The following is a 72,089-nucleotide window of genomic DNA, read 5'->3' as shown; positions in this document are numbered from 1 at the left end:
CCAAAATAATTTTTACCACAAATTCATTTTCGTGGAAAAAATGTATCTTTTTCCATGAAAAAAATTTTTGTGGGAAAATAGTATTCGCCACTTATTATATGCCACGAACGTCCCCACAAACGATTTTGGTGGGAAAATTTTTTTTGCCACTTAATCTTAGTTTTTTCTGACCACTCTCCTCTGTGGAATAAGCCACAAAATTTTGTAGTGGATTGACTCATAAATAGAATGTCTCGTATAAATAAAGACGGGAAATTTGAACTGTAAATATAGAAGAAATTATAAAAAATTTACAGTTTTACTACTTATCATCCTTGCATCATATATAATACAAAAATTTTATTTTTTTAAAAAAAAATTTATTTTATTTCTATTAAACTAATTGAGTTGTCTACTTATTATCTTTATACTACATATTTATTAAGAAAAAAAATTAAAAAAAAGACATATATAATATATATACATATAATAAAGAGATAATAAATAGATTTTCTTGATAAAGTGGAAGATTTTCTTGATAAATCTAATCCACTTTGTCGCAAAACTTTCTTGCGAGGTTGAGAGTATCAAAACCCTCATTTCCTTGGAGTGCGTACTACACGCAGTCTCTCTGAAGCGAACCTAGCTGCTCAATTTCTAACTGCGCCTAGAAATATAGAAGCCGTAAGTTTTCGATCACCGATTTCTTTTCTTTTTGCATTCGATATAAGTAAATATTCAGTATGAAATCATCGTCAGTAATATCAAAAGAATAATTTTACTTATTATGTTTATACATTGTATATTATGTTTATTTTAATTTATTTTAATTTTTTCTATAACAAATATGTAATATATAGATGATAAGTAGAATTATTTAATTAGTTTAATAAAAATAAAATAACATTATGTAGCGGTAAAGCCACTTTTATGGACTTTTATGGGTCAAAAATGGTGACTAGTTGAGCTTGCATTCACATTTGCTTCCGCCATCTTCCAGTTGCTTCCGCTATCTTCCAGTTGCTTCCGCCATCTTCCACTTGCTTCCGCTATCTTCCACCGCCACCTTTATGGGTCAAAAATGGTGGCTAGTTGACAACCTACATCAAGCTTGCGTTCACATTTGCTTCCGTCATCTTCCAGTTGCTTCCGCCATCTTCCACCTCCTTTAAGTCCTATAAATACATGTTTTTGCTTTTAGAAACCTATCCCATTTTGAAAGAAAAATTTAGAGAAAGAGAGAGAGTTTTAGAGAGAAAAATAGTGAGGTTTCTCCTATATATTGTCTCTCCTTTCATAAGAAAGAGTGAGTTTTCTCCTTTTATAAGAGAGGGTATTGTCAATTGTGCTCTCCTTATTCAAGAGAGAAATTCTTGTAATCCTTTTGCTATAAGTGAAATTCTTCTACAATTGGAGTTTCTTATTATTTCTTTTATTCTTTCTCATTTCTACTTCAGTTGTAATTGTATGCCCCGTACCACAACCTTCTAACAGTGGTATCAGAGCATCAGGTTTATAGCCGGTTTTCGTGCTATAGTTAGATCCAGTTTGTGGAAAGGAGGCATCTTCAATAATGGCGACGAAGTACGAAATAGAGAAGTTCAATGGGAGTAATTTCTCATTGTGGAAAATGAGAATAAAAGCAATTTTGAGGAAAGATAATTGCTTGACGGCAATTGGAGATAGACCCGATGAGATCACTAACGACGGCAAGTGGAACGAGATGGATGGCAATGCTATTGCTAATCTGCACCTAGCACTAGCTGATGGAGTATTGTCAAGTGTGGCGGAGAAAAAGACAGCAAAAGAGATATGGGATACTCTGACAAAATTATACGAGACCAAATCACTACACAACAAAATTTTCTTGAGAAGAAAACTCTACACCCTTCGGATGATGGAGTCAACTATGGTGACAGACCACATCAACACCCTTAACACTTTATTTTCACAGCTCACAGCAATGGGGCATAACATAGAGACGGGTGAACGTGCCGAAATTCTACTTCAAAGTCTACCTGATTCGTATGATCAACTCATCATCAACTTAACCAACAACATTGAAGTTCTAGTTTTCGATGATATTGCAACTGCAGTTCTTGAAGAAGAAAGTTGGTGCAAAAGCAAAGAAGATAGACCAGGAGGTTCACAGCAAGCCGAAACTTTGGTAATGACGAGAGGGAGATCAACAGAACGTGGCCCCAGTGGGAGTCAAAATCAGAGTAGATCAAAATCCAGAAGTAAGAAGAATGTCAAGTGTCATCACTGTGGCAAGAAAGGGCACTACAAAAGGGAGTGTTGGCATCTCAAGAAGAACGAAGAAGCCAAAGGAAAAGGCCCTGAGTTGTCAAAAGCTCAAGGTTGTGTAGCAAGCACCTCAGATGATGGTGAAATTTTATACAATGAGGCAACAACAGTTACTGAAGGTAGAAGAAGATTTGCTGATGTTTGGCTTATTGACTCAGGAGCAACATGGCATATGACTCCCCGGAGAGAATGGTTCCATCAATATGAACCTATCTCAGGAGGATCTGTGTTCATGGGAGACGATCATGCCTTGGAGATTGCTGGTATTGGTACCATCAAATTGAAGATGTGTGACGGTACAGTTCGCACCATTCAGGAGGTACGACATGTGAAAGGCCTGAAGAAAAATCTATTGTCTTTAGGACAATTAGATAATAGTGGGTGTAAAACCCATATTCAAGATGGGATCATGAAAATAGTTAAAGGCGCGCTTGTAATGATGAAAGCGGAAAAGATAGCCACAAATTTGTACATGCTTAAAGGAGAAACACAACAAGAAGGAGAAGCATCCACTGCATTGGCAAGTTCGGCAGAAGAATTAACAATGATGTGGCACCATAAGCTTGGCCACATGTCGGAACGAGGTTTGAAGATTCTTGCTGAACAAAATCTTCTTCCAGGGCTCAAAAAGGTTTCATTACCCTTTTGTGAGCATTGTGTTACTAGTAAGTAGCACAGATTGAAATTCAGTAGTTCCTCTGCTAGAAGTAAAGCTATCTTAGAACTAATCCATTCTGATGTTTGGCAAGCACCAGTTTTGTCCCTAGGAGGAGCAAAATACTTTGTGTCATTTATTGACGATTACTCCAGGAGATGTTGGGTGTATCCAATAAAAACTAAAGCAGATGTATTTCCAGTTTTCAAAATATTCAAAGTGCGGGTTGAGCTTGAATCTGAAAAGAAGATCAAGTGTTTAAGGACAGACAATGGAGGAGAATATACTGGTAGTGAATTTGATAGCTTCTGTCAACAAGAAGGTATCAAAAGGCAGCTCACGGTGGCATACACTCCACAACAAAATGGAGTAGCAGAGCGGATGAACAGAACCTTGTTAGAATGAACAAGAGCGATGATGAGAACTGCGGGAATGGCCAAGTCATTTTGGGCAGAAGCAGTCAAGACTGCCTGTTATGTGATCAATCGGTCACCATCAACCGTAATTGATCTGAAAACGCCGATGGAGATGTGGACTGATAAGCCAGCTGATTATTCTCACTTACATACATTTGGAAGTTCTGTTTATGTTATGTACAACGCCCAAAAAACATCAAAGCTAGATCCAAAATCTAGAAAATGTATTTTCTTAGGGTATGCTGATGGAGTCAAGGGGTATCGCCTGTGGGATCCCACTGCCTGCAAGGTGCTAATCAGCAGGGATGTTGTATTTGTAGAAGATAAGGTACAAGAAAAAGAAAATGATAGCACTTCAAAAGAGAAACCAGAGACTACTACAGTTCAAGTTGAAGAAAGACAAGAATTAGAAGTTCCAGATTCTTCTGAAGCAATATCAGAGCACGAAGAACAAGAACAAGCTGAGTGTGCAATTCCACAAGTTCGACGATCAACTCGGGAGAGAAGAGAACCAGCTTGGCACTCAGAGTACATCATGGAGGGAAATGTCGCATACTGTCTACTAACAGAAAATGGAGAACCGTCAACTTTCCATGAGGCTACAAATAGCCAAGAAGCTTCTCTGTGGATGGTTGCAATGCAAGAAGAAATTGAAGCTCTCCATAAAAACAAAACATGGGATCTTGTACCACTACCACAAGGAAGAAAGGCCATCGGAAACAGATGGGTTTACAAGATCAAACAAAATGGCAATGATCAAGTGGAGCGGTATGGTGCTAGATTGGTGGTGAAAGGATTCGCTCAGAAAGAAGGCATAGACTTCAATGAAATATTCTCTCCTGTTGTTCGACTCTCAACGGTTCGAGCAGTCCTTGTGATATGTGCTACATTTGACTTGTACTTAGAACAACTGGACGTGAAAACTGCATTTCTTCATGGAGAAATTGAAGAAGAAATTTACATGCTCCAACCAGAAGGTTTTGAAGAAAAAGAAAAAGAGAACTTGGTTTGCAGGTTGAACAAATCTCTATACGGTCTCAAACAGGCGCCGAGATGTTGGTATAAGAGATTTGATTCCTTTATCATGAGCCTTGGATACAACAGACATAGTTCAGATCCTTGTGTTTATTACAAGAGATTTGGTGATTGTAATTTCATTATTCTGTTGTTGTATGTTGACGACATGTTGGTAGCAGGCCCCAACAAAGATCGTATTACAGACTTAAAGGCACAGTTGGCTAGGGAGTTTGAAATGAAGGACTTGGGACCAGCAAACAAGATTCTAGGGATGCAAATTTACCGAGACAGAAATAATAGGAATATATGGCTTTCTCAGAAAAATTATTTGAAGAAAATCTTGCGACGCTTCAACATGCAAGATTGTAAGCCAATTTCTACCCCTCTTCCTATTAATTTCAAGTTATCCTCAAGTATGAGTCCTAGCAATGAAGCAGAGAGGATGGAAATGTCTCGAGTACCGTATGCATCAGCAGTGGGTAGCTTAATGTTCGCTATGGTTTATACAAGACCAGACATTGCACAATCAGTGGGAGCGGTTAGTCGATACATGGGGAATCCTGGTAAAGAGCATTGGAGTGCTGTAAAGAGGATCCTGAGATATGTCAAGGGTACCTCAAATGTCGCATTATGTTATGAAGAATCAGACTTTACTGTCAGAGGCTATGTTGATTCAGATTATGCAGGTGATCTTGACAAGAGCAAGTCCACCTCAGGTTATGTGTTTACTCTTGCTGGAGGAGCTGTAAGCTGGGTTTCAAAATTGCAGTCTATCGTGGCTACTTTTACAACGGAGGCAGAATATGTCGCAGCTACACAAGCTAGCAAAGAGGCAATATGGTTGCAAATGCTACTGGAAGAGCTCGGACACGTACAAGAGAAGGTTGATTTATTTTGTGATAGTCAGAGCGCTTTGCATTTGGCAAAGAATCCAGCATTTCATTCAAGGACAAAGCACATACGAGTTCAGTATCACTTCGTTCGTGAGAAGGTGGAAGAAGGAAGTGTGGATATACAAAAAATTCATACAAAAGACAACCTAGCAGATATATTAACAAAGCCAATTAATAATGACAAGTTTATCTGGTGTCGATCCTCCTTAGGCCTAGCAGATATGTAAGCGGCATGGAGATGAAAAGTGTAGAAAAGATAGAAGGATTACAAAAGTGACTTTAAGTGGGAGATATGTAGCGGTAAAGCCACTTTTATGGACTTTTATGGGTCAAAAATGGTGGCTAGTTGAGCTTGCATTCACATTTGCTTCCGCCATCTTCCAGTTGCTTCCGTCGTCTTCCAGTTGCTTCCGCCATCTTCCACTTGCTTCCGCTATCTTCCACCGCCACCTTTATGGGTCAAAAATGGTGGCTAGTTGACAACCTACATCAAGCTTGCGTTCACATTTGCTTCCGTCATCTTCCAGTTGCTTCCGCCATCTTCCAGTTGCTTCCGCCATCTTCCACCTCCTTTAACTCCTATAAATACATGTTTTTGCTTTAGAAACCTATCCCATTTTGAAAGAAAAATTTAGAGAAAGAGAGAGAGTTTTAGAGAGAAAAATAGTGAGGTTTCTCCTATATATTGTCTCTCCTTTCATAAGAAAGAGTGAGTTTTCTCCTTTTATAAGAGAGGGTATTGTCAATTGTGCTCTCCTTATTCAAGAGAGAAATTCTTGTAATCCTTTTGCTATAAGTGAAATTCTTCTACAATTGGAGTTCCTTATTATTTCTTTTATTTTTTCTCATTTTTACTTCAGTTGTAATTATATGCCCCGTACCACAACCTCCTAACACATTAAAAATAATAAAAATAAAATATAATTTTTAAATATATAAAATATGTAGTGTGGGATGATGAGTAGTATATCTGATATCAAAATATGCATGCATGAATGTATTTTCAGAGATTTTTGTTTTTCTTTATATCTTTTTACAATAATGTTATGCATCCAAATGAATGATACCAACAGTGGATCCTAATTAATTTTGTTTTACTTAATGATTAATGAAGTATCTTTTAATGATATTGTATTTTTTTAAAATTGTTTAAAGATATAAAAAATATATATGAAAACAATTACAAAAAAAAAAAGTCAAAATGGCTTTCCAAGGAGGCATGTGGCTAGCTAGCTAGGGAAAGCAGTTACGTTTTAAGTAATTAGTCATGTTTGTTTTTACAGATGAGATGATATAAATTAAAATTAAAATTAAAAGTTGAATAAAATATTATTTTTATTTTGGGAGTTAAAAAAATTAAATTATCTATTTTATTTTGTGTCAAGATTTGAAAAATTTGTAATGATAAGATGAGTTAAAACGGTTGTTGAATATTCTAAGTTTTTAATGATGTCATGATCATAATCTTAGGAGAGGTTTAGATAGTGAATTGAGATGAGTTGAGATGAAAATTAAAAATTAAATAAAATATTATTAAAATATAATTTTAATAATATTATTATTTTAATGTTAAAAAAATTGAATTATTTATTATATTTTATATAAAAATTTAAAAAATTATAATAATAAAATAAAATGAATCGGAAATATCTTGTATTCAAACCGGGCTTAATCAGTCAGAAGCACAGATCAAACTCGTATATATTACCGGCACGACCATCAATATTAATCCCTGCGCTTAACCGATCCCTGCGTAAAAGAAGGAAAATTTTCACGTGTTTTACAAGAAAAATGGGTTTATATCATTAGTTATTTGGAAAATGATTATCCATTATGTGGATTGACTTAATGACAAAATGATACAGTGACAAAACAAATTAAATGGCAATTAAATTTTTGAGTTTCGAAGGTGGAGCCAATCTTATAAATCAATCTTCCTTAAAAAAGACGCAGCAGTTAAAATTAATAATAAAATATCGTATTCTAAAAGATTACCGGATAGTTTTTATGAAAAACATAATTTTTAAATATTTTATATTTATAAAAATAATAATATATAAATATTATTTTATAAAATATTATCATAAAAAATCTAAAATAAACATTAAGTTGTATTTTTAAAATTTTATTTTTACGTTATTTGACAAATTATTGAGATTTAATTTTATATATAGTTACATTTTCTGATTTTATAATATTTTTTATTTTATATAAACATCTTGTACAATAGAAAAGTTGGCACCATAAGAAAAATTGTTAATTCTGCCACCAGGGCACAAGATAGGATGGCTGCAAATCTGAGTTGCTTTTGTGAAAAGTTCACAATTAAGATGGTCATCCGAGTTACCCTGCATATCGATTGATGAGCATTCATTGGAGTTGTTGATAATACACTCAAGTATACCCAACAATCAGACTATCATCACATCTCCTGCACTTACATATACTGGTCAAATGATAGCCCAAATCAAATGCCAACCAAAGAATCTAAAAATTACACAAACCCCCAATCACAACTATGGTAATGATAAATCATATCTCCAATGTTATAGAAAAGACTTTGGTAAAATTCATAACTATAGCAACATGTAAGTCAAAGACCTAAATGTAAATAACAGAGAATAATCGAATCATGTACCTAAATAGAAACATGTAAATCCCCAATGTTGGAAAAATGAGAAGTTCCAAATTCATAGTTATAATAACATATAAATCAGAGACCGAAACATAATAAATTACAAGGAATAATCGAATCAGAGACTAAAATTAAAACATGTACATTGTCCCATGCAGCAAAAATGACAAGTTCAAAATTCAAAACTATCGTAACATATAAATCAGAGACCCAAAAGTAAGAAAATGTAAATCACAACATGCAAAATCACATCTATAGTAACAAAATCACATATGCAAATTTTAAACCCTAAAAAGATATAATCAGAGTAACATGTAAATCAAAGTCTCAATGCTGTAGAAATAATAAGTTCAAAATTTACAGCTACCTCTCCTTAATCAGAGACCCAAATGTAAATCACAAGTCAAGACAAGCTGCAAATAAGAAATACCCATTCAAGTAAATCATAAATACCCATTCGAGTAAATCACATGGTAATGTAAATCACAAGGAATCTGAAAACAATGAACCAATATGGACTAACACATCCCTCGAATTGGCACAGAACATTTCGATGAGAGAGAGAGAGAGAGTGTGTGTGTGTATGCGGGTGCGCGTGCGTGCACGTGTCGGAGGTGTCAAGCCTTATCGAAGACGATGATTGGAGGGACTGCCGAATGGCGAGGTGAATGACGATTGGTAGCAAGTAGGATATGGAAGAGAAAAGTTGCGCGAGAGTAATAAATCGAAAGGGAGGATTGGAGATGTACAGTGGCTCCCCATATATCGGGAGCCACTATAGCATCTCAAAACCCAAGCCTTATTTTGGGGAGGCAGATGGAGCCTGCAATTAAGATTTTTCCCAAACAAAAAATAAAGGTTTGGAGAGTCGGGGTGTGGATGGTCTTAGTGCCTATGAAACATAGTTGGGTTTATTACTATGTCATTTTAAGTTATCCAATATATAGGATGGTACCCGTGCATGTGTAGTACGTCCATACCTACTATAATTTAATTAAACAAGCCTGAATAATAGATAAAAACTTGCATAACTACCATAATAAAGTAAAGGTTACTATAAAATTAAGGATAGTGAGGTTGATCCTCGACTCCATATTATATGATATTTAATTAAACATTTTATGTGTTGGAATTTTTTATTAAAGTAGAATATGGCTCACACATAAGATGAAATGTTAAGATTATAATACAAATAATTAAATTTATATATTCTCATTAGCATAAGCTAGTGCTTGAAAGAAGTGATAATTTCATAATGAAAAATACTACTTGGCCATCTGAATTTACTGCTCAGATTGACCGCTTAATCTGATAGTGATGCATGGCACTACTATGTCATAATAAAAAAAAAAAAAAAATGTAGTACTCTTTTTTTCTCAATTATGAAGAATTTTCTTTTCGGATACATTTCTCGTTCTAGCTTTTTAATTAATAACAATGACTATAAAACAAGGCGCATCAACTTAAACAAAATATTTTACAACTTTTTTCACAAGTACTTTTTCAATAGAATATTTATTTTCTTTTGAATTCATACATCTCAAATTAAAACAAAAAACTTAAATAAATACCAAAAGCAGTAATGTAGTTTTGAAGAGCTAGAGCCACGTAAAAGTTGAAAAGTCAACCACGATTTTCGTTTTGTAAAATTAAATTGATACAAAATACCATACATTAAAATGGTAAATAAACAATTCTACTCTATGAGCGACTCCAAATAAGCTCCGTCAAAATTAAATTCATTTTAGTTTATTTAATAAATAAGTTATTCCTGAATATAAAATTATGATCAATGAAAAGGGCGAGCTCAGCTTATGCTCAAATAAAAATAAAATAAATAAAGGTTGATCATTTTGGCTACATTTAAATGTTAAAATAATCTATAAATAATAATAAAATAATAATTAATTTATAAATAATAATAAACTCAAAATTAGCTCGAATTCATTCATTCCTACCCTTATTCTTCTTTTAAAATAGAATTAATAAAGAAATTATAAAATAAATTCTCTATCAATTCTCATCACACACAAACACAAACTTGCAAACTTGCCAGACCTTTTTGCAGTTGGTCAAAAGTACTGTTTGCATGGTTCCCATTATGTAGGACAGAAAATCTGTAATTTTATGATCAATAATAGGTGAAAAATGATATTTTGTGTGAATTTCGCCTTTTAAAAAAAAAACAATCAGAGAAATCTAGAACTAATATAAAAAAAAAATTATTTTTTAATAATGAATTTTACTTTTTTTAAAAAAAATAAATAAATTTACACTTTTTAATACTATATTTAATATTATTCATTATTTTAGATTATCCTATATAAACGGTTTGCCACTTAATTTACGCGGCAATAATGACAGGAAATAAATAGGAAGATGGTCATATCCTGACTGCTTTTGCACGTACAGTTAATTTCTAATGCACAGGATTGAGCTCCTTATTAATTACAACTATTTCTGCTGATTTATCTGGTGCGTCAGTTTAAGACAATTAAATATTTAAAATAATAATTATTTTTTATTTGGCCTTCTCTAATTCTTATTAAGAATTTAATATAAATAATTAAATTTTTTTTTTCGTTAATTTAAAATTTTAAAATAAGTGATAATTTCATTTGATATCAAAATAAAATTTCTGAATTTAAATTTTAAGTCTACGTTCTATCCAATTTAATAAAAATAATATTTCCCGTGATTTGGATCAGACTCAACCTCTTCCATACATGTTACTTTCGAAAATCTATACGGAGAGGCTTTGGAAAGTTTACAGCTCACTTAGAGAACGACAAGGCTATTCAAAATTGGCAAATTTTAATGTCTTTTGTATATTAAAAAAAAAAAATGATGCATCAGCTAATTAGTCCTCATTTTATTTTTGTAAAAGGAGATTGATGCAGGCGTTTAATTGATATTAATTTTATGAAAATAAGTTGAAAATTGAGGCATCAAATTAAAAAAAAATTAAAAATTCAGATACTTACTTTCAATTGAGGCATCAAATTAAAAAATTAAAAATTAAAAATTCAGATACTTACTTTCAATTGAGGCATCAAATTAAAAAAAAAAAATTAAAAATTCAGATACTTACTTTCAATTGAGGCATCAAATTAAAAAAAAAAAAAAATTAAAAATTCAGATACTTACTTTCAATTGAGGCATCAAATTAAAAAAAATTAAAAATTCAGATACTTACTTATTAACTAACCCTAAATCACAGTGATATATATAAATAACAGATGTTAAACACAAGTCGCCTCTGCTGGCTAGGGCTGAGCAGAAATCCGAAAATCCGACTCCGAATCCGATTCCGCTCCGACTCCGACAAGTCGAAGTCAGAGTCGAAGTTTTTTCCCACTGAAAAGTCGGAGTCAGAGTCGGAGGTGAAGGTGTTCCGACTCCGACTCCGCTCCGATCTGCCTCCGACACACCGAATCCGACTCCGACTCTGACTCCGATATTATGCATATTTTATAAAAATATGTGTTTTCAATATATTAACATCTAATAAATAATAATGTATAAACATTACAATGAATAATATAAGTTAATATAGTTACTATAAGTTAATTTACATTACTAATTTATTATAAGTTACTATAAGTTAATATAGTTAGTATAGTTACACTATAAGTTACTATACTTTATATAGTTGATTTACATTACTAATTTACTATAAGTTACTATAAGTTAATATAGTTACACTATAAGTTACTATACCTTATATAGTTAATTTACGTTACTAATTTATTATAAGTTACTATATAAGTTACTATATAAGTTACTATAGCTTATTTTATATTTTACATTACTAGTTTACTATAAGTTAATATAGTTACTATATAAGTTACTATACCTTATTTTATATTTTACATTACTAATTTACTATAAGTCAATATATAATATATAGTTATATTATATATAATTATAGATTATATATATACTATATATATTGAGGGCTTATATAATATATAGTTACTATAGTATGTATTTTTTATGCATTAATCATATATATTTTATATAACTATACCTTATATAGTTAATTTATATTACTAATTTACTATAAGTTACTATATAAGTTACTATATAAGTTACTATAGCTTATTTTATATTTTACATTACTAGTTTACTATAAGTTAATATATAATATATAAGTTACTATACCTTATTTTATATGTTATATTACTAATTTACTATAAGTCAATATATAATATATAGTTATATTATATATAATTATAGATTATATATATACTATATATATTGAGGGCTTATATAATATATAGTTACTATAGTATGTATTTTTTATGCATTAATCATATATATTTATATATTTTATATAACTATACCTTATATAGTTAATTTACATTACTAATTTACTATAAGTTACTATACCTTATTTTAATATCAAATATCTTATTTTATTTTATATATTATAATATTATATATATAGTATAGTTTATATATATATATAATATACTATATAACTATATATATACTTTATAGTATTAGAGTCATTAGACTATATATATTTATACTTATATAATATATATAGTTATACTAAATCACTATAACTAATACTAATAGTCTAATATAGATTATAGTTATAGTTACTATAGTCTATAACTATGTATTAAATGTATTACAAATATATACAAATATAACTATCAACCAATGGGATGATGACAACTATTAAAATGATAGACAACGCTATAGCCACTAGGAGCTACCGTTAGTGGTTTTAATGTATTTTTTTAGTCCTTTTATTATATGTATTTTTTTATCATCCTTAATTTTTTTTTTAAATATTCATAATATTATTAAAAAATGTTTCTTTAATCACGAAATAAAAAAAACTTTTAAAATAAATAAATAAAAAGGCCAACGATGGGAGCGGAACCTTTTGCATTATTTAAAAAGATATAATAAACATTACAAATATCAATGCTGATAAAGTAGTAAACTATAATGGACTTAATAGTAATTTCAACTACATAAGATAAGACTAGTGCTACTGCCTCCACGTGTGACTTCCAACTTCTGTCCCACTTCCCAGTGCATGATCCAACGACTAAGATCACACTGCACTTCACTTTAACCTTTTTGACCAAAAGACTTCAGACCAAATTCTTCATCCATTTCGTCTTGTTCCTTTCCGAATCCTCCAAGACTCAGCCTTTCTTACTTCTCAAACCATCGACTGTAACAGAGAGCTATGCCTTGAGGGAGAAGAGAGAGAGGTTACTAAGAGAAAATCGTGCGGCAATTCGTCTACACATTGTTAACTTTTTTTTTTTTCGATCAATTATTATTTTTTGTTTTTCTTCCAGTCTCCTTTTTTCTGTTCTTTTTCTCTTTTGTTCGTTTTTTCTTCCATCATGGATGGATCTATAGGGAAATGAACAAACCTATAGATCTGAGTTAACGTATATTTTTTTAAAAACCTTTTTATTTCGGTTGTTGGTTTTCTTCCCCTGTAGATCTGAACAGATGTTGATATATTTGAAGAGATTGTGTTCATGTCTCAGTGTGCTTTTTTTTTTTACCTTTCCGGTTATCTTTATTTGAAGCTCTGTTTTCAGGTGCCCCAGTCGGCACTCAGCAGTCCCCGTCGGCCGTCGCCCCGAGTCCCCACGCCGTCGCAGATCTGGGTCATCGCACAATGCCCACTGCCCTCCCACAGTCTCACCGACTCCGTCCCGACTCCGATCCGACAATTCAGAGTCGGAGCCGAAGCGGAGCATATAGCCTTCAGAGCCGGAGTCGGAGGTCGGACTCGGCCTCCGACAAAGTCGGAGGACCAGATACCGACTCCGATCTGTCGGTGCTCAGCCCAACTGCTAGCAGTAGAAAACTTCTCCTGGCTTTTCTTGGCCCATTAATTGGATAGGGAAATGCAAAGTGTGTTCCGAAAGTTCTTTTTATTTTTTTTAAATTTTTTTCTACTTAGTGATTAAAGAAGTATTTTTTAATAATATTGTGATTTTTTAAAAAAAAATATTTAAGGATATAAATAAATAAATAAATAAATTCAATATAAAAAAATTATAAATTGACATAACTTTATATGATAAATTATATCTATTTTATAATAAAAGTAATTTTACAATTTAACATATCACATGATCAAGACACATTAATTTATAAATTTACTCTTATAAATTTTTTTTGTAGTTAAAATATGAAAAAATCTAGTTACAAGTACAATTGTATACTAATATGTGCACTAATTTATTGTGATTGATCAAAAAGTAGATTTTATTGAAATAATGCTAATTTAAATTTTAAGTACGAATGAATCAATATTGGTACGCAAATTAGTAGGTGATTTTGTTTGTACGTAACAAAACTCTTAAAATATTATTTCTTTATAAGTAAATTATTTAAAAAAAAAAAAGAACAGTTCCCTACTTAGAGCTTGTTTGGCAGCTAGGAAGAGATATAAAATTCTTATATCATTTTATTTAATTATTACAATTTTTAAATTTTTAATTAAAATATAATATATAATTTAATTTTTTTAAATCTCAATTCAACTTTTTTAAATAACAACATAATCTTAATATTAAAAAATAATATTTATTTAATTTTTAATTTTTATCTAAAATAAAAAATTCTCATCCCAACCTCCGAGACTACCTTATTTACTCTGCAATAATGCCTGTAAATAAATAGGGACATAGTCATGTCCTGGTCATCATCCGTGGCTCCTTTTGCACGTACAGTTAATTTTTAATGCATAGCATTGAGCTCCTTATTAATTGCTACTATTTCTGCTGATTTATATGGTGGGTCAGTTTAGGACAGTTAAATATTTAAAATAATCATTATTTTTTATTTGACCAGCCCGTAATTTTTATTAAAAAATATACTACAAATTATTAAATTTTTTTTATTAATTTAAAGTTAAAAAAATGATAATTTCATTTGATATCAGAATAAAATTTCTAAATTTAAATTTTAAATCTATATTCTATCCAATATTTAATAAAAATAATATTTCACATGATTGGATCAGACTCAACTAGGGCTGAAAGTCGAACGGTCCGGACCGGAAAAATCGACCGGACCGGTCATTTTTGGACCGGACCAGACCGGATCGAATGAGTCCGGTCCGGTCCTGGTCCAATTTTTAAGGGACCGAAGCGGTCCCGGTCCGGGGGTTTTTCACCCCGGACCGGACCGAATAGATTAAAAAAAAAAATTATTATTTATATAATAGTTGAATTACTAATAGTCTAATACTAATACAATTATATAGTTATACTAATTATAAATTCATAATAACTAAATCATTGTAAGTCTATAACTATATTATATATATATTTAGTATCAATGTATTACTATATTCTTTAATATATAACTATTAACTATAATATATAGTACTAGTATAACCGATCAAAAAAAAATATAGTACTAGTATATATATTAATGTATTAACATATTATAAAAGTTATAGTATAAATTATAATATATCATATATTTGTAAATTTATAATAGTATTAGTATAGTTAACTTAATATGTAATATGTTAGCATTAAATCACTATAACTACATAGAATATTAATAATAAGAGTATTACTATTATTTAATATAATATTACATATATTATCACTATCATTACATATATTTATTAGTTATAGTATTAGTACTAATAGACTAATAGTATTAGTTATTAATATTACATGATATAGTTACATATATAATTATCACTATTACTAATAGTAGTAGTGTATTACTAATATATATAATAGTATAGTATATGTATATATATTAAATATGTCACAATATAATTACATAAATATTAAACAAAATGTCATTGAAAAAAAAAAAAAAAACTCATAGGGTGGACCGAACGGACCGACCGGACCGGACCGGATCGTATGAAGTTCGGTCCGGTCCAGGGTGGAAAAACCCTAGACTGAATAGGTCCAGTCCAATCCGTAAAACCTCATCGAACCGGACCGGACCGGACCGAATTCACTCCTACACTCAACCTCTTCCACATATGTTACTTTCGAAAATCTCTGAAATGATACGTAGAGGCTTTGGAAGGGTTTCAGCTCACTTGATCCATGTTGCGTGATGTTAAAGCACAAAAAACATTAAAATATTCCCGTCGATGATGTCTGCCTTTGATTGACAGCTACGTGGATCAATATCTACGCCAAGCAAATTAAAAGCTGACATATAGTATGTACGCCATCAGTATTGCATCAGCTAATTAATCCTCATTTTAATTTTGTAAAAGAAGATTGATGGAGGCGGCCTTTAATTGTTATTAATTTCATGAAAATAAGTTAAAAATTGAGCCATCAAATTATAAAAATATAAAAATTCAGATACTTACTAATTAAATAACCCTAAATCACAGTGATATATATAACTAGGTAGCTAGGTAAGTAAGTAGGAGATGGTTAACCATTAGTAAAGAAGATGGAGAAGGGCAAATGCGAAATTTCAAGCTTAGCAAGCCACGTGAATTAACAGCTATATATATAGTGAATTAATAGCTAAACCGCGTGAATAAAATACTTTAATAAAACAACTTGACATAATTAATGTGCTTTATTCTGTATTCTAATTTGGACAATATAGTCATTTTAATATATCATCATCGCTACATAATGGTGGACCTCGATCTATAAATCTAATCCCATTCTTTGTACCAAAACTCTGGTGCAAGGTTCAGATCAGTATCAAAAACTTCATTTCCTTGGAGGACACGCAGTCTCTCTGAATTAAGCCAGCTCATCAGTTTCTAAATGCGCCTAGAATAGAACCTGTAAGTGTTGTTCACCACCTCGCATAAATCTTCAGCACATCATGAATATCTCTTGTCATGATCATGCCTTCCCCGATTTCTTTTCTTAAACTCCGATTTCTAATTTTCTTTAACTTCCTGCAATCGATGTAAGTAAATATTCTGCTTCAAAAACTCTTTAGAGCGAAGGTTTAGCAAGCAGTTTATGTTGTTCTTATGCTAATTATATTGACTCAAAAATCATGAACATGAATGTATTTAGGAATAGAAAATTAATTTATTTTTCAGACATTTTTATTTCTGTTTTTTTCTTAACGCAATCGTCAACCATATATTGTCTATTAATTCACCTAATTATGCATCTCATGCATACATACGTCATATCGTATTAATTCTTCTAATTTTCAATATTCTTAGAAAAGATCAAGGAAAATAATGGAACAGGGTGATATCTTATTATCTCGATCTCGTGCCATTCATGCTCCTCTCTTTCGAGCTGCCCTAGTAGGTGACTGGAAGGCTGCTAAAGCTTTATTCAGAGCTATCCAACCTCCGTTAGAGCCCCCCTAACAGAATACCGAGATACAGTTCTTCACATTGCTGCAATTGCGAAACATACCCGTTTTGTAAAAGAACTCGTGAGCTTTATGGAGCCGGAAGAATTAGCGATGAAAGATACCAACGGCGTCACTGCTCTTTATGTTGCCGCTCAATCAGAAATCGTAACAATTGCAGAGGTGATGGTGAAAAAGAACAACAATCTGCCATCGATATTCCCCAATGACGACATCAAACTTTCACCACTTTACGCGGCAATAATGGCTGGAAGTAGAGATATGGTGCGGTATTTATACTCTGTGACTCCTATTGAAGACTTGGCTTATGTGGATCGCAAGGCGCTCGTTATCGCTGCTATTCATTGTGATTTGTATGGTATGTCATCCTACGTATCAATACTTGTGATCATCAATTTGAGACAAATAATTATTATGAGCAATGCTATTCTTGTAATATGAAACATTTCAAATAACTTCATATATATATTAACCAATTATATGGTAGTTACTTAAAATAGGCTACATAACAACGACATAAATATTTTCAATACCCATTGCCTTTTGTTTGACCTCATGATCATGCAGTTTTAATTCTTAAAAAGTATATCATAGAGATTTCACAAGACAGACTTACCATATTTATATACATATATACATATAAAAGAAAATGATCATATTAATTTGCCTTTTATGTACAGATACGGCACTCAAAATTCTGAATACTCTAAAGTTAGTACCTGAAGAGAAGAAAACACCCGAAGAGGAGCAGTTTCTTTGGTTTTCATTGGAAATGTTGGCCAGAAAACCTTCGAAAATTGGCAGCAAAAGTCAACCATCAGTATGGGAAAGATGGTTAAACTCCTGTTAGTTTATTTCCAACCCAAACGGCCAATAACTTTACTTGTCATGTGTGTCTATTTATATATATGGATATGTATATTTCCGGCAAGTTGTTTTATTACATGAATAATAACAATTTGATGAAAAGTTAGTATAAGTCACCTTGGAATGACAAATTACTTGTACACAACAAGAAAATGTGTTAAATCTTATAACTTCATCTTATTAAATCTTTAGATGATATCTGATCAGATAATTAGCTATTTAGTATTTGAAAGGGGTGGTCAATGATCAGGCTAGTAGGGCTGCTTGCAATTAAGTCAAATTATTAATTGTTAATCGCTAATTTTTCAAATTATACTCCATTATAAAGAACTAAAGTACTGTTGCAACAATTTGATACAGAATGCTAATTAATGAGCATATATAATTAACTCATGAGAATGTGAGTTTAATCATTTAATTCATATTCTTTTGTCACATTTATATATATATATATATATATATATATATAATTAATATTTCTTTTTAACTAAATTAACTATCTTCTCTTAATCCTAACTAGGCTCCAGAGGTCGGTTTTGCAACAAAGCTTTGATGCAAGCATCAGCCCATCAATTAGTTGACCGCCTTTGGAAAGCCCTTGGAGACGAAAATTTCTCATCAACGGCGGTTCCCCAACATAAGCTTCTACTTGTTGAAGCTGCAAAAGTAGGGAACGTTGAATTTCTAATTATACTTATACGCTTATCCCCATCTCATATGGAAAGTTGACGAAGAACATGGAACTTTATTTCACGTTGCTATTAAACATCGACAAGAGCATGTTTTTAATTTAATACATGAGATAGGTGCTTTGAAGCGCATCCTTGCGAGCTATCATGCCAAAGGGAGAAACAGCATGCTGCACTTGGTTGGAAAATTGCCTTCTTTAGATCGATTGAATATCATCTCAGGAGCAGCCCTACAAATGCAACGAGAGTTGTTGTGGTTTCAAGTACGTACGAATGAGTGTTAAATATAATTTCAACTTCTTTTCTTCTCGTCACACACGTATTGCATGCAGGTCTCTCAGGACCTTTCAACATTTTACAATTTACAATAATTGGTTATTGCAGGAGATTGAAAAGATTGTGCCGAAGTCATATTTGAGCGAGCAGAATGTTAAAGAAGATACTGATGGAGATACTGATGAAAACGGAGACACACCTAGGGATATATTTGTGAAGACCCATGAAAAACTACAGAAGGATGGTGAAAAGTGGATGAAGGACACGGCAAACTCTTGCATGCTCGTGGCAGCACTAATTGCCACTGTGGTTTTCCCAGCTGCCTTCACAGTACCAGGTGGCAACAATCAAGAAACAAGCATTCCTATCTTTTTGGAAAGTAACTGGTTTACAGTATTCCTCGTATCAGATGCAGTAGCTATGTTATTCTCTTCGTCTTCAATATTAGTTTTCTTGTCAATTCTCACATCACGTTACACAGAGAAAGATTTCCTCAAATCATTACCTCGTAAATTGGTGTTAGGACTTGCTACGCTTTTAATCTCGATAGTAGGAATGCTGATAGCCTTCACTGCAGCCTGTTTTTTGGTCTTTAAAAGCAAGACAAGTGTTCCGATCCGTATAATTGTTGCAGCACCAGCTATTCCAATAAGTTTGTTTGTTATCCTACATTATAGCCTTTGGTTTGATATATTCTGCTCAGCATTCAGTTCAAATAGGTTCCTTTTCCGGTCACAGAATAGGCTTAATTTTCAATTCCAAGTCAGCAATGGTTGTTGAAGAATTTAAGAATGACAACCAAACCGGATACAGTGATAGAACCCAAGTAATTTTGAACTAGGCCAGGAAAAAATCTGGTCCGGATGAACAGGCAATTCCTCAGTGTGAATAATGTTGGTGTTTTAAAACCCCCGGGTACCAGGCTACTGCTAATTATTGTATGAAAGCTGCTATTTTTTTTTTATTAATTAGGACTCTTGAAACTCTCATTTGGATAACTCTATCATGTTTATCATTATATATATATATATATATGTGTGTGTGTGTGTGTATATATTTATAAAATGTTAAATATTCTGAATTTTCTATGATGTTATGCTCATAATCTTAATCGGTCACAGTTACAAAAGAAATATGTCTGTCGAGTGTCGAGTCGAGTGATTGTCGAGTGAATTCTCTGCTTAGACTTCGCTCGAGTCTATTGTCGAGTGAGACCCAAGTGAACTTTCTGTCTGATCTTTGCTTAAGCTGAAAGTTGAGCGAATACCAAGCAAACACCCCCAGACCCCGGCCCCCACGAGACTTGGCCATGTTCGCTTTGGCGTGGGCCTATCGGCCTAAGCCTACGCTCCATGACACAAGTCTCATTGAAAATCCATTAAAAAATCATAACAAATCATTGTCAGATCAAATAATCAAGTCAAGCCACCACAATAATAAATTAGGCTTCACAAACCCAATAATTCTCCCACTTAGAGACTGGTACGACCAACTCATCACCTTATGCCCCTCAAAATTGATATTTTCCCCTAAAATTGATATTTTCCACCTTTGCAAACCGATAGCCTCTGTCTTTAAGTTAGAAGATCAACAATTTCTCAAGTCTAACACTATTTATCAACATATCAGTAAGGTTCTTGCTTCCATGGATCTTGTCAAGTATCAATTGACTATCATCAAGTAGAGATCGAATAAAATGATACCTGATCTAAATATGTTGAGTCATAGAATGAAATGCAGGATTCTTGACAAAGAATATGACATTTTGACTGTCATTGTGGAGAGTGCCCTTCTGATTCTTCTTACTCAAGTCCTCTAAGAAACTCTATAGCCAAATCATCTCTTTGAAGCTTCTGACATTGCAACATACTCAGTAGACAGTGCAATTGTCTTTTTAGGTTAGAACCCTAAGACATGGCAGTACCTCTCAAAGTATATACAAAGCTTGTTGTATTCTTTCTGTTGTTAGTATCTCTTACCAAACACCGTCAACTTAACCCTATAGTTCCAAACTCATTCAAGTGAAACACAAACACATTTTTTAGAAGCCTCTCAAGTACCCACTTCATAGCCTCCCAATGTTGTCTTCCTGGATTGCTGATATATCTACTCACAACTCCTATTACATGGGCAATATCTAGTCTTGTGCAAACCTGAAAAGAGCTGCTGAATCAATTGAGGGCAGAGCGTGAGAAGTGATATCACGCTGTCTTTCTTCCTGAACAACAAGAGAGAAGACTTTGTTGATTGGGGGAAGCGAATCCATTAGTAAAAATTTGGCCACGAATGTGGGAGAATGAATCGTTGAGACCCATCAAAAAATGCATAAACGTAGTCTTCCTGTTGGTATTTCGCCAATTTTCGGAGAGCACCACAAGAGCATTCGGGTAAGGGACGGTAATTTAGCAGTTCGTCCCAATAGCCTTTTAGCTTGGTGAAATAAGTACTCACAGAAGTTTGATTCTGGTTAAGTGAGGAAATCGCTTTCTGGAGTTGGAAGATACGAGGAGCGTTCCTTGAGATCAAACCATATGTCACGAGCATTATCAATATAAATAAAACTGGCAGCAAGGTCTTTAGAAAGAGAGTTTAAAATTAAACCCAAGAGAGGACCATACGATTGCAACGAATCCAAGGTGCATAGAGCGGATTGGTGTTGCTAAAAGGTTTGGAGATTGTACCATCAATAAACCCTGTCTTATTTTTGGCGCTTAAAGCCATAAACATAGACCTACTCCATGTGGAGTAGTTATCGCCAACAAGTGGTTGGGAAACCAATAGAACTCCAGGACTGTCACCATGATGAAGAAAGTAACGGCTGGAATGATCATTGGCTGATGAGGTGATAGAAGAGGAAGAAGAAGAGGGATTAGATTGGGAAGTCATGATCTACCGAATCTGGACACTGAAAGGCAGCAAAATGATGCTCTGTTTTTCAAGAGTAGAAACAGAGGAAGAATACAAGGGTAATCTCTGATACCATGATGAATATTGAATTGATTAATAAAATCATCTCTCACAATATGTTCTGTACATTGATGTAAATATTTACAAAAAAGCATGAAAAACAAATCACAACAATCTAGGAGAAAATCATGCTATCATGAGCTGTGGTTGAGGTGTTGTAGCCGTTTATGCTTAATATGGTATGTGGCGTGATCTCAGGCTTGAGTGGTAGATTGTGTATCTGTAATAACTTTGTTGATCATGAACCCTTTGAAGCCGAGGAGTAAGAGATCACAAATATTATATTTCGTTAAAAAGAAATATTAATTCTGTATGGTATATAGAACTAGTACTGTTAGAATATAAACTAAATGGTTAAATTCATATATCATCAGCTCATCGAGTTAAGTTTTGAGATACAATATTTTATTGAAGGTTTTTCTAAGAGAATAAAAAAAGAGTAGAGATGATGTAAGTAAATATTTTGTAAAATCGTTTGTGTTAAAAGAAAAGCTAGGGCTGTTCATAAAACCCGGCCCAGGCCGGAACCCGGATAACCGGGTGTCCGGTTATGGTTTTCGGCCCGGATTTGATCCGGGCCGAAACCCACATTATTAAAATCGGCCCAATTTGGGCCGGTTGCGGGTATTACACACGGGTATCAGATTTTAACCTCGGTATCCGGTTTTTATAAAAACAAAAAAAAAAATTGTTTCTTATTTCGTATCTCTCTACTCCTTTCTCTCTCTCTCTCTCGCTCTCGCGTCCGAGCCCAACGAAGGGAACCCTAGGCCTTCGCTTCAATTTTGACGCCGTCTGTCTCTCTCTCGTCGCCGCCGCCGGACTTTAGATCGGTAGTCTCTCTTCTCTCTCTCTCTCTCTCTCTCTCTCTCTCTCGATCGATCGACCCAGCAAAGAAGGCAGATCTGTTATTTTTTGTTAAACATGGGTATTTTTTTGTTTTTGAGTTTTTTAGTCTTTACGTATACTTTGGGCCATTGGGAGAAATCCAGAGTTCTTCCTATTCGATTTTTCGATTTGGTTTCATACTTTGGGCTCGCCGTTTCTCTTGCTCGATATGTTCAAGTTTTTTTTATGGGTTTTTTAGGGACAATCTGTGCTACATCCCTGTTCAAGTTCAAATCCGCAGTAGTTTTTTTAGGGTTTTTTTCCTTTGAGTACTTTGTTGATTTGGGTCTGTTTTGTTTTCATTTCTTTGTGTTTAATGCCTAGATCTCAATCCTTCATTTTTTGTTTTGTTCTATTTTGAATGTACTAAGGTCTTGGGTTTTATTAGCTTTGGCTGTTAGTAGATTTTAAGCTACTAGTACAGGCTAGAAGAAGATTTTCCTTGTATCTGGATTTGGATGCCAGTCCAAATCTTGCTTTGGACTGCCAAGGAATCAACCAATCCCCGGTTAAAAATGCAAGCAGTACTGGTCTCTCTCCTGTCATGCTGCAACAGTTGTTTTAAACTAAAGGCATATGCTTTGTAAAAGAGGGCACACGTGCAACTAGAATGATGTTGTAAGATCTTTCAGTTTGTAGTCATTTACTTTCCTTTTATCGCATCTGTATGTGAATATTGTAGGTGCGAATATGTCATGCTTGTCATATATTTTATACAGAAATTTACTAACCATGGCGTTTATTGTCATTAGAGGCGAGCTTTCTGGTTGTCTTCTCTGAAATTGCTTTGGATTATTGATTACGCCTTTGTAAAAAAAAAGGAAAGCATACCCAGGTCAAAAGGCGAGCTTGGAAATGTTGTATACTTGGACAATTACGGATTGAACATGTATTAGGAGTCTTTGATGTACAATTTCGATTCTGACAGTTATGGCATGACAGTGAGATTCAACTGCAAAGATTTGAATTGCTAGATGTGTATTGGAGTTTTGACAGAGTGTAACACCGTAACCGGGTTCAATCCGGAACCCAAAAAAAAAAAAAAAAAAATAACCGGTTTCAATCCGGAACCCGGAATCCGGGTTTTACACAACCCGAGTTCATCCGGGTTCCGGCCCGGATCTAACCCGGTCTGGTTTCCGGCCCGAATTTCAAATCCGGGTTTCGGTTTGGGTGTACCCGGGTCAAAACCCGGATGAACAGCCCTAAGAAAAGCTGTCATTGAGTAATATTTATAATGGATTATATTTTGGGTTCAACGTATATAATATTAGAATATAATTTAAATAATTAAATTAACATTTTTCTCATCAGTTTAATCTTTTGGTATCAGAGTAGAGATCTTAAATTTAAAACTTGATTCTACACTTTACACAATTTAATTACATATTCTACGTGTTTGATCCACTTATTAAGAAGAAGTTTGATCAAGGGTTTGGTTGTTGAGAAGTATTGAGGTATGTTGTGAATAGTAATAAAAAAGTATGTGAAAAGTAATAATAGAATATTGAATAATAGTAAAAAGTAATGAATAGTAGTAAAAAGAAGATAAAAAATAATAATAAAATAATAAATAATAATAGAGTATGTTGAGAAGTGTTGAAATATTCTGAACACCCAAACACAAGATTATTAAATGTTAGAATAAGATTATTAAATGTTAGAATATAATTTAAAATTATCCCACTTATTAAGAAAAAGTATAACCCACACGTGAGAGGTATTAGGATATGATTTAAAAAGTCAAATTACCTCTAGCTATCAGTCAAAAAAGTTACCCCTAGCTAGCTTCTCATTATAAGTTTCCATTTTTTCACCAATATGCATGCTTATAATAATTGTTATTATGGCTAGCTAGTCCGACTCGTATGAGATTGACAGTACTGCTTTGTCGCAAATTTTTGTGGTTATATATGGTTATCTGGTATTGGCATGGTCTTGATGATTTAACTGCATTTAGCTCATAGCTCTTGATAATGGATCATAATTTGAAAATTTAGCGACTTACAATTTAGTGTAAGAGTATGATGCTGGTCAGAATAGAGGTTATTTTGAAGACTACTTAATCAATAGAAAGTAAGGATTGAGATTTAGAAAAGATGCAAAACAAAGAGAAAACCCTGATAAATATTGATTAATGGTAAAATTTGAAAGTATTTTATAAAACCCACAAACTGGGCTTAAATAGTCTCAAAATTTAAAATTACGATGATTTTTTTTTAAATGTAAGAATCTAAATTATTGGATGAAAATTAAATATGTAAATAAGCATGAATCTTGCAAAACATTTGGCATAAACCAAAATCAGAATTACTTTCAAAACTTGAAATCAAATATTTACTAACAATGCAAAATTAAGTGATGATTTTGGAGAAGAATAACAGATATTGTCCTATTCCAAAGAATATATTAAGCTTTTATTTTCATATTTGCATAGATTCGCCTTTTTAAGATAGTTCGACCCAATTAATATAGAATCTCAGTCCGAATATTCTATATTAATTTGGGTTTGCATCAGAGTATTATTAGAGATTAACATCTTCAAGAGTGTCGGTAAAATAAGTGGTTGAGGTATGGAGTTTTGGTGTTTCTGTGATGAGTAGTGAAAGAGATCACTATGTATTTTATAATTTTCTTTTTATCAATTCTATATTTTAAATGGAAGATAGGGTTATAAATTAGTCAAGTTCAAACGCCTCAGTAGTGGATGGTCAAGTTTTTTTTTTATTTAATTTTTATTTGAACATGAGTCAAGTTCACACTTTTCATCAATTATAATTTTATGTTCACGAATATTTTATTTAATAAACCAATCGAACTAAATTCAAGTTTGACCGAACTGATTTCCAACCGCTCATCGAGTAGTATTGTTTATTTACAGCTCTAATGGATGATATTTTGAAAAATAATATTGATACTATATATTAAAAACTTTATTTTACAAAACGAAAATCATCATGTTGACGATTTTTCAATTTTTACACAGCTAGCTCTTCAATAATATATTACTAGTTTTTGAATTTATTTTAAGATTTTTGTTTGAATTTGATAGGTTTGAATTCAAAAGATAATAATATTTTATTAAAAAAATACTTTTAAAAAAAGTTGTAAAATAGTTATTTTAGGCTATGTTTGGGTAGCAGAGTATGCACTACTATTTTATAATATTTTTTCATTATTTTTTTATTATTTTTTACTACCATTCAATATTTTATTATTATTTTATCACGACTTTTTATTACTATTCACAAATCATTTGTGATCACTTCAATACCCAAACGGTCCCTATTTCCATTTACCTTTACAAAATGGCTTTAATTTATTAATTTATAGCAGAGTTGGGAAATAATTGTTAAAAAATAAAAGTAATGTTTTTGTCATTTTCCTAATTTTGTGGTTAATAAATTATTGCTAGTTACCGTTAATGTTGCTTTTAACTAGTCTTTTTTCACAAAAGAGTGATTTATAAGATTGCCTCCACCTTCGAATCTCGAAACTTTAATTACCGTTTAATTTGCAAATACTGTATCATTTTGTTATTAAGTCCATTCTCATAACAAGTGATTATTTTTATCACAAATAATTGATTATAAATATTAATTTTTCTTAAAGTACACATGAAATTTTCTTTGGCAGGGATCGGTGAAGCTAGCGAAGGGATCAATTGATGGTCCCCTAATTGGTAATACAGATGGATTTCTTTCGTGACTGTGACCGATTAAGATTCTGATCATGACGTACACCATAGAAAATTCATAATATTCAACATCTTTATATATGTATATATAATATGACAAACATTATCAGAATATTCACCAATATATATATATATATATATATATAACGATAAACATCATAGAATTATGTTACAAGAGAGTTTCGAGAGTCCTAATTAATAAAAAGTAGCAGCTTTCATATAATAGTTAGTAGCAGCCCAGTAATTACCCGTGAGTTTTGCAAATGAAGGAAAGCACGTACAACGAGAAGCACATATATATGCGCGCACACACGGAAAAGACCAACATTCCTAGCTAATTAATGAAGATCAATCTGAAGCCTTGATCATTATTATTTGTTCAAATTTCATACTGAGAAATTGCTTGACTGGTAATTGTCATTCTAGCCCTGGCTAGCTTGCTTGCTTGAAAAGCCTATTCTGTGACCGAAAAAGGAATCTCTTGGAACAGAATGCCGAGCGGAATATATCCAACCAAAGGCCATAATGTAGGATAACAAACAAACTAATTGGAACGGCGGGCGCCCCAACAATTATACGGATTGGAACACTTGTTTTGCTTTTAAGGACCAAAAAACAGGCTGCAGTGAAGGCTATCAACATGCCTATTATTGAGATTAAAAGCGTAGCAAGTCCCAAAGCCAACCTACGAGGTAATGATATGAGGAAATCCTTTTCCGTGTAGCGTGATGTGAGAATTGACAAGAAAACTAATATTGAAGACGAAGAGAATAACATTGTCACCGCATCTGATATGAAGAATACCGTAAACCAGTTGCTTTCCAGAAATATAGGAATGTCTGTTTCTTGATTGTTACCACCCGGTACTGTAAAGGCAGCTGGAAAAACTACAGTTGCAATCAGTGCTGCCACGAGCATGCAAGAGTTTGACGTACCCTTCATCCACTTTTCACCATTCTTCTGTAGTTCTTCATGGGTCTTCACAAAAATATCCCTAGGTGTTTTTCCTTTTGTATTCTTCATGTTCACATATGATTTCGGCACGATCTTTTCTATCTCCTGCAATAACCAATTACTTGTGTACTAAATACATTGAAAGGGGAGACCATGCAATAAGTGTGCAATGAGAAGAAACGAAGTTGATATAATATTTAACACCCATACTTACGTACTTGAAACCACAACAATTCTCTTTGCATTTGAAGGGCTGCTCCTGATACGATATTTAGTCGATCTAAAGAAGGCAATTCTCCAGCTAAGTGGAGCATGTTGTTTCCCTTTTTGGTGCAAACGCATGCAAGGTTGCCCTTCAAAACACCTATCTCATATATTAAATTAAAAACATGCTCTTGTCGATGTTTTATAGCAACATGAAATAAAGTTCCATATCCGTTGTCAACTTGCCATATGAGATCGGGATAAGAGCGTATAAGGATAACTAGAAATTCAACGTTCCCTACTTGCGCAGCTTCGAGAAGTAGTTGCATATGATACTGAACCGCAGTTGACGAGAAATTTTCGTCTTCAAGCGCTTTCCAAAGGCGGTAAACTAATTGATGGGCTGATGCTTGCATCATAGCTTTGTTGCAGAACCGACCTCTGAAGCCTATTTAGGATTAAGAGAAGATAGTTTGGTTAAAAAGAAATATTAATTCTATATGCCAAAAGAATAGTTTTATACCCCACGTGGCCTATGAGCGAGATGAACCGTCTGTAGGAGAAGCACCAGCAGCCCTACTAGCTGTCAAGGAAGCTCAAGCAAAGGGGATGGACTAGAGGATTTCAACTTTTTGACATACGTCCAGTTATAAATATACACATGCATACATACAAATAAATAGAAACACACAAGTTATAATTAGTTTGGGTTGGAAATTAACTAACAGGAGTTTAAGCATCTTTCCCATACTGATGGCTGACTTTTGCTGCCAATTTCCGAATGTTTTCTGGCCAACATTTCCAATGAAACCCAAAGAAGTTTCTTCTCTTCAGGTGCTAATTGAGTATCCAGAATTTTAAGTGCTGTATCTGTTCGAAAATGAATTTAATATGATCATTTTCTTATATATATGGGCAGTCATGTGAAATCTCTGTGATATTATACTTTTTAAGAATTAAAACTTCATGATCAGGTCAAACAAAAGGTAATTAATGGGTATTGTAAATAATTTTGTCATTGTTTAGCCTATAATTTTAACTAACTACCATTTAATTGGTTTATATATATATATATATATATATATGTGTGTGTGTGTGAAGTTATTTATAAAAAAACGTGTCATATTACAAGATGCATTGCTCATAATTAGTTGTCACAAACTGATGATGATCACAAGTATTGATGCCGAGGACATACGTACCATACAAATCAGTGGAAATAGTAGCAATAAGGAGCTGAATGCGATCCCAAGATGTCAAGGGTTCAATTGGAGTCACAGAGTATAAATACGACACCATGTCTCTATTTCCGGTCATTATTGCCGCAAAAAGTGGTAAACAATTGGTGCAATTCTTGGGGAATATCGATGGCAGATTTCTGTTCCTTTTCACCATCTCCTTTGCAATTGGTACAATTTCTGATTGAGCGGCAAAACAAAGGGCCGTGCAGTTTTGGTTGGTTGTCAATTCTAATTCTTCCGGTGTCATCAATTTCACCAGTTTTTTTAACAAAACGGGTGCGTTTTGCAGCTGCAGCATCGTGAAGAACTGTCCCTTGCTCTTTTGTTAAGGCGGCTCTAACGCAGTTTGGATATTTCTCAATAAAAGTTTCAGCAGCTTTCCAGTCATCTTCTAGGGCAGCTCGAAGGAGAGGAGCATAAAAGGCACGAGATCGAGATAATGAGCTTTCACCCTCCATTTTTTCCATGATCTTTTCTAAGATTGAAAATTAAAAGAATCAATACAATATTTAATTAACTATGTATGCATGAGATGCTGAAATAATTAGTTAGGTGAACATGAATTAATAGACCATAGATATATGCAGGGTGACGATTGCGTTAAAAAAATCAGAGAAAAAAAAAAATCTCTGACACCTAAATTAATTTTCTATTTTAAAACACGAATTATTCATGCTTGCATGTACTGATCATGATTTTTGAGCCAATATTTATATAATTAGCAGGACAATCGAAACTGCTAAACCTTCCCGGCGTTCCCGCTATATGTTTTATATATAAAAAGTGCTTATAAAACAGAATTTGTTATTTTAACAGAAAATCTTGTTTTACCGTTAGTTTATTGCTCCCGTTAAGTAGTAGTTAAGCCACCGTTTATGGCTATTATTGTTGTGTCCGTTTTAAATTCCATTATCCAATAACTTAGAATCTGCAAGAAAAACAATGCCAAATTATATGGATACCCGTTAGTGGCTATTTGTGTTGTGTTCGTTTGAATTCCATTATATAATAACTCAAGATTTTGAAGAAAAACAGTGCCAAATTATATACGTTGGTCTAGGTAACGATACCATTATTTTTTCCTATACATTATAATGGCAAAACACTATAATAAGTTACAATTTAGAAAAACTACAGTCCCATTTGCTCTCCTATTTTCCCTTTTGTACGTGTGACAGCTATTGAATTTGTGAATATTATCCATGCATTGGAATGGAAGCTGCAAACAGAGAGAAAATATAAGTTATAAATCTATGGAGGCAGATTTTAATCACATTTAATAGAAATTGATAATAAGCTATAAATTTATAATATGCAGTATAACTTATAATTTATAATAAGTTACTTTTTATGTCCGTGTGTGTAGGTAGTGAGAAATTAGTAATTTTTAATCACTTGATGAGGCAGCTGAATGGCCAAACAGTGCAGTAGTCATGTTCTTTGGAAAGTAACTAATACCTTCTATTACTTTCAGTGCATTGGTGCTATAGTTTCAAGGAAGATTGAAAAGTGAGTCTACCTTTCTTTTGTGTGTTTATAGTATAAATCTATCTATACATTACATATGTTTGATCATATTTTTAAGAAATGAAGTAACTGATACCATGAAACCATGAAATTCATAAAACTTATTAAAAAACATATCACAAAACTCAATTCAGAAAACTTATTCGTGCTCTATCTCTCTCAAATCAGATGTGGCGAAGCAGTGCAGTGTTACAAAGGTTTGAAGGTACATTAAAAAGGTCAGTCTTACTATCTTTTGTTTGTTTATATTATATATAGTCTATCTATGCATTACACATGTTTGTTCATATTTCTAAGAAATAAAGCAACTAATATCATAACACTTAGAGATCCATAGAAGTTATTAAAAAACTTATAAAAAAAAACTTAGAAACAAATAAAACCTAATCCCTATAGTCAAGCAATAATAATAAGAAGAAAAATGTAGCAGAAATAATCAGAAAATCAAGCCCAAAAACTGAAGTAATAAAAAGTCAGAAAGTACCTAGAGAAATTGTCCATCTTATAATGATAGATTATAGAATTATGAAATAGTACTATTATCAACAATATTATTTAACAAATTAGAATTTATCTATGGGATTTTAAATGTCCCTATAGATTCTAAATATCCTTGGTATCATTTTGATTTGAGGTTTAGATTTTACATAATCACCATGTATATTTAAACTACAAAAAATATGCTAACAATACTTAAAACTTTATACTAACAAACACATAATAAAAAATAATAAAAATATACATCACTGATCTAGAACTATACCAGCCAAACAAACATAGAATCATAAATTCCAAATAGACCCACAAACAAAATGACTTTTAAAAAATGAGACTTTGTTATGGAACATACAAGTTAGAAAAACAATACCAGGAAAAATATTAAAGATGTGACCAATGATGATCAAAAGAAACTTAAATAACTTCATGCCAGATATAAAACAAAATATGTAAAATCAGATTCCATTTGGTCTATGCAGGAATCAGTACTGTCATTTCGACTAATTTCCACATAAAAGGGAGAATCTTCAAATGCAAATTAAAATGTATTTCACAGTTTATATTGCTCTAGTCATGAATTGAAAAGCCAATAATATATGCAAATATGGATAACATACTTTAAGCACACAAAATAAAATAAAAGACCAAACCCACCCCTTTTTTTTTTCAGAGACCTAACCCAAAAGACCGGATCACAATCCAAATTTCATAAAAACACAAACAAACAAACAAACAAAATAATAGATAATTTAGATTATAGAGAAAAAAAAAACTAATATGTAGCCCACACAACATTATTTAGCAAATTAGAATTAAAATGGTTGGATAATTCCATAAAAACACAAATCCAAAATACCAAACCCACCTTTTTTTTTTTTTTTGGCTTTTACATTCTAATTGGTATATTATAATTAGGCCATGTGTTTCTACATAACAAGAGCATCTATTGAATTGAAGCACCAAATTAAAACTAAGATAAAGAAGTAGGGCTGCTGATTTTAAACACTCAAAAAGATTGAAAGGAAAACATTTGACTTCATAAGGAGTAAAAGAAAACAGGATACAAGAAACTCATTAACAAATCTGAAACCTCATTAAATAAAATAGAGTCTCGCACTTACAAAAGACACCCCCTTATATCTTTTCATCTTTCTATAATTTTTCTTTTCCCTCTTTTGGACAGGTGCATGAAACAGAAACCCATAATCTATAGTCAAGCTTTATTAATGAAACGTGAAAAATAAACTCCAATAGGGAAAATTCATTTATATTTAGCTTATTCAATAACACAAATAACAACAATGATTAATCACTACACTCTTAACATTTGCCATACATGGATATTCAAAATGAAAAAGTTATACATAGCAATCTGCCAATCAGTACGTCAAAACAGAGATGATAAATGAGATCTACACATACCTAACCTCTCGAGTAAAAGCACCACCTTTAGGAACCCAACGGTTCTATGCCGAGACATGGAAATCAAAGCGCAATAAGCTTTTCACCAAAGGAAGAAACACAAATGAACAAAAAGGATTGCACAAGGATAATGAATGATAAAAGGGGAGAGACATACGCATTTCCAGTTGCCTCTGAAAACCATGTTTAACATAAGAAACTCTAGGATCTAAAAAATAAAATGAAAACTAAAAGATCTAAATGAACCCATATAGATATGATGTTGTTTGCAAAAAACAAGAAAAAAAAAAAAAGAGCTTCCAAGCGGGAGAGAAAGAAAGAGAAGTAAAATAAGTTAGGGTTTTTACCTTACTTCTTAGCTCCTCCTCAAGATGAAAAATGGAGGGCCGGAAATGGGTTAAGAGAGAAAGAAATGTAGTCTGCAATCGAGACTATTGAAACAGGGGGACAAAGAGAGAGATCGAGACGAAAGATGAAGTTGATTGAGAGAGAGAGAGATATAGAGAGAGGTCGGAAGGGAGAGGAAGGAGAATCAGAATTGAAGAGGAGAGGAATTTATGTGGCATAGAACCGATTTGAAAAAAATATCCCTGCCACGACATCAGCGTCATGCAAGCTGTAAAGAATAAATTGGCCCCTTAAAACTGACAAATTTCAAGCTTTACACCTGTTTAGTTGGTACCCATTATTCAAATTTCATATAATATCATTTTTTTTCTTTTACCTATCTCGTTAAAATCCTAATGCCACATTATATTATTCATTTAAGTTTTATATAATAATAAATTTTTATTTATTTTTAACTTTTTTATTATTCCATTAGAATATTTTTTTTATCATATTTCACAAATCTACTGGTTATATTTTATTTTATAATCAAATAAATACATTTTTATTTTAATTATCATAATTTTTAACACACTGTTTTGATATCTTTTCAATGTCAGAAAAAGAATTTTATTTATATTTTAAATAATTATTATTTGCACACTAGAATCTAATTTTAATGATTATTATTGTATTCATCCCAAAGAAATGAATGTATTAGTTTCAATTTTACACAACTATAAACTTATATATCTTTATGATCCAATAATCCAAATATTTGTAGAATTTTTATGTCTATATTTTTAAAATACATTAAAATTACAGCTAACTGTACATTAAAATAAAACTATAGTCAACAAAAAAAAAAAACCTGATTATTAAAATTTATTTAGCATTTTACCTATACAGAGAAAACAATATTACATATAGTATATGTTGTATATGGTAGAGAAAAAATAAGACTGATGAATCTAATATTTTACAATAATATTTACATCATTCAGCGTGAATAGAAAGTATTACCTTCCATTTCGTCAAGAAAAATCATGTACATGTGAGCTCATCTACATGCATGTCCCTTTTCATTAAGTGTTGGTCAGCTTCGGTCTATTTGTTTACTTTTCCAAAATACCATCTCTCTAACTCAAAATTTAAAGTTAGAAGAATACTCAGCTGATTTGACTACACAAACTTAGAAGGAAGAAAGAAGAAGAGTATCCCATTGATTTCATTATTCACAATTCAGATAGCAAGAGACAAATGGTTACTAAAGCGTGCATTTGAAGTTACGTGTTAATGATGCTCTGAACATCATTAGACCAAATAAAAAAAGAAGAGTCAAATTGAAGTTTGAGCAACACTGCTGATGAGGCAGGCTAGCTAGAGACTATGTTTAGTCCTTATTTCCAATTCTTGTTATTTTCTTTTATATGGGTCAAGCTGAATGTAGGCCGGTTGTTGCATTTCTCTTTTATGCTGAATTGTTCAAGTGGACTGAGATTGTTTGAGAATACAACTGTTATTCTCATATTTACTTTACTATTATTCTCAAACTATTCAATATTCACACTACAAAAGAAGTGGCCTTTTCCAGCGGTGCGTTTCGATGCAAAAAACCCATATATTCGATGCAAAAAACATTTCTTGGTGACCTTGGCTCCGATGCACGTTGGATGCCAACGTCGGGATGCAACTAATTTTTTTCATCGAAACAGTAAAATCGATGAAAAAAATATATTTGCATCACTGCATTTACCGTTGCAATAATAGATTTTGGCCGACGCAATAACATGTTCCAATTCCATGTTGAATGGTTGATTAAATTTTTTTGCAACGAAAAACATGCAATGCAAGAAGTTTTATAATGGTTGCAAAAAAGTTGTGCACTTGAGTTTCAGCCGTTGCAAATTATTTTTTCAACAGAAAATACAATCGATATATGCATATTTTTGCGGCAAAAACTTATTGATGCAAAAAACTTAAATGTCAAAATTAAACTGGTTGAGATTTCAATTTCGTGACAACACAAAAATTGAAGCAAATGTTCAATTGTATACGCGTGACGAACTTTGGTTTGATGCGAGTAGTTGTTGTCATCGATTGTTTTATTGTTGGATAAAAAAATTTCTATCACTCCATTATCTAATCGGAATAAAGCTTTATCAACAAGCGTTTGGATTTTAACGAGGAAAATAGTATGAAAAATCGATAGAAATAATAATCTTACTCTTGCCATAACCATAAAATTGGACATATTTGGGGTTGGTTCATGTATTTACGTACTCTCTAGAACCATAAAATTAATATATCTTAATTTTGATCAATTCAATAAAACTTGAATTGGTTATTTCCTCAATTTTCGTTGCCATTATTCTATATAATGATAAAATAGTTTTCAACCCAATTAATTATATGTCCTGAGCAAATACATAAAATTTGCTCTGTTCCCAAAATCCAGATATTACATAACATTTTCTCTCATAATTGTGCCTTACTTCCCAGAATATTATTTCATCGGCAATACAATAGCATGGATGAAAGACCTAGCCATAGTTAGTGGGAAAAAATACCAAACCAGCGAGCCACAATATCTGCCAACATCATATAAAAGTACCTAGTAATATTCATTGATGAACTATTAAAATCGATCTGTGTCAAATACTGTAACAGATACATTCCATCAATCCTATTACTTAAGTCTGATCATGATATTCATATTCGGAGTCTCAGACTCCCAAAGTGCACAATAAAGCATTGATATGCTAGCATAATTAACCTTTGGTTGAAAAGTATATAATAGCAGGGCTGCTTTGCTCAACTTGAAGTCATGGACTTCTTTACCTTTGCTCTTGATCATCCTCTTTGCAACAGGAAGTTCAGCAACCAACTTGATCATCCTCTTTACCCCATTTGTCTAGAACAATAGCCCACTTATGAGTCATTACTACAACCATTATCAGACAACCTTAAATTATATTTAAAGCAATGTACCATGAACTTGGCATGGACTATACTACATTTAAGTTCAGATAAATGGAACTGCAGATTTTACTATAATCAGCTAGAGAGATTGTTGAAGCTTAAATATGTAATGTAATTAGTTATTCAGCATACATGGTGCAATTTGTGACAGTATGAGGTATGAACAGAAAAACCAAACAATATCCATTGTACTGCAGCCAGGTTCTAATGAGAGAAGCCTACTACTACATTGTAATAAAAGACCAGATTAACCTTCAAAGAATGGCCATCATATTTAGCTCTTCTACAAAATCAGTTTGAAACATGGGGGTGCAATAGTGTGGACTGATTCATCCTCCCAATTACTACTACCTGGGTCAGATACCAAACAAGATACCAAATCCATCCACTCTAAAAAAGCTTAATTGTCCCATGAGGGGATGGATTATTAGCCTTGTGCATTCAAGGATGTAGGTGTTGTGTACTTAATGATTTCTACACACAGATGAGTTAATTGTCATAACATTAAAACTGTTGCACAAATATATAAGGGGATAGATTGTCCAATGAGGGGATGGATTATTAGCCTTGTGCATTCAAGGATGTAGGTTTTGTGCACTTAATGATTTTTATACATAGATGAGTTCAAGTTAAAACATTAAAACTGTTGTACACATATATAAGATTAGTAATACATTAGATATGTGAAGTCAATAAAAACACCAACTATCCAAGAGATAATGTGAAATCTAATCTTCTATCAAATATATATCTATATAAATATTTGATAGAAGTTAAAGCCAAAATAGCATCATATGTACCCAGATTTCTGTAGTAGTGACTGCCACGACATCATCAAATCACATCAAAACACCTACAACCAAATGGAAAAAAATTTCATGATTTTTGACTTTAATTTGTTTAATAAGTAAGATACAAAACCATAAAAGCCACAAACTGGGAGAGTTGCACATTACCAGACAAAAGTCAACAACAAGCAGTGGGGCATATTGCAAGTATTCCATTTTCATTTCTTCACATAAGCTGTGCATCCAATCATTTAGCCACTACAGTATTGTCACCATACCACACCTGGACGACCCCCCCTCCAAAACACTACCACAAAAAGAAAGCCCTCAAAAGTGGTTGTACACTGCATCATACATCTTGAAGTTATTTCAAAAACCAAAGGTGTCAGAATTTGCAAAAGAGTGGCCAGCATATCAATCTCAAAAAAGGCAAAATACTTTGTCCCCACGTCCTAGGCAGTAGGGAGAGACTCTCCCTGGGACTGCCTCTCAGCCATCATGGTTTTCATAAACTTGTCATACTCCTGTTGTCTTTCCAACAGGACTCGCACATTATCCTTTAATTCATCATGGAGACCCTTATAGTACTCAGCATCCTTTTTATGTCTCTCAATAGACTCAGCATATTGTTTATCGCGCTCTCGCTCACGTTTTTGGGTAGACTCCGGCATTATCATCTCTCCTAACCCTTTAGCATACCCCGACTTATGTCCCAAAACCTCTCTAAACACCCCATCTGCTGTCTCTCTTGTACGAACCTCAGGTTCTAAATCACTCAGCTTTTCAACCATTTTCATCTGCAGTACACAAATAAGTACAACTTTGGTGTAAGCCCATCTCAAACATCAGCATAACCATGCAAGTTGGAACAAATAATTCAAGCTGATGATACATATATCAGTACATAATAATGCTAAATTGAAGTAAGCCTCACATAATTGTCTTCTGCAGTGGATGACACAAATTGGTCCTTCTTTTTAGACCAATGGACTTCCTTGTAGAACTCCACTAAGTTCGATGTAGGTTCACGCTGCATACATGCAACGTGAAAAAATAACCATTACTATAAGCTATGCTATTAAGTTTAACATACATGACATGGTTAGCCCATGAATCACTCAACATGATTACCATCAAGACATGTCTCTATATATCAAAAGCTGTACTCAAAATTATTAATACCTTCTCTTCTAGTATTCTTACAAACGACTTTCTTCCTGCTGTGTGATTAGTAGTACACATCGCTCTATTATCTTTATTTTGCCTTGATAGTTTCTGCCATCAAAAATAGTAACCAAAGTCAGTTTATTTGTGTAGCCCATATACTATAAAGAGAAATATGAATAAATAGAGTAGATCACATATATGATGTCGAAGGAACCTACAATACCTTGAAAGCTTCGCTTCCCCACCTGCCACATAACTTAACCCAAACCAATGGTTGCACCAATTCACATCCTTTGGCTAATGCTTCTTCATGACTTGCGTATCCTAAATATTTCGTGTGAAGCTGATGGTGGAATGCATTAAAACGTTTGCGAAGCTGTTTCCAAACAGTTTTGCGGTGATTCTCCAAATCCCAGTCAAATATGAAGTCACTCTACGTATGCAATGGTACAATGTTAGTAAACAAGGACAAATTCATCACATATATCTAATGGAAGTAGTTTCTCTTACCCTTACACGGTCGATAAGCTCATCCTTCACATTCTCAGGTACATCAGTCCATCGAGCATAACTCATGTCTGCATGATGCTTTAATATCCATGTTGTTCTTGTGGTAAACATAATTGCATTCTCACAACATGGTGCTGTTTGGCCATCATTGATTTTCAAAGAAATCTTCCCATGCTTTCGTAGCTTCTCAAACTCGGTGCACTTCGCGGGTCCGCGTCCTCGTTTCTTGGGAGGTAGCATTGATGGTTCTTGCACCGAGCCGACATCTGCCGCTGTAGAAACATCAATCATGTTAAGTACTAAAAACCCAAACTGGAATTCTATAAATTGATAGACCCATATTAAATTAGAACAGTTAAGATTATGGCAGCTTACCAACATCATTTACATTCGGTTGTGGTTGTGCATCTACCTGTGGATTGTCCAAATCAGTGTCTTGTACCATGTTTGGTGGCTGTGGCGAGTCATTGGAGCTATCTTCTTCACTGTCATGATCTCGTAGGGTCCATGAATCAACTTGTGGATGCTGTGATGGTCTTCTAATTGTCGCAGCCCCAATACGTCTACTGCCTACACCTCGTCCTTTCCCTCTCCCTCTCCCTCGTCCACTTGGAGCCATCTTAGGCTGGTTTAACGTGTCCACAATGTATTAGAAATTTTCAATCATGCAATTCATGCTAGAAAAGGTTAACATAGAGTATCTTCATGTTAATCACCACAAAATTACAAAGATTTATTTTTTTAGCTTAAAAAAATACTAAACTTATTAAAAACAGTAATTATCCACTAACAGAAACAATATACTGCTGGAATTAGTATTCATAAAATTTACCCTACATCATAGACAAATGAAAGATCCCCTCATCAACCATATAACTTGGCACATTTAGTCAACCTGTACAGTGATTACGCATAGTAACCAGGTTCTAAACACTTCAAGAAACATGATAAGCTTAAATAACCATAAACTTGATAAAGTTCTAAAAACTCTGACACTTGAAACCATAAACAATCTATTGACACATATCAAAAGCACTACTCCGGCCAGCTTTATGGGTATGAGAACATTATCATAAAAACATTTAGTAAACTTATAGTCCACATTTATATCATGTTGTGCAAATATTCTCCATATAATATACCAGAGTTTACATTTACTAGGTACAATACATAAGACATGCTTAGTCAAAACTGGAAATTAGTTTTTTTTTTCCTTGGATAAATCAGTAAAGAACCCAGGACTTACCTCCTAGACCCAGAGAACTACTTAATATATTGTGAGCCGTATGCTGAACTTGCTATTTGGAAGGCTTCTAACCTACATAAAAACATAGAAAAATCAGCTACCTAGCTAGAAAAAGAAGGGAAGCAACAAATAAAAAATGTGAGCCGTTTTCCCAAAGATGACTAACATCAGAAACTCACCATGCAGTTTATTATTATAGTCAGAAGAAATATAACAGTGGAGAAGCCCTACAGAAATTTAACTTAAAAACCTGAGTACATACACCATGGTAGAGATGATGCTCACCTTAAGCTTAACTAAGATAGTGAAGAACCCAGGCCTGATATCCTGCTGCTTGTCGACCCTACAACACAGCCAAAATGAAGGAAGAGTCTGGTAACACTAGAAAGAAGAGCTCTCTTTCCTGATAACTCTCAGCCGATGTTGCAAAGTAGATCAAAGTACTGATCTTCTGCTACCATCAAGTCATTTCACTTGAGTACTTAGCTGTCACTTCTAAGGGCTTAAAAGTAAATTGGCATCTCCCATCAGCCCTTTTAGCTTTTCATTTTCCCTCCAGGGCGCCAACCTCTCCCGCCCTTAATATAAGCCGTCCCCAATCACCAAGCCCATAATTTTCAGCCCCCTTTTTTCGTTCCACCGTTAACAAGCTACCATTTAATCCAACCAGATTTTATATATGATCTCGTACTTGATAATATTGCATTTGATTAATGTATTGTCAATCTTAAGGCAATATCATCTACTAATTTGATCAGATTTTCCCATTATGATGAATAGGGTTGGCCAGAATGAAGAACCCTGACACTTTTCATGTTGGACTAACATACCAACATCAAAAACCAGCTGTTGACTGGATTTGCATTGCACTTATATAGCAAAAAATGGTATCATTGCTAGTATAATTATGACACCGACTGCCAATATATTACGTGCATAATCCATCATGTCCACGAATGTCATGAGATTTTCTTGGCTTGCATATCCTTGTAGCAATAACTTATAATAGTAATGAACTTTCATGGGGATTGTCTCCCATCTGAATCACGATCATGGGGGGCATTATTAATGATCCATATAATATATCCCTCTTCTAGTGTTGAGATTAACGGGATTCCATATAACATGCACATTCCCACTGGTTTTATATATTTACAAGGTTGATGAGTACTAATGATTAATGGTTAATTACAGTATTGATAGTACTGTAATCAACCCCCTTCTCACCATGCTTAAGTGGTCCAATAAATAGATTGAGTGAGGGTACGGTGTTTTTATTTTTACATCAATATAGTTAGTTCAAAATGGTGCAATATCCAGCTGACTAGACGTCCCACATACCTGTGGTAGTATCACAAATAAAAACTGTGAGTCATTAGACAATATGAAATACAAAACATTGTGTCCATGAATCAAATGATTTCCCAATAATACCAAGCTGGCAAGTATTCATGGATAATCCAAACTTGTTGGAGCTCAAACCTGAAAGAAGAATAGACAATCAGTGCTGGTGGCAGCCATGAATGTCATAGTTCATTAAAGCAAGAATATATTAGTTCATGCCACTATGTAACTTATAATGTACCATGGGGATCGTACCACATGCATCTCTACTAATTTGAACAATTTTCCTCTTGGATGTTAGTCTGAATTGAGGTTGGGGACGAAAGGGTATTTGCCTGAGGATCATACGCAGTATGTAAGTAAATATAAACAGTTCTCTTATCTGATTTCTAACCGCAACATATGGTCATATATTATCTTTTGTGGATAAACTCACATTGATCACCCTGAATCTTCATCATCATCATCAGAATCTTTGTCATCTGAATCTTCATCACTACCATCTCTATCTTCTTCACTATCCGTAGCATCTTCGTCATTGATAAAGTCCCCTGCAAGGTCATCATGATTAATGTCGCCGATTATCGCTAGGTCATCAATGGGGCTTGGTTCTATGTCACTCCTATTTAGTGGAGTTGCCACACCAACATCAGTAGATTCAACAGTCGTGTAAACATTAGCAGACTCATCCTCCTGGTATGCATCACCACTGTTTGGCTCTGAATCATGTTCTTCAGAGAGAGGCCCTGGTGGCAAGTCATACACATTCCGGTCTATGAAATTCTGTACAACATACCAATTTCCTTTCACCCTTGGATCTTTTAAGTAAAAACATTGTGAAGCTTGGCACGCCAAAACAAAAGGTTCTTCCTTATACCATGTCCGGTCAATATTGACGCTAATCATATGGTTATCTACTCGTATTCCTCTTCTCCGATCACCAACATCAAACCACTGACATTTGAATAAATATACCCGACGCCATCCCATATAATGTAACTCGACAACATCATTTATAACACCGTAGAACTCTACCGAGTTGGATTGATGTTCACCAGTTACGAACACTCCACAATTTTGAGTTCGTCGATGTTGTTCACGATCCTTTGTGTGGAACCTTTTGCCATTCACTATGCAAGCAGCATACGTTGCGACTCGTGGATCAGGACCACAAGCTAATGCATATAAATCATCAGAGATGTCACTAGGTTCGGTTGTTCGTTGTTCTTGAACCTATCAAAACCATCAATGGAAATTATGACAAGGTTTCAACTACATTGAAGGAACTATGCATATGATGAACAAATTATGGGCATTATTAAAGGTCAACGTACACGTTGCTTCAACCATCCAGGAAAATGTTTCTCATGGGTACGATCGGGAGCATGTGGGTTGTTTAGCTTACAAATGTTGTAGTGTTCTCTGCATATCATTCCAACATAGATATTAAACATGCAATGATGCGAGGTAAGGTAAATAATACCCAAATGATAAAAAAAAGTGCGGAGAAGATGGATGCATACTCAAGGTAGGGTGCAATTTCTGTACAGTTGTTGAGGACATACCAGCGTGCTGATTTGATAAACTTATAATCTAATTGGAGCCTAGTTGACATACCCAAGGGTCGAACTTTCTGGGTAAAAATTGAGAAGCCATCTCTGTTATCCTCTTCTGATCGATCAATGTTACGATCTTCTCGAGTGAACTTTGTCTCAATATCATGAAGATACATCGAACAAAATGTCAAGCATTCTACGTGAATGTATGCTTCAGCTATTGATCCTTCAGGACGTGCTTTATTCTTGACATATCGCTTGAATTTACCAAGATACCTCTCAAAAGGGTACATCCACCTATATTGCACTGGGCCTGCAAGCAAGGCTTCATGAGGTAAATGAACTGCTAGGTGGACCATAACATCGAAGAATGAAGGGGGAAAGATCATCTCAAACTTGCATAGAATGACCACGATATCACTCTCAAGTTGCTTCAATAGGTTCACATCAAGTGTTCTTGCGCACAACTCTTTGAAAAAATTGCTAAGCTCAATCAACGCCAAGCTAATATCATTCCTTAAGTACCCACCAACTGCAACAGGAAGTAGTCTTTGCATAAAAACATGACAATCATGCGATTTCAACCCTGAGATTTTGCAATCATGTGCAGACACGCATTTGGTGATATTTGAAGCGAAGCCATCAGGAAATTTCACTTTCGACATCCACTCACAAAATCTTTTCCTTTCATCTCCATATAATGTGAAACATGCATGTGGCATACTACACCGCTCTCCATCATGGATCAAATGCAATTCATTTCTGATACCAAGGTTGGACAGGTCACGACGTGAATTGATATTATCTTTTGTTTTACTGGGAATGTTAATTAACGTGCCCAATATGTTGTCGCAAATGTTCTTCTCAATGTGCATAACGTCCAAATTATGTCGAAGCTTAATTGTTGACCAATATGGCAAAGTGAAGAATATGCTCCTTTTTGTCCAATTCAATTCCTCTGGAGTGCGTTTACGCTTCTTCACACCTTTGCCAAAGTGCACATCTCGAAGATGAATTAATTGATTGATAACCTCTGGTCCCGTTAGAGGAAGTGATGGTAAGCGATGATCTTCTTTACCATTGAACACACGTTTTTTAGTTCTCCATATGTGATCAAGTGGTAAAAATCGTCGATGCCCCATATATGTATGCTTTCGGCCGTAGGTCAACCACATAGAATCTGTGCCCGAATTGCATGTCGGACACGCCAGTTTCCCTTTGGTTGACCACCCGGAAAGGTTACCATATGCTGGGAAGTCGTTGATTGTCCACAATAAAGCTGCGTGAAGTAAGAAATTAGTCTTGGTAGAGGCATCATATGTAGCAACCCCGTTTTCCCAAAGATCATTCAACTCATCTACCAAAGGCTGCAAGTAGACATCTATTTCATTTCCTGGTGATTTTGGACCAGGAATAATGAGAGACGTCATAAAGAAGGCATCTTTCATGCATAACCATGGAGGCAAGTTCTATGGAACGAGGATTACAGGCCATATACTATAAGGTTTAGCCATATTGTTAAAAGGGTTGAATCCATCACTTGCTAAACCCAGCCGAACATTTCGAGAATCTTGAGCAAACCAACTATGCTCCTTATCAAATGCCTTCCAGACCTCAGAATCAGCTGGATGCCTCATATTGATGTCATCATCTGTTCGTTGCTCTTTATGCCATCTCATATCAGAAGCTGTCTTCTGTGACATGAATAGCCGCTGTAACCTTGGCTTTAAGGGGAAATGACGTAGGACCTTCTGATGGATTGGGCGTTTGTTGTGTGCGGTTGACATCCACCGTGAAACCCCACATTTAGGGCACTCATTTAGGTTGGAATGTTCCCTCCAGAATAAAATGCAGTCATTACGGCAAGCATGAATTTTGGTGTATGTAAAGCACAAACCCCGCTGCAATGATCGTGACTCCTGGTATGAGCGTGGCAAGACAGCATTAGGAAATGCAGACCTCAACAACTCAAGTAACATGTCAAATGATTTTATTGACCAGCCCCCAATTGTTTTAATATGTAGCAACTTCACAATGAAGGAGAGTTGGGAAAACTGAGTACAACCCTCAAAGAGTGGCTGTCGGGCATCATTTAATAGTTTCTCAAATGTGTTGCTTTGATTGATGTTAGGTATAGGAGTCGGGCCATCATGGATGGGGTTGCCCGAGGTTCCTTCACCGAACGTCCCAGCCCTGAAGTCATCTAACATCTCATCTATGTCATCAATGTATTCTGCTTCATCACTAACGGCCTCAACATTATCCTCATCATCGGTCACATTCCATACTTCCTCCTCCCCGTGAAATATCCAGTCTGTGTAGTTAGGATTAATCCCTGTAATGAACAAGTGAGTTTCCACCTCACTTATAGGTAACCAAATGTTATTAGCACATACACGGCACGGACACCGAATGTGGTCACTTCCAGCTGCATGGTTTCTTGCCAATGTGAGGAACTGCTCAACACCTCCTGCATATTCAGCTGATCTAAGTCTATCATGGAGATTCATCCAACTTTTGTCCATCTTCAAAAAAGGAATGGACATGATATATTATTTTGTAGGAACTGAATAAATAGAAGACAAATTATATATCTTGGAACACATGCTTGGACTATCAATAAATGTAAGTTTCTTGAAATTTATCTAAACTTTATACAATCTAGATAAAGTTGATGTTTACATTTTGGACATACAGTGCTAGTTCCCCCCTGTTCAGGGGAAATATTAAGTTAAAATGATGTTTATAGTAGAGTACCACATGGTGCAGGTAGTTTATGTTCAGAATAGCACTCCCACTAGAATAGATATTTGACAGCCACGAAAAAGATGGGGGCTTCATTATCAGGGGGTTCAGGTCAAGAAAAAAATGGCTCGGATATATAAAAAGCCAAATTAAGGATCATTGTGTAATATCTAGATTCCCTTTCAAGGTTATAGCTAATGAACTAAGAAACTAGGCCACTCATTGTATATATCAACAAGGAAATATCACACAAACTAACATCAAACTAACTAGTGAACAAATCAGAACCTATAGATATTAATAGTCCTTAGACCTGCACATATATACATAAATTTCATAGATTAACTCATATGTACTAAGGTTTAGTAACCAAATTTCCAAACCCAACTACCATGCTTAGGCTACCTTTGACCCATTGCTAATTGCAATCATTTTGAAGTCATTTAAGGTTCCCTTGCTTAAATAACAGATCTGTAGTACTTATAAAAAAATAATAAAATAACAGATTTGTAGTAGTAGTTAGATTTGTAGTAGTAGTTAGATTTGTAGTAGTTATTAGTAGTAGTAGGATCATGTTATTGAGGCTTCTGGGGTAAATGGACCGAGGGCACTCCAAAAAGTAAAGGAAAAAATTAGAAAGGAAAAAACTCTAATCTTGTAGAGACACATCTGACTCCTCTAGACCGTAGTAATGGTGCCTCAACGTTATACTTTTCAAGCGAAAAAAGTTGAGGGGCAGCTACCAACCAGTGTACATATATATTTTTTAAACTACAATAGCTACATAATATGTTTCTACTATCATCCCTCTTAGATTCAGCTACCACAGGACAAACAATTTGGCCATGAGATCATTTTTTCCCATCACACTGGTAATTAGCCTCCTCATTGTCTTTATCACAAAGATCAAAACCAAGCAAACCTTTGAAAAGTTTTCTGAAAGGTAACTGCCACACATATATTTAAGGCATTCTTAATGAACAATGATCTCCCAAACTTTAAGTTGGCATTCATAATTAACAATCTCCAAAGAACAAAGTATAAATTGTTGGCACAAACTGAGTGTGGGTTGGGGGGGGGGGGGGGAAAGGAATAGCATAAGATAAAAATTAGAAGCAGATGAGGCTTGAGAAAAAATATTGTTAAATTGAAAGGAATGAAACATCCTAGAAACAATTTGGCTATAGTCTCTGTTTATACCTTATGGGGGAGCACCCTAACTTCAACTTGGGGTTAATACAAGTGCGAGGGAACTCCATTAAAACACTTAATAGAATGCATATCCAATTAATAAACCACATCACAGAAACTCAATAGATAGAGTGGAACAAAAGCCAATGACAATATCCTCTGTCTCGGGTTTTATGCATATCAGCAGTATGGATAGATTGAGGCTTGATGGAAGAAATATCATAAGATAAATTAAGCAAGGGGCTGAGGCCACTAAACAAATTTGTTAAATTGAAAGGAATGAAACATTCCAATTGGCTTTAATACAAGTTCAAATTGAAATGGGAGAGTACCCCAATTCCAATTGAGATTAACACAACTGCTAGGGGAATTGCTAGAACTATAAGAAAATTGCATGTCCAATTAGCAAACCACAACACAGAAACCCAAAACAGAAGACAATTCACATTACATTTGGCCATTATTTATGACTATATACAGAATGACAAAATCGAGCATTAATTAGGGATATAAATAAAAAATGGTTTTTGCTGGTAGGATTAGTTGGGCGAAAGAAATACCTTGATGGTGCGAAATCGGATCAACTCCTCGTCAAAGCAAACTATCGAACATCAAATCTCTCTTCAGTGTCCACTTGTGAAACCTCAAACTGTTATACGAAATCACTGAGAAACAAGTTAGATATCAATTAAAAACATCAATACCAAGTTTGATGTTTGTGTAAACCTTAGTCCAAATGAAATCAACGCCATTGAAAAGGTGAGATAGAGACAATACTATGCAGGGAAGGCCTTCCGAGGGGAGAAGCAACTTCTGTAAGGGGTTTTCGTGGGGGAATGGAAGCAACGAAAACAGAGGAAGGGTTAGGTCTAGAAGGGGCTGTTCGAAATTGGAAGGAAAAATACCCAGAATGTTGTATCGATAAAGGGATCGATATACATTCGATTTATTGCATCGATTTTTTTTTCTCAACACAATAGTGCTTTTCCGTTGGGTTTATTGTCGATGCAATAAAAGGAAATATTTTGTGTCGAAATACTTGTTGCAAAAGGCTGAAAACTCGATGTGAAAAGCTCCTGAAGAAGGAAAAATACCAAGAATGTCGTTTCGGGAATTCCATTTATTGTGGCGATTTTTTGGGTTGCCACAATAGTGCTTTTACATTGTATTTTTTTCGACACAATAGAAGAAAAGATTTTGTGTCCAAAAAACCGCTGCAATTGTTTGCAAAGTTGCTGTAAAAAATTCTTGCACAGTTCACAATACCTCATTCCCATAAATTGCGTCGAAATCTTGCAACAATAATAAAATTGTCAGTAAAAAGCATCAATAACAACGAATTTATTCCTGGCATTCACAAAATCGATGGAAAAGGTGAGTTTTCTTGTAGTGTCACTTCTATTCACTGATTATTTAAAACAGTTTTAGTATCCAAATGATTATTCAGGGTACGTAGGATTTTCTTAGGGGGTACATATACCCAAGCACGATGTATTGTAAGGCTTTCTGGACCTTAATAGAACTTTCTTTTCCAATCACTTCTCTTTATTTCCTTTTCCCATTTCACAAGAGGAGCTCTTTTCCAATAGAGCAGTTTGTATATAAATACAATGAACGCTTCATTTGTATATATTGCAAAAATTAAGGGGTCTGCAAATCACAGTATGTATCTTACAATTTTAATTTAAAATTGATGTCTGATTTAATTTAGAACTTAACACTATTCAAATTAAAATTAATATATTCAATGCATTTAAAGTGCTAGGGTATATGTTGAACTGGATGATAATACTGGAAAGTTAGCTGCTATTATGTTAGGTGAAGTAGGAGAACATGCACTTGGTTGTTCAGCAGTTGAATTGATCGAACATGCTGGAGATGTATTTCTTACATTTTTCTTCAAAAGTTGAGTTTTGTTATAATGAGTTAATTAAAAAAATTGGATTTTTTTTTATTAATTATGTAAAGCTATTCAAAATTTATTTGGTAGGAAAATCGACTATATGTTAAAAGCGTTGCAGAGAAATTATCAAAAAAATTTGAAAGATTCAAGTTTATGTAGATCCAGAGAAACTGAAGGAGAAAAAATATAGGCATAATTTATTTTAATGTCCTTTCTATTGAATCAGTGTAAGATGAGGAAAATGCTGGATCATCATCTTAGAATCAAAATTATCTCAAACAGTTTTTATAAAACTATGAGTAATATTTATTTATAGGACCATGTTATAGATTCTATTAATGCTTTTTTTTTTTTTAATATATCACAACGTATAATTAGTTATCAATTATATAAAAATTACATCATTAGTTATTTAACTAACCAAAAATATTACATCTTTATTAATAAAAAATTAATTCTTAACCAAAAAAATTAAATATAAACTAAGCAAATGTGCATTGTACGTTGCTTTCATCTAGTGTATATATATATATATACATATATATGATATTCCATGTTGAATTTTAAACTTTAAGATTTCGCACTAAAGATTTTTTTAAGCAGAATATTAACTTATTATATGGATTGCAGAAAGTTAAAAGAAAAGAAATCGGTGTGAAGGCATGATCATGAGAAGAGCTATTCGAGGTGGTGAACAACACTTCTAATATTCTAGCAGTTAGAAATTGATCATCTTCAGAGAGACTGCGTGTACTCCAAGGAAATGGTTTAGCAAACCCACACCCTACACCCTATGTGGCAGACCGGGTTTAGCAAGTGAACCGGTTCTGTAGCTCAGTCCCACCCAAAGCACGAAACGGCAATTTCCCCTCCCTTCTTTCGCTCTTCTGGAGCTCTCCCTTCCTTCGCTCTTCTTTGAGATTTCTGATCTGTGATTTCCCTCAAATTTGTACAAAAATTTGTGATAAAGCACCTTTTTGAAAGAGAGATAAATAACAAAAAGAAAAAGAGACGGGTAAGAAATAATGAAGAGAGTAGGAGGCTAGAGAGACAGGATGGAGATAAAGTAACAAGAAAGACAAAGAAGAGAAAGATACAGAGGAGGTAAGAAGGTTCTTACTTTCCCTGTTTCCTCTGTGAAACTCTAACAAAACAAGAAACCCAAAAAAGCTCACATAGCTCGGTGAAAAATAATGCTCTTTTGAACAACAGTTACAAAAATTGGGATTTTTTAGGGGTTGCAGAAGGGTATTCTTGGGAACATGTTTTTACGAGAGAGTTGGTTTGTTTGGATGATAATTGAAAGCTTCTATCTATCTTCTCTTTCTTTTCTTTCCCATTCTTTCTTTCCTTCTTTTTTGTTTTTCTTCCACATCAATTTTGGTCCAGTTGGGCCATTGAAGAAACAGAGAGAGAGAGAGAGTTGGGTAGTGTGGACTCTTCCTTTGTAATTTGATAGGGTAGACGGGTGCGTGAAGTTTTCATGTTTCTTCTTTCTTTGCACTTGTTGTTGTGGCGTCTGTGTTAGAGAGAAAAAGGGAAGTCATTGGGGAGAGAGAGAGAGCGGGGGATGGAGGTTGGACTCGGGGCTGAAAAAAGCAGGAGCTATGGAACGTTTCAGGAGTTAAGAAAATAAAAAAAATAAAATAAAAGTCACGTGCGGGAGTGGAGTGTATGGTGGCTGATGTATATGTTTGAAGACTTTCAGCACCAGATGCTTTGTTGACTAATGGACAGCTTGTTAACTAATTCCACTACGTGACAAACACAACTGGACAACTTGACTAATGCTTGACTTCGTGATAAACACAGCTGGATAGCTTGACTAATGCCACTAATGGACAGCTTGATCACCTCACTCGTTATCTTTTGTAGCCCTTCAATCATGGGCTTAATTTCCTTTTTTTTTTTCGGTGAAATGATGGGCTTACTTTCCTTGTGCAAACTTTCCATTGAAATATTTTGTAATCCCTTCAATAATGGGCATAGGTACTCTTTATATATAGCAATGCTGCATTGTAAAGCTAAAACACATAAATATATATTAGTTTCTTCCATTGTCTTATTTTTCTTGATATCAGAGTTTATCACAAGATAAATAGAAGCCTACACTATTTATCTCGTGATAAGAATTAAAAAAAATACTAATCTGCATATAAGGGAGGGTACTATTAAAGAATAAATTTTACATTATCTGTAAACACGATTTTTGATATATTTATAAAAGATGAAAATTGATAATTTTATAAAATGAGTTAAATCCATAAATTTCTTTAACGTATGATCTCATCCTTACACGACAGTTTTCTACAAAGTGGATTAGAGTTATAAATGCACGTACGTCATTAATATATCGTCATGTAGTGATCATGATAATTGAGACTTGATAAATATTATAATGACCATATTGTCCAAATTAGAATACAGAATTATTGATTCAAGTATTTAGGAAGCTTGCCTTCTTCTCGTAAGAAATGGTTTTTTTTTTTTTTTTTTTTTTTTTGTCAAAAGAATAATGAAACATGTGCAATCTTTTTTACATTAATCCTTTATACAATGTGTTTAAAGTTGAAAATATTTTTGTAAAATAATATTATTTTTAGAAGTTATTTTATAAAAATAGGCTTCAACTAGATTGTGTAAAATGTTATGAAAATGGTTGTATCTGTTAAAGATATATGTCTCGAGAAGTTTGCTAACAGATCATCAGATGAGGATAAGCTTAAGGAATACAAATTGTTGCTGTTAGATAGCTTATCTTCCCTTATCATCTGTTATTCATTCAAATAGTTAGTTACATGTAGCTATCTACATTTATTTGTAAATTGTAATTCTACATTTATCTATAAGTTGTAATTCAAAACTTTGTAATCATCTATATATATACAATCAATACAAGATGCTTTGTATCATTTGAACCAGCTTCATTTTAAAGTTTGACTTGGTATGAGAGCAATATTTGCTCATGCACTTTAATCCTATCATTACAAGAAAAAGGGGCAATTGCGACCAATTTATAGCAACGAAAAGAGTATTAGCAATCAAAATTGGTTGCTAATACTCTTTTCGTTGCTATAAATTGGTCGCAATTACCCCTTTTTCTTGTAGTGTATATATATATGGCCTCACCTATGTCCTCTGCTATTCCTTCCTTTATTATTCCAAATATACCCCTATTGGTTTTTGAAAAACTAGATGTTTCCAGTTAGTTGAATTGGACTACTAAATTCATTGTAATATAAATAGAATTTTTCATATAAATAAAGACCAAGAAATTCCAAGTGTAAATACAGATGAAGACAAGCTTCCAAATACTTGGGGGTAAAGAATCAATAATGTGTTTTGATCTTTAATTTGTATTCTAATTTGGTCAATATAGTCATTGTAATATATATGCAATCTTAATTATGATGATGATCATTGATCGCTACATAATGGTGGACGTGGATCTATAAATCTAATTCAGGAAAAAGGCTCCATCTCAATCCCGTCTGTATTACCATCAATCGATCCATTCACTTCACCGATTCCTTCAAAGCATCAGCCCCCACTTTTAATTCCTGCATTTGTTTTACTTTTATCTGAAAAAGATGAGGTTGGTTCAATGTATTTGCAATGAACGTGTGTTCTCTTCATGTCACTTTCACAAAGACTTCTGAATCGGAAAATGGAAGGAAAAAAAATAAAAAGTTAAAAGACGACTTCGAAAGGGAGACTTCGATCTGCGTGCCGATAGCAAGCTAGTACGTAGGTGATGTTTATCGATTGGTAGAGAGGAATAGAAGGAAAAATGGTAAAGAAAAATAATATTTATAGCAGTAAAATGTATAAATATTATATAATTATTTTTTAAAAAATAAATAAATTTAAAATTTATATAAAAAATTTATATTTTTAATAATAATTTTTTTTATTAAAATAATTATACGATATTTACGCATTTCTTAATTATATATAATATTACTCAATACTAAATTTTAGAATTAATAAAGCTTAAAAAAATTAGTTTTAGAGTAAACAAAGCTTAAAAAAATTAGTCGTGCTATTCCTGCCAAGATAATTTGGTATGGAATGGATATTGAATGGTATAATTTTTTTAAAAAAATATTTTTTAAATCACTTTAAATATTTAAAAATAAATAAATAGAATTTTCAAATTTATTAAAAAATATTTTTTAATTATTAATAAAATATTGATATAAAATATGTATACAAAAATTTCGTAGTTCCATCATTTCTCAAAAAATAAAAAAAAATTATCAACTATAAGGAAATGATGTGACTCCGCAACAACCAACTGTGGTGCTGTTGACATTAAGGAATGGCGTAACTTCATATGAAAATGCCGTTTAGTGCGTGAGTACACTGAGTGGTGTTAAAAGTAGGTATAATTTTATCAATTAATATGTGTGTATATATAATATATATATATATATATATATATATGAATGACAATTTCATTCATTTTCGCTATTTTGCAGCTCTACAAATAAAACCTATAAATAATTAAATTTATTTATTTTTATTAATTCAAATTTTTAAGATAAATGATAATTTTATTTGATATAAAATAAACTTTTTGAATTTAAATTTTAAATATACATTCTATCCAATTTCCAATTTAATAAAAATAATATTTCACGTGTTTGGAAATTGGATAGACTGAACCTCTTCCATACATGTTACTCTCGAAAAATCTCTAAATGATACGACAAGGTTTCCACGTGATGTTGGTCTATGATTGAAAATGCCATGTGAAATGCCTGTCATCCATGTGCAGTAGCGTCATGTGAAAGCACAAAAAACATTAAAATATTCACGTGATGTCTCTTTGATTGACTACTTTTTTTTGACTACTACGGTCAATATCTACGTCAGCTAATTGATATTAATTTTATGAAATTAAGTTGAAAATTGAGGCATCAAATTATCAAAAATATAATTTGTACTTAATTCAACTGCCTATCATAAATTCTTGAATTTATGCCTTCACCTAGCATATTTTAATAATTTGCATCGCCAGTACTTTATAAGAGCCTTTAATGAAACACACAAGAAAGAATGACTTTAATGAAACATCATATCAGTGCTATACATACAATTTCTCAATGATTATAAAAGTATCAAGACCATGTTTTCATATCCAAAGAATTAACAGCTAAATCGCGTGAATAATAGACTTTAAAAAAACAACTTAATTCACATTATTATCGTTGTCGATCGATGGCATTAATTATAAACTATTGGAACGAAGCAATACCAAACGCTGAACGAGAGGTTTTGTATTTATGTAAAAAAATTTATAAAAATAATATCATTTTTTTTTTATATAAATTTGATTTATAGTGAAGTACTGGTTGTAAAAATAATAATATTATTTTTATAGTGAAGTGGTTGTAAAAATAATATTATTATTTCTATAGTGAAGTGGTTGTAAAAATAATAATATTATTTTTATATAAATTTGATTTATAGTGAAGTGGTTGTAAAAATGATTGTTATTACTCTTCTTAAAACATTTCTTTTGATAAAAAGACAAACTTCCAAAACAGTTGGTGGTAAATAGTCAATAATGTGTTTTTTTCTGTATTCTAATTTGGACAGTATAGTCATTTGCAATATATCATGATCGCTACATAATGATGGACGTGGATCTATAAATCTAATCCTCTTTATAGCAAAAGTGCTCTCGTCCAAAGTTGAGAGTATCAAAAACCTCATTTCCATGGAGATCGAGGATTACTACAAGCAGTCCGTAGATCTAGATCTGAAGCTAGCTGATCATCAATTTCAAAGTGCCAGAATATTACAAGTAAGTGTTCTTCACCGATTTATTTTCTTTAACTTTCTGCTTCAAAAATCCTTTAGAGTGAATTTTTAATGTTTAAAATTCAACATATATGGATTTTATGCAACGAAGATTTAGCGGTTTCGATTGTCCTTCTAATTATAATATCGGCTTAAAAATCATGATCAGTACGTAATATCACATACATGCATGGAGAATATTGTATTTCGAAATAGAAAACTAAATTATATTTCGGAGATTTTTATTTTTCTGTCTTCTTTTTTAACTTAATCGTCACCCATATATATATATTGTGTATTCATGACGGCCTAATTAAGCATCTCATGCGTAGATACTTGATATCGTATTAATTCTTTTAAATTTCAATCTAAGAAAAGATCAAGGAAAAAATGGAAGAGGGAGATAGCCCATTACCTCAATCTCCTGCCGACGTTTATGCTCCTCTCCTTCGAGCTATCCTAGAAGATAACTGGAAAGCTGCTGAAGATTTTATGCAGAAAAACCCAAACTACTGCCTTGGAGACCACATAACAAAAGAGAAAGGGACAGCTCTTCACTTTGCTGCAGCTGCAAAACGCACCCAATTAGTAGAAAACCTCCTGAAAAATATGAGATTGGAAGAATTAGAATTGAAGACCAACGGAAACTGCACGGCCCTTTATTATGCCGCTCAATCAGAAATCGTAACAATTGCAAAAGAGATGGTGAAAAAGAAAAGAAATCTACCATTGATCCCCAAGGATGACATCGAAGCTTTACCACTTTACGCGGCAATAATGACTGGAAATAGAGACATGGTATCGTATTTATACTCTGTGACTCCTCTTGAAGAATTGGCTTCTGCGGGTCGTGTTCAGCTCCTTGTGGCTACTATTTCCTCTGATTTGTATGGTATGTCTTACGCATATCACATATAAATAGAGATTTCACAAAACTTACCACACACACTCGAACATATACATATATATATATATATATAAAGAAATGATCATATATATTAATTTAATTTTTATAAACAGATGTGGCACTCAAAATTCTGAATAATTTAAATTTAGCACGTGAAGAGAAGGAATCTCTTTGGTTTCCATTGAAATTGTTGGCCAAAAAACCTTCAGGAATTGGCAACAAAAGTCAGCCATCAGTATGGGAAAGATGCTTAAACTCCTGTAAGTTTATCTCCAACCCAAACTAATTTATATAACTAATTTACTTGTCATGTGTATGATCTAGTACTTATATATATATATATATATGTATGCATGCATATATGTGTATATTTGTAACTGGAATGGAGGAGTTTCTTCAATCAAGTACATAAAAATTTACCTAGTGTCCTGCCATAAATGCGTGTGAAGAAGCACGTTTTTCTTAACAATTTAGCTTATTGACACTTCTTCCCAAGTACTGTCAGGCCAGTTGGAATGACAAAGTAGTCGTACTTTCTCTCGTAATTCTGATTAGATAAGCTATCCTGTATTTGAAATGTCTTAAACAATTATAATACTTACGGTTTCCTTCGTACACATAGATGCAAGAGGATACCAGACTTTTTTGGGTAGAAGATAGTTAGCCTTTCTCTTCACTTTTTTTCTTCTTCGTCTTCTTCAATTTTTATTTTTTTTTTATTTTTTTATTTTTTTTTATTTTTATTTTTTTTTTAAATATGGATAAAGGGGAACACGTAAAGTTAAGAAAGTCAGAAGGGATGTAGTTGTGATGGGGAGTCTCAATATGGGAATGATCCTTATGGAGTCCGAGGAAGCAGTCCAATTGGCGAGGTTTGGCACTTCTGTGAACTTTTTTAACTAACCAAGATGCATGCAACTCCTTTTAATCTAGCTGCTATATCCTTGATTATAATTAGTGGCGAGTCCCCTTCCAGAATCATATTTTCCATGATCCCCTTTCATGCATAGATCAGATCATGATGAGTGCCTTCTTCGTTGTGGTAGACTGCTAGCTGCTGCCATGAGCAGGAAGTTATCTCATATTTTGTTGTTCATGATGCATAGTTAAATACCCCACGTGGCATTGGGAATTAAGTAGATAGGAGGCCATATCATATTTATTCTTGACTTAATGTTATATGTGTAGAGAGCATCCTTTTAGTATTAGCTTGCATATATGATATCCAACATCTCATAATAACCACCTAATTAAATTTGAAGACGTTAATCTCTGATCGAGACTTTTAAAATAAAATGTTAATTGCTGATTTTTCAAATTAAGAAATGCTTTAAGAAATTCTGTAAAGGTAAGTGCAACTGATGTAATTTGATGTGGTACGTATATTAGATTATAAAATTATTTTTATTATAAAATAGATCTAATATATTATATAAATCATATCACCCTTTGAGTTTATTTATATAAAATTTCTTTACCGCTGTAATATTAATATATTCTTTTGGCATATGTATAGAATTAATATTTCTTTTTAACCAAAAGATCTCTCTTAATCCTTATAACTAGGCTTCAAAGGTCAGTTCTGCAACAAAGCTATGATGCAAGTATCAGCCCATCAATTAGTTGACCGCCTTTGGAAACTGTTTACGAACGACACAAATTTCTCAACTTTGGTTTCCCGACATAAGCAACTAGTTGCTGAAGCTGCAAAAGTAGGGAACGTGGAATTTCTAGTTATACTTATACGCTCTTATCCCAATCTCATATGGGAAGTTGACGAAGATTACGGAACTTTATTTCACGTTGCTGTTGAACATCGACAAGAGCGTGTATTTAATTTAATATATGAGATAGGTGTTTTGAAGGACAACCTCACGAGCTTATATGTTGAAGGGAATAAATCCATGCTGCACTTAGTTAAAGAATTGCCTTCTTTAGATCGATTGAATATCATATCAGGAGCAGCCCTTCAAATGCAACGAGAGTTATTGTGGTTTCAAGTACGTACGTAACAGGTGTTAAATATCATGTCAACTTCTTTTCTTCTTGTTGCATACATATTAATGCATGGTCTCCCCTTTCAATATTTTTTAATTTGCAAAATTAAAAGTAATTGGTTATTGTAGGAGATAGAAAAGATCATGCCGAAGTCATCCGTGAATGAGATGAGTGGACCAGAAGAAGAAAAACCGCTTAAGGATATGTTTTCGGAGAACCATAAAATATTACAGAAGAATGGTGAAGAGTGGATGAGGAACACGGCAAACTCTTGCATGCTCGTGGCAACTTTGATTGCCACTGTGGTTTTTCCAGCTGCCTTTACAATACCGGGTGGCAACAATCAAGAAACAGGCGTTCCTATATTTTTGGAAACTAACTGGTTTACGGTATTCTACACATCAAATGCAGTAGCAATGTTATTCTCTTCGTCTTCAATATTAGTTTTCTTGTCAATTCTCACGTCACGCTACACAGAACGAGATTTCTTGACGTCATTACCTCTTAAATTGGCAGGGGGACTCGTTATGCTTGTAATCTCAATAGTAAGCATGCTGATAGCATTTATTGCGGCATGCTTTTTGGTCTTTAAAAGCAAAAAAAGTGTTCCGGTCCGTATAATAATTGTTGCGGTGCTGGCTATCCCAATTTGTTTGTTTGGTATCCTACATTATCGCCTTTGCTTTGATATATTCTGCTCAGCATTTTGTTCTAAGAGTTTCCGATCAGAGAATAGGCTTTTCAATTCCAAGAAAGGAACGCCTATTATGGAAATTAAGAATGACAACCAAATTGGAATTGATGGCAGAACCCAGGTTCGGTTTACCAGTTCTGCAACCAGTCCTACAACCAGTCATGCAATTCCTCGATCGGTGTGAAATTCGACCAAATTATGATCAAGGCTCTTCAGTGTGATCTTCATAATTAGCTAATAATGTTGGTTTTTTAAAACTTATGGGTACTAGGCTGCTTCAAAAGATGCTACTTTTTATTAATTAGGACTCTTGAAACTCTCTTTTAAGGTAAGTCTATGATGTTTGTCGTTATATATGTATATGTATGTTATTGAATATTCTGATTTTTCTATGATTTTGTGCTCGCAATCTTAATCGTTCACAGTACTCGCAGAAGAATCAGTCTGTATTCCCAGCAGGACCATCAATCGATGCCTTAATTTAATTTGCTTCCCCAGTCCCTGCTTAAGAAAATTCAACGCTTGCTGGAAAGGTCTACGCACAACAAATTAATTAAACCTCAATTAAAGTTTCGAGTTTAAAAGTTGGAGCCTATCTAATAAATCACTCTTAATTTCGTAAAAAATGCACAGCAATTAAAAGCAATATTAATGGTGACTAGAAATAACTTATAAACCAATTAGGAAAATGACAAAAACGTACGGAACTCTTTTTCTTTCTACAATTATAATATTCACAACTCTACTATAATTAACTTAAAAGGCATTTTTGTAAGAGCATCCTCATCCGGTTTCTCATTTTCATCTCTATAATTTAACTCAAAATCATATTTTTTTAAATTTATCTCTAAATTTTATTCATCTTCTAAAAACCTCCTACATCCCATTCCCCATCCCTATCTCTATTCTATTAAATAATATTTCTCTATTTTTTTATTACTTTTTTCTCTCTCTTCCATTTACAATCCTAACTACTAACTCTTTTGTCTTAAGCCATGGAAGAAAGCCAACATAATCACAGAGTTTCGGTAACACAGAGAGAGAGAGAGAGCAATGGACAAAATCATTGACGCAAATCATCAAATGGTTTGCCCCCAACACCATCATCATACAAATGAGAAGATATGCAAGAAATAAAAACCCCAGCATTACGGTAAATGTCATCAATAAAAACAAGCCGTGCTTCAATTACCCAGATTATTTCATCATCAACTCATGGCAAACAAAAATTGTCCCACATACCTTCCCGAATTTGGAGGTCTCACAGCGAGATCATGGCGTCGGGAGGAAGAAAACCGGGAAGAGAGAAACAGAGAAGGAGAGAGAGGGGGGAAGAGGAAAATAGAAACTCAAATCGGGGAAGCCAAACAACCAAAGTAGATAAAAAATACACCATCATCACTTACCGAAATCGTATTGGCAATCGATCTGAAAATGTGGGAGGGAGGAAGCAAACGGGTTACCTAGCGAGAGAGAAGAACACGCGGGACGGAGGGCATCGAAACAGGAGCCAAATACACGATGCGGATGTACAGTGAATCAACAAAGATGAGGATTTACTGTACATGCCGGATACTCAAGCCGCAAAATGGGGATCGGGATGGGGGGTTTTTTTTTGCAAAACCCTAATTTCATCCCTAAATTATAGGGAAAATGACAGTATTCAGACCCGGTTAGGGATGCTCTAAAGGGAAATGAAACTTAGAAAAATATTTTACAACTTTTTTCAAAAGTACTTTCCAATAAATTATTATTATCTTTCGAATTCATAACTTTCAAATTTAAACAAAAAACTTGAATAAATTCAAAAGGCAGTAATATATTATTGAAGAGCCGTGTAAAAGTCGAAAAATCGTCTACATGATGATATTTTTCGTTTTGTAAAATTAAGTTGTAATAGTTTTATTATTTTACAAAATATCGTCCATTAGAGTTATAAATAAACCATACTACTCGAGGAGCGGCTCGAAATCAGCTTTGTCAAGTTTCAATTCAGTTAGATTCGTTTATTAAATGAATTATTCATAGACACAAAATTGTGATCGATAAAAATGCACGAGTTCAACCAATTTCGTAAAAAAAAAAAACAAGTAAAAAAAAACTTGACTACCCACCACTCGGTGCTCTCAAACTCCACTCATTTATATGGTTTCATGTGTCATTTAATAACTCAAGAAATGATTTTATAGCATTTTATCAATTCCGTTTTAAAAAGAGGCAAACCCAGGTTAGCTGGGTTATGACTAAGCCGAAACCAGAAAAATCCAAGCTTTTTGAAATCCAGAAATCTGAGTTTCAGTCTGTACGTAACCGGTTTTTTTTTTTTTTTTAACAAAAGCTTATATATTATTTTTTATTTTCAAGAAAAAAATAGTGTTGAAAAGCATTTTTTTAATTAATCTAAAGCCTATATTTTATTACAATTTTTCAAGAAAAAATGTTGAAAAAGCATAATCTTTTTTTTACATAAAAGCCTCTATTTTATTAAAGTTTTTTCAGGAACTAATGTTAAAATACATAATACTAATGCATTGAACATTGTCCATAATAATAAAAATATATCAAAATGAAAAAATAAATTAAGTATAAAATATCAAAAGTTATAAACAACTAATTAATTTTTTAAATAAATACATGTTAAAAAAAAAAAAATATTCATCATCTAAAATGAAGGCAACATCCATGATGTAATCCACTGCATATTACATTGTTTGATATTTATACACTACATTACAAAATATAAAATATTCTATTAATAGCAATGAAGTACGTACTCCATCGCTCCATAGAAATGAATCGCTTAAGGTCTTGTTGGGTTGTTATGGTGTTGAAGAGGATCAGATCCCCGTTGGTAGTTCTCTAACCAACTATGTCGTTGCTCTTTATTTTGAGGTAGACAAGATGAAAAACACAAGCAAGCATTAGGTGCAGCACAGTGCTGAAAAAAGAAAGCCAACTTGGAATTAAAATAAGGTATAAAAATAAGGTGCAACTCAAGTTTTTGGTCTTAGAAAATACCATGAGACGGGAGCTTTAGTTGAGGCCGGGAAGTCTACGATACCAAAATTGGTATTGTCTTAGTATATTTTGTACAAGTTAATAAGGAATTCAAACAAAGTTCCTAGTACCAGGGGATTTGGTTTTTATATCCAATCTCTGGAGTTAGCTGCCCATGCCCTGTGTAGAGAGGATGTGTCCTCTCAGCAATTCCTTCAATCAGGTTCCTTAAATGCGGCATGGCTTCTGGAGTGGTCTAATTAATGCGGTGTGGCACTCTGTCCCGTTTATCCTTTCGGGTACACACTATCAAGCTCTTCCTTCTCTATCTGTCAAAGGATCAAGGGTTCTCCGTGATTTGCCTAGGGGCTATATGAGGCTAGGCTCCGTAGAGGGATGTCGAGGTGACATGTTCCCCTTTCCTTTGCGTTATTTTTTTTTTCAGAACTGCTATGTACAGTCGCCATATACAAGCGGCGTGTAAATGAAAGTACGGAAATAATACAAAAAAATGAAAACGACAAAAACATACCTCTCTTTCTATTTCTTCTTTCTCCTCTCTTTGTTTTTCTTTTCTAATCTCTTTCTCGCCTCTAGGTTCTTCTTTCTCACCATCTTCTTCCTCCATCTTATTTCTCTTGAACTTGTCTCCGCTGTCCTTCACAGAGGTTTTAAGATGTCCCACCATCCCATAGCATTCAATCAAAGGTTTTTTTTTATTTGTTTTTTTGTCTTAAAACCTGGATCTCTATGGATAAACACAAGCGGTTGGCCTCTGAAATGGATCTAAAGGCAAATAGATTCAACTATAGATGCACCTTCTTTTTTATTATTCTAAAAAGAACCTCTTTAGTTTCTCTTTGCCACAGCTTTCCGTCGTCTTCAACGAGGGAGGGAGCATGGAACGAAGCCAATCTCTTTGCCACATCCCCACTTGAAGATTTGAAAACCACGAAATGACTTGAAGACTACGGTCAAACTCAAGGAACAAATAGCCGCAATTATTCAAGACTTTTTCATGGAACTTTGCACGGATACGAAGCCGAATATCCATACAAGGAAGATGACCCATGCAACGATCCACTTGCTGGGCACACCGTTACTTTTTCTTTTCTTTTTTTTTTCCTTCTTCTTAACTCCTCTCTCTCTCTCTCTGCTTTTTCTCTTAAGTCTTCTTCGGCCATGGCTTTTGCTCTTCAGGCGCTTATTAAATGGCAACTAACAAAATCGATAGAGAGATAATGAAAGAGAGAGGAGAGAAAATTAAAAAAAAAAATATTAAATGGGTTGATTGCATGCCATTTGTATCTAGCGCTTTCAACAGGCATTTTCCTTTATTTTAGGGGGGGGGGTGTTTGCACGTTTGAAGTCGTAGGCCACCTTTTGCTCCAAGGCAGGAGTCCTCTGATGGGCCAATGGGTTGCACGGCTAACGTGGGCTCCCTTCATATTTGGGCCTGCGTTCTGGGCCTCTAGCTTGAGAGAAAAATCCCCTTACAACACTCAACATGAAAACATAGGGTGAACTTCGTGCATTACCTAGTACTCTTATTACTCGACATGTTGGGATAGGTGTCAATGTCCTGCATTCAAATGTATTGGAGAACTATAGTTGGGGAAGCTTATGTCAAATCCCATCCACTGCCATCACAACCTCAAAACTCTTGTCCATATTCACTTGAGAGACTACAAAAAAAACCATGAAAAGGACACTTTCAGACTCACAAACAACAAACACTACAAGAAAATTGGCTTAAAGCAGCGATTTTGGAACTGCTGCAAAATAAAACGCTACAAATAATGGTTATAAGTAGCGATTACAAACACGCCGATTTTATTTTACATTAAACTCACGCGTGGGCCTAATGTCAATATTTGCGCCGATTATTAAACTAAAAGCAACGATTTACGTCACTGCAATTAGAAAATAATGTCCTGGCGGGGGTCCCTACTTCGCAACAAGCCCGCGCGCGAAAATTAGCCAAGTTTTATTTTCCCCCCTCTTCTATTTTCCTCCTTCACCGTCCTGACTCCCACAGTACCCAAGCCGATTTTCATTTTCCTTCCTTTGCCATTTTCGGCTACCTGCAAATCCACCCACCCGAACTCAACGCCATTTTCGCCTACCTACAAATCCACCCACCCGAGCCATTTAATCCACTCAAAATTTGAGAGTGTGTGGTTTGGCCTTCCGCTGTTCGTGTGACCCATTATCGTTCCCGAGAGCATACGAAACCCATTTCGTCTGCCTCCATCTTAGGTTAGCTTGTGACTGGGCACGGGCATTCCACGATCGTCATCGGAAAATCTCTGGGTTCAAAGCTTGGGACTCTGTTTCGTGAACCACAGGTATTTCATTGGGAAATATCCCAACTCGTTGGTTTCGAAAAAATGTGCATTTTTGGCTTGTAGAACAAATTTTTGGGATACTGATTGTGAAAGCTTGTCCGGCGTGGACGTATACTGCAGAGTTTTACTGATTTTTGGGGTTAAGGGCGAAAGGGATGCTTCCTGATTGACACCAGATTTCATTTTCCCCCTCTGAGAGTAAATATATTTCCATATATATATAAATGGTTGTAGGCGTCAAGTAACTTGCCCTGTATACGTCCTTAGTTGCTCTGGTTGTCTTCCTCAGCTACATTAAATTAATCAACTTCTAGTTACATCACTAATATTGACTACGATTATTTGCTGAAAATAATCAATTGGAAGCTACCCGAGGCAGGTATTGTGGATAGATAGTGGTACTTTTTTTTTAATCCAAACATGTTGATGGATGATTGAATCAATGGATGTTAGTATGATTAGTTTATTTCTTTTCAAATGATTAAGTTGCCTACCATCGAAAGAAACTTGCCCAAAATCTCTGCTTATTGGGAAAATTAGTACATTAAGAGAGGATTAACTCCTAAAAAGTTACCCTATTAACAATAACATAATAGGCAAGTAAGTTAACTGGTTGGGTTTCTCTCTCTCTCCTCACATGACCATGGAGATTTCTTTAGGCCCTCATAACCATCAGCAAATGCATCCTCCCTCAGCTACTCTTTCTACAGCAGTCCCGGCAACCTTTTCCATTCGCAACCTCACTTGTACTATGGTATTTTCCATGGAACTGAAGGAGATAGCTTGTATGCCCCTCTATCTGCAATGCCACTCAAGTCTAGTGGCATTGGTTTGGTAAATTCCAAACCAACTAATTTGTACAGCTCTGATATTGATCGCTTTTCTTGTTGGTAAATCAAGTATATTAACAATGATTTGAACCCTTTCATAATGCAAAATCCTATGGCCACCTAGAAATTAAATGACACTACTAACCGTTCTTAGAAGTTCTATTTCTTTATATATTCTAATATTACAAAAGAACAAATCTGTTTGGATTGATTTTATGCATAGGACGTGACATGCTGTTGATTTTATGATTTTATTACTTCTGTATGAAACATTGCTATTATTAGTTAATTTAACCTAATATGTTTTTATAATTATATCCTTGTTTAACTAATAATAAATATTATGATGGAGTATTACCATGAAAAATGTGAACTGAACAAGGATGAAAATTCTTAAATGTTTATCCCAATAACATTTAAGAACAGCGGAAATTATCAACTTACTTCATCAAAAGACAGATTGTATGCTTCTTTTCACTACTACAGTCTTTTGGTGTCTTCGATTGGGTTATGAGTGTAATGGATCAAATTGACAATTTTCATTCCAATGTTTCCAGTATATATTAGAAGAGGCATATTTATTTATTGGTCGTTAATGTTGTTTTGATGGAGATTCTATTTAATTGGTGATTCATATCATATTTGGTAGTTTTAAAGCTTATTGAATTTGATTCATATCATGTTTTGTGTTATCTTAATAATTGAAGTTCGAATGATTAATCATTAGGTGATCTCAAAATGCATATCATGGTGTAAATACTTTTAACCAAATGATAGAATAAAAGAACTAATAGTTTTGAATTCCAAAACTGCTTAATGATTAAACATTTAAGTCTCAATTATAATGCCACTAAAAGGTCATAAAACCTATAAATCTCAAACTATTTCACTATTATTTATAAATTATTCACTATTATTCTCGTTACTATTTACAATTAATTGAAGATACTCTGTATCAGAATGAAGCCTATAATTGTAAGTATATTGAACAAAGTGCTGAGTTTTAGGCCGAGTCGAGATGTTGGTATGACGTGGAAAGCCATATGCAAGTGGTTGGATTAAGATAGGAGCATTGCTTTTTCTAGCTTCCCTTTTGATTCTTAGGAGTTGACAAGGCCATGAACCTGAACCCATTCTGGTGCTCAAAACTGCCAAAGGGGTCCCAGAGATGGAAACTAAGCATAGAAATGTTAATCCCCACTTTATACATTTTTTGTTCTTGAAGCTTAGGGCACATTTTCTGATAGAAAGTGTTGAAAACTTGGGCTCTTCTTATGGCACCTAGGATTTTTATCCGAGTTTTAAAACTCAAAGGGGAAGGGAAATACATACATAATGTGGGATTTACAAGAATAAACCTAAACTAAATGATGAAAAATTTCATCACTAGGGGTGCAGGAAGCTGTTTGACCACTCCCATTCTCCTATCAGTGAATCATTTCTGCTGTGCAAATAGTTTTGGTTCACTAAAGACTGTTAGGCAATCTTATGATTGTGTTTTCTGATTGAGCATAATGAGAACTTTTCTATTGGATGGAAGATACCTAATGCAAAGAATTTTAAAATAAATAAATACCATTAATGACAAGTACTGTAATTATCAGTAGTATTCTTGAGTTTTATACAAACATATGAATGTTTTGTCTGAGAATTGAAAACATGCACATAGGACAGGACAACCAGATAAAAACCCAGTTTATATGCTCATACGGCCTAGAACATTCCATTCGATGCCCATTCTAGACATGCAGTAAAGGCCTTATCTTGAATGTATTTGCTTATACAAACAAATACATGTCATAGTAAGCACCTCCAAACATGTCTACACTGCATTATCTTCAAACTTTACATTTATACAATTTCTCTAATGTCTAATATGAGGTGGATATTGAGATAAGTACCATCCTTATTAATTACATGAGCTTGATCACTTGTTTATGCTAGCATTTTATAGTTTGGTGTAATAAGTTATATATATAACTTATAGTTTTGTAAGTAGAAATCGCGTTAGTAGACAACTGCGACAAATTCTCAGGCGCAGTAGAAATCGCACCGAATAATTATATTTGGATTCATTTTTGGGTTTTTTGCAAATGAAAATTGAGGCAATGGTACCATTCAATGGTTTCATGCACGGGAATGAGAAATGTAGGGAGCGTCGAGATGTTGATGGATGGGTGCTTGTGATCTTCAGCAAACGTACGGGATTGGGACTTGAGAAAATAATATTCATATATAACAGGAGGGTTAGAGACTTCAGAACGTTTCGCAAAGCCCTTAGCTAGTACATGAATATGTGAGAGAGAGAGAGAGTAGATGATCTGAATATTTACTGCCAGACTGATAGAATATCCACAACTACAAGAAAACGATTAATGGATAGAAATAGTACTAGTTATTCATGGATGATGATAATGAGAGATCTATGACGTTGGTCATTGATGAATCATAATGAAATAACATCTACTGTAGTACTGGAAGCAGAAAACTGGACTAGAATATATAGGCTTGGAATTGTGGATTCCATTTTTATTCTCTCTTCAATTTATACAAAGGTATATACAGATTCTTAAATTATGCAGTACTGTACGTTTAAGTGCTTTAGGAAAAAAAGAAGAGTGTATATATATAAACGGGTCTCAAGTAGGAGAGATATATACACATTAATATACCCAATTCTAAGGTTCCTTATTCCAACAGTAAAGCAAAAGAAGAGGGCAAGTGGGCACAGCCCCACCAGCAGCTCTATAATAGCTTAATGGAAGGCTCAAAGTACATAATATTATGCTAGCATTTAATAGCTTGGTGTAATGTTTATATAAGTAACTTATAGGCAAGTAAGTAGACATAAGTGATCTTCCCACAAGAGTTTTGGTGTAATGCTGTATACAATGTAACAATAACATTTCCAAATGCTGACAGTAAATATGCAGAGGCTGTGTACAAAACAAATTATAATATGTATATAATGTGCTTTTTGTGCCTTTTGGAGTTTCATGTACTGAAATTTGAATTTTTATGTTACAAACAGAGTTGTCTTTGTTTGCACGATGCAGAAGATAGTGGAAGGGGTATAGATCTGATTTGTACAGTTTTCAGTGCAGCGTCCATGTGGATGTTCCAGCCACCAAGGTGTCTTCAAGAATTCATCTAAGCTTCCATAGCATCTAAACCTGTTGACAATGTTGTTTACTGAGAGTGTGAGAAAGATACTATCCATATGTAACCAGTGACATGTCATATTAATTGCTCCTCTTTATAGTTCACTACCTTCCATTAATGTCCTATGGCCAATGTATCTATTTGGTAAAAGATTCAGTACAATGTTGTATTGGATGAGTATGGTTGTTAAATTATAGAACAATGTTGTATTGGATGATTAGTATGGTTGTCAAATGCCAAGTTATATTTGGATGAATGAATGTTTTTGGTTATGATAGATATGCACTATTGTAGTATTTGAGAAAATTGTGAGTGAGTGGAGCAGCCTATTCAATTAGGTACCCAAAAATACATGTGAAGCAAACGTACGGTGCAGTACTCATCCATGCTTATTTGCAGCGCTTCCATACGCTGCTAAAAAAATTTGAGGCTGTGATATTATTTCCAGCGCTACATAAACGCTGGTGTTAATCACAACAGTAGTTAATGATATTACTTGCAGCGTAACACACACCGCTGGGGTTACTACGGGAAGTTCAGCAAATTATTCCCAGCGCAACATAGACCGCTGCAAAATCTATCATTCATGTACTTTTGGGCTTTTTTGCAGCGCTGTATCACGCTGGGAATAAAATAGTTTCCAGCGTCCTTCTCAAACGCTGTAAAAAATAATACCTATACACAGCGTTATTTAAGATCGCTGAAAATAAATAATATTCATTCCAGCGATTTTTATCTTATTTACGGCAATTTAATAACGCTGTAAATTTTTTTAATCAGCGATTTTTTGGCGTGGATGGAATGATAATCATGGCGATTTTTTTAATAATTTCAGCGCTTAAATTCGCTGTAAATATGGGTTTATTTACAGCGAATTTTCTATATCGCTGAAAAAATTTATAAGTAACTATACACTTACGACTACTAGCCGGCGCAATAGAAATCGCTGCAAATAATTATTTCTAGCGATATATGACATTTTTTGCGACTATTTTGAGCGTTGAAAATGACCCTTTTTCTTGTAGTGAAAGAGTAAAAAGGGCACTATATCTAAAACAACAGGAGCAAGATATCAAAAACTTGATTGAATTAGAACAAAAACTAACTCAAAATTAACCATATACTGTAGATTAAAATATTTACGAAAGTATGGCATCATCCCCAATTGTTAGTTTGGAAGTTGAACAAGGCAAAGACCATGTTCAAGCAATTGAGCGGACTAGACCTAAGCTATATAACCCAGGCTATAATCATACATCCACACAAAGAAAGAAGACATAATACACTACAGCACTACGAGTGATTATGTTACTCCACTCAGGGAAAAAGCCTCCATCTTCCCTCTTTTCATAGATCTGCACCCAAAATTTCTGATAGTTTCCACATATTTAGTAAAGCAATAAAACATGGGATATCAATCTACATATGATATGCTGCTAAATCTGACTTGGAAAAGAATTACAAAGTAAATATCCATGCAATGCATATTTACAAAGGCGAAGAAATGGCATTGGTTTATCCAAGGCCCTTGCTTTTTCAAAAAAAGTCCTCATGATCTAAGTTCATAGCCAGAGCAATCAGAGAAGCAAATATTTTTCCAGCCAACCTGAAGCAGCAAATCCAAAACTATACAAAGTAGTACCTATATTCAAAATTTTTATCATTCTCAAATTACAATAGTTGATGGTTAATTTCTAGTCTCATTAGTTATACAGAAACAACAACACAACAATCACCGCCAGGGAAATGTTAAAACTTACAGGAGCTTCCTTTGGAAGCTTTCCATTGTATGTCTCCGAGAAGGTAGAACTTCTAGAATTTCCTTGGCAGGATAACAAACAAAGATATTCTATTTTAATAATAGTAAAAAGTAGTCCATGTCCAAATAATCATACCCAAAATACCAAATAATTTTCTTCATTTTTTTTTTTTTTGAGAAAAGGGTGGTCAGAACCAATATATATCTATATATATATATATATATTGCTAATGGCTTACATGAGTACTTTTTTGGAAAGATCAAAAGTGAGATTTCAATAATAATAAAAAATTCATGCAACAGGAAGATATATAGCAATAAAAGATCAGTATTTAGGAGAAAGACAAAAAAATAAAAAAATAAAATCAGTTAAAACATTATCTAGCAAAATCTCTAGTCAATAGTAATTACTATCATACAAATTCATAAATTTGGAGGGTCAAAATTATCGGTTTTCTATATTCGAACAAATGTCAAAGAAAATAAAACAAAAACTGAAAGTGGAATCAAGACCTGGGTCTCGCACTGTTGCTCGAACGGTGTAACCGTGCTCGAGGAGTCTCATGAGTAGCCATGACCAGATAAAGGGAAACATAAAATCAGACGAAGTAACCCACTTGCCTATGCAAAGTGGGTTTTCCATATAAAATCGAAGGGAAACATGAATAAAATCAAAAGGAATGGAAGAAAAAAATAGATCATATATATAAACATGGGCCTTAGCAACATCAACAATCCTTGGATAAGATTCTAATGGGAGGGAGAGGGAGAGAGAGAGAGAGTTACCAAAAGACTGGCGGAAAGAGAGAGGGAGTTAGGGATGTATACCTATGGGTTCGGCATCGGTTTTGGTGCCAAACCGAGACACCACTGACCTCTGCCATGACTCTATTAAACCGGCCGAAACTGAGGGTTTGGGGAGAGAAAACTGATCACATCAGTATCGATTTGCGTTAGTGCGGTGGTTGGTCTACCATCGGCATCTTTTGTGAAGAAGGAGGAACTGAGGAAGAATGATGAAGATTCGTGCCATCGTCTGCCATGGAAGAAGAAGGAGGTTGCAGAGAGGAAGAACTAAAGAAGATGACGCAGGGATGAAGAAGAGGGGTGAGGGGGGCTATTAACTCATTTTGAAACGGCGCCGTTCTATTATATATATATTTCACTTTCATGCCCTAAACGATGCCATTTCATTTATTTAAGTGAAATGACGCTGTTTTATATACATATATTTAAAAATATATATATAAATAGACCGGATCGGTCGATTTAGCAGTTTCCCAGGGGTTCAAACCGACGCCGAACCACCGATGTCGGTTTTCATTCAATTCCTCTTGCCCGCCAACCGGTTCTTTGTCGGTTCCAGCCGATTTTGTACTCCAGCCGTCTGTCTGACTGGTTCACAGCTGGGTTGGTCAGTTTCTGTACACCCCTAGAGGGAGGAAGAGAGAGAGGGCAGAGAGATAAGGAGGTCGCGCATTTTTTTTTTTTGGGTGGGGGGAGAGGGGCGCGGTTGGCTAGTGTTGAAACTTGAATCACAGAAATTAGAATCGGCATTTTTTAAAAATAATCCAGGTAACTGGCTAGAACCTGGTTATATAGGTTCCAGATCGAGTGGTAAAAAATTGGAGCCCAGATGAACATGATACTATAGTAAGAGAAAACTAGATAGATACCCTGAAACAGATCAAACGTATTAAAGAACCCTTTATCCCATTATAATAAAAATTCATTTTTGGGATGAAATGAAAATCATCCCAAAAAATTAGATGTAGGGATGAAATTTAAATTTTGACTCCAGAAAATGACGAAAGGTGTTTACCATTTGAACATGTATAAACGGTATATGTAGGACGAAACATTTTTTTCCTAATAAAATAACCATACCAACATTGAGCAAAAATGTTTAAATTAAATAAAATAAACATTTGAACGAATATTATATATGGTTGAATGACAATTTGGCGCATTAAGTGACAAAATTTAGTAGTATATTGACTTACCATTCGAACAACATATGACAACATTCAAATGTCAAGGCTAATCAATGTTTGAACAATTGTTATATATGATCGAACGGGAACTTCATAGGTTAAGTCACTAAATTTAGCGGAACATTGACTTACCGTTCAAACATATTATTATAACATTCAAACCAATAGGTTAATCAATGTTCAAACGTAAAATAAAGAGTTCAAACAGAGATTTATTGTAGAAATATCTAGCGGGAATGGAGAAACGTTGAAATAGTATATATTCCATTCGAATGGTGACATAATTTTTACAATTTTTTGTGGCAACACAATACCTTACTTAATTATAGAAAAATATTTAATTATATAAAAAATAGAAATTAAATAATATATATAATTGAAACGAATAATTAATTTAGAAAAGAAAATTACGATCATAATTAAATTAAATTTACAAAACACAAAATATTATCTATAAAAAAAACAAATAAAATGCAAATAAAAGATGCAGACTACTATGATCCTAACTATCTACACACATCCTTGATTGTAGCTAGGCATCTAGCTATGTCTTGAGTTGATTGATGCTATTCCAAAGAAAATAGACTTTTTTGGTTGATTGTGGCTTGAGTCACAGACATGGCATCAATCTCTATATGTAAGTCAAAAATATTAGCATTAGTCTTTGTACGTAAGTCAGAGATGGTGCTATAAATCTTTGTATGCATTGCATCAATAACCACTGATGTCTGTCTATTGATCTTTGCACGCACTATATTTGCCATCTCCCCACGAGTAGATGTGCGTGATACCTCGACCTATGTGGATGTCTCAATGACTGATACTCCATGATATCTCGAGTGTGCATGTCCCTGAGTATCGGCTAGCTCTGGAATAGGACCAAGAAGAAGAAGTCTCGAGTAACCCGTGCTTCGTGGCAGGCTGGAGGAGTTGATCAGTCTAATTTGCTCTCGGACATGCTCTACAATATCTGTTAGCACCCCAGCATATAGTAGAAATTGTGTGATCAGGATCCCAAATGGCAGTTGTAGAGGCAAAAAATGGCTAGGATTATATGACTATATGATAAGGCTTATCTTATCATTATATTTGAAATTATTAGATGAATGTAAAATAATTATTAATTTATCTCTAAACAATGTTGAGTCTATCTAGAAGTCTTAGAGACTGTTTAGATAAGTCATTGAGGTAAAAAATGAGTCTAGAAGGATCTGTATTTATCCAGAATGAAAGCTGAACAGAGATCAGTCACTGCAGAAGAGTGTTATCATGAAATGTTAGCAATTCATCAGGAGACGTTCTCGCAACAGATTCTATCCGTCAGCAGAATCCTACTTCAACTAGAACTCTTTCCAGATTGTTTAT

General features: G+C 33.8%; 4 protein-coding genes across 10 annotated transcripts; 3 read left to right on the top strand and 1 right to left on the bottom strand.

Moving 5' to 3' along the window:
* Nucleotides 1-17,391: 17,391 nt before the first annotated feature.
* Nucleotides 17,392-18,511, top strand: LOC122298363. The gene is made up of 2 exons (XM_043108084.1): nt 17,392-17,596; nt 17,919-18,511. Exons 1-2 carry the CDS (start codon nt 17,404-17,406, stop codon nt 18,086-18,088), a joined length of 363 nt encoding a protein of 120 aa, XP_042964018.1. The 5' UTR covers nt 17,392-17,403; the 3' UTR covers nt 18,089-18,511.
* Nucleotides 18,512-18,579: 68 nt separating this feature from the next.
* On the top strand, nt 18,580-20,091 carry LOC122299818 (ankyrin repeat-containing protein ITN1-like). The gene is made up of 2 exons (XM_043110278.1): nt 18,580-19,057; nt 19,179-20,091. Exons 1-2 carry the CDS (start codon nt 18,962-18,964, stop codon nt 19,848-19,850), a joined length of 768 nt encoding a protein of 255 aa, XP_042966212.1. The 5' UTR covers nt 18,580-18,961; the 3' UTR covers nt 19,851-20,091.
* Nucleotides 20,092-26,725: 6,634 nt separating this feature from the next.
* On the bottom strand, nt 26,726-49,893 carry LOC122298650 (ankyrin repeat-containing protein ITN1-like). 6 transcript variants are annotated; one of them, XM_043108492.1, is made up of 6 exons: nt 49,348-49,893; nt 49,009-49,200; nt 28,983-29,491; nt 28,507-28,650; nt 27,791-28,228; nt 26,726-27,681 (listed from the first exon to the last, which is right to left on the bottom strand). In XM_043108492.1, exons 3-6 carry the CDS (start codon nt 29,317-29,319, stop codon nt 27,617-27,619), a joined length of 984 nt encoding a protein of 327 aa, XP_042964426.1. In that variant the 5' UTR covers nt 29,320-29,491; nt 49,009-49,200; nt 49,348-49,893; the 3' UTR covers nt 26,726-27,616. The 6 variants fall into 6 exon arrangements, with proteins under 6 accessions (XP_042964426.1, XP_042964422.1, XP_042964421.1 ...); XM_043108488.1 differs by having other exon boundaries at nt 27,795-28,228; nt 28,983-29,496; nt 49,348-49,886; XM_043108487.1 differs by having other exon boundaries at nt 27,795-28,228; nt 49,348-49,886.
* Nucleotides 49,894-53,876: 3,983 nt separating this feature from the next.
* Nucleotides 53,877-58,020, top strand: LOC122298517 (ankyrin repeat-containing protein ITN1-like). 2 transcript variants are annotated; one of them, XM_043108300.1, is made up of 5 exons: nt 53,877-54,039; nt 54,414-54,927; nt 55,056-55,202; nt 56,509-56,942; nt 57,069-58,020. In XM_043108300.1, the coding sequence occupies exons 1-5, from the start codon at nt 53,953-53,955 to the stop codon at nt 57,816-57,818; spliced, it is 1,932 nt and encodes a 643-aa protein (XP_042964234.1). In that variant the 5' UTR covers nt 53,877-53,952; the 3' UTR covers nt 57,819-58,020. The 2 variants fall into 2 exon arrangements, with proteins under 2 accessions (XP_042964234.1, XP_042964236.1); XM_043108302.1 differs by having other exon boundaries at nt 53,894-54,039; nt 54,409-54,927.
* The last annotated feature ends 14,069 nt before the right edge of the window (nt 58,021-72,089 follow it).

Source organism: Carya illinoinensis, chromosome 16 (assembly GCF_018687715.1).
Source record: "Carya illinoinensis cultivar Pawnee chromosome 16, C.illinoinensisPawnee_v1, whole genome shotgun sequence".
NCBI lineage: Eukaryota > Viridiplantae > Streptophyta > Magnoliopsida > Fagales > Juglandaceae > Carya > Carya illinoinensis.
This window is presented reverse-complemented; position numbering and strand designations above follow the sequence as displayed.

Coding starts and splice junctions, on each gene's coding strand:
- LOC122298517 (XM_043108300.1), top strand. CDS start 53,953: ATGGAGATCGAGGATTACTACAAGCAGTCCGTAGATCTAGATCTGAAG. Junction 54,928..55,055: donor TATTTCCTCTGATTTGTATG/GTATGTCTTACG, acceptor TTTTATAAACAG/ATGTGGCACTCAAAATTCTG. Junction 56,943..57,068: donor GAGAGTTATTGTGGTTTCAA/GTACGTACGTAA, acceptor TGGTTATTGTAG/GAGATAGAAAAGATCATGCC.
- LOC122299818 (XM_043110278.1), top strand. CDS start 18,962: ATGCTGCACTTGGTTGGAAAATTGCCTTCTTTAGATCGATTGAATATC. Junction 19,058..19,178: donor GAGAGTTGTTGTGGTTTCAA/GTACGTACGAAT, acceptor TGGTTATTGCAG/GAGATTGAAAAGATTGTGCC.
- LOC122298650 (XM_043108488.1), bottom strand. CDS start 29,319: ATGCTGCAGCTGCAAAACGCACCCGTTTTGTTAAAAAAACTGGTGAAA. Junction 28,651..28,982: donor TATTTCCACTGATTTGTATG/GTACGTATGTCC, acceptor ATTTTCGAACAG/ATACAGCACTTAAAATTCTG. Junction 28,229..28,506: donor GGAAAGATGCTTAAACTCCT/GTTAGTTAATTT, acceptor AATCCTAAATAG/GCTTCAGAGGTCGGTTCTGC.
- LOC122298363 (XM_043108084.1), top strand. CDS start 17,404: ATGGTGAAAAAGAACAACAATCTGCCATCGATATTCCCCAATGACGAC. Junction 17,597..17,918: donor TATTCATTGTGATTTGTATG/GTATGTCATCCT, acceptor TTTTATGTACAG/ATACGGCACTCAAAATTCTG.